General features: G+C 40.4%; 2 protein-coding genes across 2 annotated transcripts in view; one reads left to right on the plus strand and one right to left on the minus strand.

Annotated features, from left to right (window-relative positions):
* Positions 1 to 10,747: 10,747 nt before the first annotated feature.
* Positions 10,748 to 44,505, minus strand: mmp15b (matrix metallopeptidase 15b). Its single transcript, XM_086302279.1, has 10 exons — positions 43,570 to 44,505; positions 33,084 to 33,232; positions 32,645 to 32,767; positions 32,014 to 32,321; positions 25,607 to 25,768; positions 25,283 to 25,479; positions 22,445 to 22,583; positions 19,222 to 19,372; positions 17,497 to 17,615; positions 10,748 to 16,377 (listed from the first exon to the last, which is right to left on the minus strand). The coding sequence occupies exons 1-10, from the start codon at positions 43,684 to 43,686 to the stop codon at positions 15,869 to 15,871; spliced, it is 1,974 nt and encodes a 657-aa protein (XP_086158405.1). The 5' UTR covers positions 43,687 to 44,505; the 3' UTR covers positions 10,748 to 15,868.
* Positions 44,506 to 66,681: 22,176 nt separating this feature from the next.
* LOC147338549 (adhesion G protein-coupled receptor G2-like) overlaps positions 66,682 to 72,089 on the plus strand; it is a 14,207-nt gene continuing 8,799 nt past the window's right edge. The window contains exons 1-3 of the mRNA XM_086302550.1: positions 66,682 to 66,789; positions 67,006 to 67,147; positions 67,666 to 67,785. Of these exons, the coding sequence (XP_086158676.1) occupies positions 66,737 to 66,789; positions 67,006 to 67,147; positions 67,666 to 67,785 (315 nt within the window). The 5' untranslated portion in view covers positions 66,682 to 66,736. The remainder of the gene's footprint in view (positions 66,790 to 67,005; positions 67,148 to 67,665; positions 67,786 to 72,089) is intronic.

The following is a 72,089-nucleotide window of genomic DNA, read 5'->3' on the forward strand; positions in this document are numbered from 1 at the left end:
TGTAGCAGGTGTTCTGCTACTCTTTAGTCTAGTCAGTCGAGAAGTCCTGAATTTAGACAGCAGATTGGCTTATTTCTGCACTACATTCAGACTCAACAAGCTAAACAAACACTTGTGTGACTCACACTCACATACATACAGCCTGGTGTGACTATAACTGCTGCACGGCATGCATGTTGGGTTTTGAGGAACAGAGATTGATTAGTGAACTGCCATCAACTCTGGCAATCAACCCATCGAGCCATATTAACCATAACATCCCGCAAAAATAACAAGACAGAAGAAGAGAACGAAAAAGATAGATATTGGGTCAGAAAACGATCCGGTGTATTTTCCAGTGAGCAATGATCTTAATACATGTATTTTATAGCAACATTGCAGAAAGATGCTATTCATGTTCCTGTTTCTGTCAGAGAAGTGAATACGTTCCAAAACCTGCCACTGTGTTTCAGCTTTACAGCTTAGTTAAGAGATCTTTAAGCAGCCACAAGTATGAATCTGCGTGTCCCAGTTCATTAACTGGGAAACTTGAAACTCATATATTTTATGTGCTATGCTCACACCTCATGTCTTATGCATTGAATGTGTAAGGATCTAGAACTACACCCCAACACTGAAGAGATTCCAAAATGCAAAGTTCTTTATTGAAAAGTTTTTTTTAGTTGTTTCTTTTATTTTATTACTTTGCAATTTGATTACTTGGAAATTGCTGCTCTGATCATTTGAACCAATTAAACCACTTTTGACTCTGAGTATGCATACATTAAACAAAACTATTCCCAAACTAGTAATTTATTCAGGGTAAAAAAAAAGTAACGTAAGCTGTATTGAGGAATAAGAAAGATTAGTATGTATGAATATCTACAATGCTGCATTGCTGAATCGAATGAATGAATGAAGGGAACCATGAATGAAATACGTAGTTATTTTTTATTCACTCACAAGTTGCACAAAGCGTCACTCGGGGCTGCCCTTGGCCCGCAGGCCGCACTTTGAGAACACCGGTTCAGACATACTCACTCATGGCCGATTTGGGACTTAAAGCCAGCCTGCAGCAAATCTCAGTCAGTGTTGGTAATGTAGGAGCAGTGTGCACAGACACACACCTACACACACACAGACTGTGTTGTACACGGTACCCAGTCTATTTAAGCTGCAGAATCTCCCATCTCTCCTCTCACACTTCAGTGGTGCAGCTGCTCCGCATCGCTGCCTGCTGTTTCAAACCCTCCACCACCCCAGCATCCACTTTTAGGCTCTGGAGGATGTGTACTCATCACTCCCCAATTTCTATGTGCATCATATTTGTGGGGAGAGATGAGCTTTGAGCACAGAAGCCAAACTAACTGCTGCTTTGATGAATCGTTTCAGACCCTAGATGTAACTGAAATGTGTTGCTGCTCATCATCAGCACTCCTCTCTTGTATTGTGAAGACTGCTCTTTGATACAAGCACGCTGCACTATCGCTCACACAGGTATACGGCTGTCTCCCCTGTGATGTTTTCCTCATTAACTTTATTGCATTCCTTAATTATATGAGCTTTCCTGCCAGTTGTTATGATAGCATCCACATTATCCGCATACACTTCCTAATGCTATGCATAAGAGAGATCAGCTGCGCACATCCTCACACAGATGCAGTTTTTATTATACAGATGGGGAAACTTCAGATCACAGTAAAACACAGGAGCAGGTTTGCTTCAACTCTCACCACCTCATCTGGCTCCTCTTTGCAATCTCAGCTTCACAGAGCACATCTCTGCACAGAATTTCACATCAGCCACTGCAGAGTTGATGCGGGATGTAATAAAAAGTTTCGACAGTTATATAAAGACAGTAATATAAAGTCAGGAGAATGGAATGACCAGGTAAGTCTTCCCAAGGCTGTTGCTGTAATTCCCAGTGGATTTTTATGCATGAGTTGAATGTAGAAAGTTAGATATCTCCCCTTTTAAAGCTGTAAGTGAAACCTACAGGGTGACAGATTGTGGTTTATCTAGGACATGATGATGTAAGTCCATAATAACTAGAATGACCTGTGGGAAAGGCACAAGATTTTACTCTTTCATCTAAACAAAGTTTAATTGTCCTATTAAGTCATTATGAAGAAATTAGTCGTCTAAAGTGAGCATCATTTCTTCGCTTCTTCTTCTTCTTCACTGCTTTGATTCTGTGCAGGTTAAAAAAAAGTTAAAAACACAAGAGACTGTGGGAAGCTCATCTGTCTTCTGGACTCATCTGGTGTGGAGATGAGGTCAAAAATGTCTCTCAGGAAAGGAAAATGGACAAACGGTGGAAATCTTGTGGAAAACTGCAGCAGTGTCAGCACCACAAGACACAAACCTACATGTTCAGTATCTCTAACGCTCATTGTTTTTCACTTTTTCTTGATTTTCATGTACTTTTTGCATATTCTAACTTGCATTTTATGTCACTTCACATCAACAACACAGGCTGTAATCTTTTTTTGGTTGTCATAATTTAGTTTAATAATCTCTTTGTGCGAAGATGACAGCTGAGAAAATGGTTCTGTAATGGACAGTGAAGAAAAATGTAGCCTTACACTAAAAAATCCCAAATGGCATACATAGAGGAGTAAAAATCAGTAATGTATAATTATCTATCATTACACCACATGCTCTGCTTTGCTAAATGTGCTTTTAAAATACCCATTCACCTGCGTGTGAGCATGTTAATTCACACATTCTTTGCCTGTTTATAAGCGCATCCAGGTGTTGTATGTGGTCTCATGAAGGAGTCCAGATGTTCTCCCTCAGCAGCAAACTAAGCGACAAATCCCCACACCATGTCAAGCACAAAGCTTTAATAGAAAATCCTTCACAGGTACATGCTGAGTAAATGTCTCAGTTTAGGCTCAAAGTCTAGTTTTGGCTTAATTACAGTAATTATATAACCCAGACTACTCCTTTGGGGAATCATACAAAATCACGAGCTTTAGATAATTCAGGACAGATCCTCTTATGGCAAGTAAGCTTTTCTTTTTTAAATTTAATGCAATAAACACTGGTTTGATAGCATAATTAGGTTATAGAAGGTACAACTGAAATAGGTTTCCAAGTAGCTTCCTGAATAAGTTTACATTTAAGATTAAACTCTTCCGCCAGTGTTCTGCTTGAGCCACCGTTTGATTGCAATCCAAGTTTCATTTCATTTTGTGACTGCACAGATTCATCTGCGTGACACTAAATAGCAATACGCCAACTGTGTAAGCATCCTTCAGGTGGAGTCCACAGTTTCTGCATGTGTAGTAAAATTAGGAGTAAAATACTCAGTTTTCCTTTTAATGGCCTGGTACAGTATTTTTTTAAATTATATACACACTTTAAAAAAAATAAATAGAAAAAACAGCTACAAACATTTCTGGCAGAGAAAAAAATGATTAAATAAAAGGATATGGTAACAAGACTGGGATAGGATGAGAGGCAGCAGAGCACACTGTGGACATAGGTTGGCAGCCTTTGTTGGGCAAAACATGAATATTGGATAGAAAATGTGTTTTATTAAAAATGAAAATGATTCAAAGAAAAACAAAAATGTGTTTCATCATTTTAGCAGTGCAGTCAGCAGCACTGTAGCCTCAGAACAAGAAGGTCAAAGCATGCATGGGGTTCTTTCTGAGTGCTACGGCTTCCTTCCACAGCACACTGACCTGCATGTTAGGTTAACTGGTAATTTCAAAGTTTTAATGATTGCCTCTCTCTGCCAGCGTTGGCACTGTGATAGAATGGTGACCTGCCCGTGACAGCTGGAATCTCCAGGTGTCTCCAGGGAGTTGTGTTTATCTGAAAGAAGTTCGTAGAAGTCTGGTGGATAGGTTTCAATGCTGTGCATGTGTCAACAACCCAAAAAACCAACACAGAAGAAACAGATAACACATTTTTGTTTTACACTTTCACTCAAATGCATTCCTACACTGTAGCTATGAGCTGCACCTCACGCTCCACCAGAGCTTTACAAGCATCAGGAGCACACTGACCAAAATGTTGGCAGAATCTCTGTACCCTTTTCCTGCGGTGAAGCCAGCACCAAAACACACTACACAGTGATGTATCACAGCTCCAGATGTTACCTCAACATTACTTCACCGTTAAACATCAAAGGAGAAGAAGGGAAGGAGATGTGACAGAGGGCAGGAGTGGAAGCTGTTCTTGTGCTGAAGCATTTTTTGCTACATCACACATCCATGCACAGAGATCCTTTGTGGATGTTCTGAAAAAGCTCTCGGCATAACAAAATGAATACAACTCTTTTCGGCTTCATTTAGCTTGAAATTGCATATGCTGTGTTTTTCTATCTCGTGTTTCTCTTAATGTATTTTATTGGGGGAGTTTTCCTAATATGGTTGCATACTGTACATGCCTGATGCTTTTGTTGTAGCCTGCTTAAATGGCTTTACTTAATTTATGGACGCTCATCCAGTCTGCTCTTATCTTCCCCTGCTGTATCTCATTATCTACCGCAGCAGATTTACCCCAGCCTCATTAAAGTTTCATCTTATTTAATCAGCTAATCTAAATAAGTTATGTCACACCTAAAGAAATAAGCCAAAGTACATTGTTCTTTGGATTTTTAGTGCATTACACACCCATATTACATTTCTTCACAATACTTTACAACAAGGGCTGTATGTGAGTATAGTAGGATTTTTCTTTCCTGGGATAAATGTGAAGAAATGTGCAGATAAATGTGAAGAAAAGAAATAAAAGTATATAGTAATTAACTAAATTCAAAACTGAAATGACTCTGAAACCTTAAGATCATCATAGACACAAATATATTCAATAAAAATACAAATAACTCCAAAATTATCAGAAAACCCTTAGGACCATGACACTAAAGCATCATCAGTGACATGTCAGTGAGTGGATATCAGAAGACAGGATGGCACGTCAGAAGCCCAACCCACCTGCTACTAAAGAATTCTGTTTAAGAGGGGCAGCCAATAGGAGGACAGCTGGCTCAAAGAGAGTGTGGCCCTAAAAGGAAGTGGAGCTAAACCTGCTCATTACAGACTGCGGTTACACTCAGAGGCTGCACTAAGATCTATGACAAATTAACAAAGATTATTTTAAACTGGAAAATAAATGAAAAGAATGCAAAAATATAACTGGGCATAGTAGACATGATAGGTCCCCCTTTAAAAACTCTGGCAAGCCTTCAAGAAGTCCAGCTCAGCAACTCGATTTAGAGGAGGTGAGAGGCTAAAGCTCTCTGTATCCGCATCCACCTGCCAGTAAAAACACCTAAAACCTAGATTTAAGTTCAATTCAGTTTTATTTTTACAGTGCCAACTCTTAACAACAGTTGCTTCAATAAACTTCAGTAAACTTCTGACAGATGAGATTCCAACAAGGAGACATCACTTTGAAAACTGAACATGATTTAATGAGGTAGAGAAATTAATGTGTTTGGCGATTAGACTCCGATGACCCATCATGGCAGAACCGAATCCCCCTCCAGAGTCTAGACGCTGGTGGTGGTGAAGATGAAGACTGAGGCTTAAGTAGAGCTCGGGCTGAGGTGTCTGAGGGGAAGATGAGGAGGAGGTGGATTTCATAAAAGAGAGTTGGAAAGGGTGAATGGCAGAGAGCATAGATTTAAACCATGCGAAGCAGAGGCTGATCGGCTCAAACAAGGCAGGTGAGAAGGTGATTGGACTACATGTTAGTATTGAGACTGACAACTTGGGAAAGTGTTAGTGATGTAAAGAAAAGAAAAGTAGCCCAACACCCAGGAAAGCAGGCAGAGTGATTACAGATCTTCCTCACGGAACTTACGCATAAGCTTAAAAAACACTTACCTGTCATGCTGCTGAAAATGTGCTTTTTTTCCCTGTGAAAAGTTTGCTTTAGCATCGATGTTCCTTTTCTTTAAGGAAAATAATATATAATTGAAATTATAAACTACATTTGAATCTGTTAAAGCCCAGTGACACACAGATGAGCCAATGTGATCAGGATGCCCAACAGGTGTATGCCAGTAAAAGTCCTCTTAAACAGGTGGCACCACCGTCAGACTCCTGCAGCAGAGCCAGTAACTGTAGCTGTTACTGATTAAGTTCCTGTCCTTTAAGCATGTGTGTCTCATGGGCCTGAAGGAAAGTTACATTTCCACCTGGCGGAAAGAGATGACTGTAAGTAATTACGACACTCCGCAGGGTGTACCAGGTGATAACTGTGGCAGACAGATTTAACAAGCAATCCTTGGACTTTATGTACGCAGCAGGAAAGCATTAAAAGCATGTAAACACAGCAGAAAGCAAGCCACACTCAAATATGATGTACACACGGGACATGCACAAATAAAGCTGCTTGTTTACAAAGTGATGTCTTACTAAATTATTCACATTTTTTAAAATATGTTTCAGCTTGCTTTGCCCACAACCTTGTTTTTTAAAGGCAGTGATCAACATGCATCAAAAATGCTCCAAAACCAAAAGGGACCTTACAACCAGCTAGAGAGCCAGATATTTCACTCAGCATTGAAATGAGTTGATTTTACACATGAATCAGGCCCGAGTCTTTTCCACAGTTGCTCTTTGACACATGGAGCACACAAGAAAGAGTGTTCTGCTGGATCCAGCGTGCAGTAGATGGAGCAACCTATAACCTCACTTTGACAGTGACTCGCTCTGCTTTCATGTAGGCGCAATCGGACATCACACAGACTTTGTGGAAGCGAGCTGACGATGAAAAGAGTGTGGCTGTCACATCTAACTACATTGTATTCTCACACACGGTTACAGCTTTGCATCGGTCAGGCGGCCAGAATGACTGCAAATGAAGCCACTGTGGTCTGGGTGTGCAAAGGAACTTTTTGTTTGATTTTCTGCTGGCGTGTCTGAGTGTTTGATAACTTCAGTAGATATACCATTTAAAAGTAGAGACTAGTGTTCATCTCCACTGAATTTGTTGGCATTTTCACAAATTAAAGGACCCATTTGTGACCTTTCTTTTTTAAACATTTCACACAGAAAAAAATTACTCTGCCCAACTCAGGAGACCAGGGAAAATAACATCTGTCACAGAATAGGTCCATTAGGATTTCAAGGTTTGCTACACAACTAGTCAGTTGGCTGGCATGCTAAAGCAGAAAAAACAGACAGAGGAAGAAAATCAATAATAATAATAATAATAATAATAACAAGAAAACAAGGTCATAGAAGCCTATTACGAGGAAACTGTGCTATGCTATGGAGTGCTGAGTACGTGGACAATGGCACTAAGGAGAAAACACAGCCTATATCAACAAAGGAGGGAAAAACAGGTGCAGAATAATAGGACAGGGAAGCAAACAATACACACTAATGTTGATATATATTTTGGTGATTTATTGGTTATATCCTTTAGGATTTAATGTCATCTTTACACATTTGTAACATTACATCCAACAGTTGGATAGATTTTTCACTCTGGATTACTGTATGAGACACAGTGTTCACCTGAAACATCTTGACTAACACCTCCTTGACTAACCGATCAGGACGTCAATCTGTGTCATTTTTCAAGTATGAAAATGCACATGTACGTTACCCAGTACTGAAAGCTGAATAGCCTATTTACACTGCTTACTGAGCGACCCAGGGTCCCTGAGGAGTGATGGACATATGTATTTTTGGTGCTGATGTTCCTCGACTTCCTGGTTTGTGGGTTTGTTCGTATGTGTGGATGTGTGTGTGTGCTGAGCACTGGTCTACAGGAGTCTTCATGCCTGGTGGGTGTGTCCTGCCAGGTGGCTGGCCACGCCTAAGGACCTCACACACCTGCAGCTGATCTGGTTCGTCGGAGGAGCTACATAGGGGTGTAGCTGAGAGCTCCTTGACGCGGGATCATTGAGTTACACTCCAAGTTAGTGTGTGTCTAGTGTAGTGTCGTGCAGGCCCGCGGGAGTTGTGTTTGACGGCTGTTGTTTCCCTGCAGGAGGAGCGTGGAGCAGAAGAGGACAGCACGCACGGGGTGTGCTGGTTATTTACTTCACTGTAAATAAACGCACTGTCTTCATTAAAGAGTCCAGCATTTGGGTCCTCCTTCCTCACACCCCCACGGTTGGCCAGCATCAACCGTGACACGTCTTCAATATTTTAGGATAAAATAACTAAAGAAACTTCAAATCCAAGAAGAAATTTAGTAAAATTTCAAATTTACTCTTCGATTTTTAGAATTTATAGCTTTCTTGTTTATTCATGCATACTGTAAGCTCTATTGTGTATGCTGGAAGCACAATGGTGCAGAAATTAACACAGCAAATATGTCGATTGGTCAGGTTAAATTCTTATGTACAGATGTGAGATAAATAAAACTTTAATTGAGAAGAGTGTCCCATTTCAGTAACACTTCATTCGTGTTTGAATGAATAAATACTTACCTGTTTTAGTAGGTTCTCTTTTTTTTGTACATTAAGGTACAAAATTATGACAAAAAGGTTCCTACACTTGTAGTTTGTTAGAAGTACAAGAGTTAAAATAGTATGTCATGTTAAGGGTACGAACATAGCTGGACTGGCCATCGGGCATACCGGGCATTTGCCTGGTGGGCCGATGGGGATTTTTCGTTTTTATAGGCCTTTGTCTTTTTTTTTCTTCTTCTTCTTTTTTCAAACGGCATAAACAACGAAAAGTCATGGATTGGCCAGATGCTAGTCCATGTGTAAAATGTAAAAATAACTCAGTTGTTTGGTGGTGGATATGGCGGAGCTGGTTGAGGGAAAGGGGAGGCAGGAGGAGCAGAGACCCGAGGTGGCTGCCAGTCCGAGTATCAGGTGAACTGAACTTCAAGTAAGAAGTTATGACCTGCAGTCTGTCTGGGTCAGATGTAAACCAAGTTTAGGTGTAGTTTAATTTTGTTGTGCTGACTTTTTACTGGGTGCTATGATGTTACTGATAGTGAACTTGATTCATTAGGTTAGTAGAGTTGCCAACCATCCGGTAAAAAAGGAATGTCCATACTCAGAGAAAATATTATGCAGTTCGTATTGAGCTGAAAAGGAACACAGTTTGTCCCGAACTTCAGCTAGAATGAAAAAGACACAAAGCTGGAGTTATTCTGTGTGTTTACGCTGTCAGCTGCCTCTTCTTCTCTCATTCTCTCCCCTCCCTCTCCTGTTGCTACTTCAATCATGAAACTGATCAATGATCAGCTGATCGGCTTTTCTCTCTTGTTTGTTTATTGCCCACTTTGCGCCAGAAAGAGGAAACCAGTGGATGTCGCGCTAAACAACAGCAGCACATTTAAGCTCGATCAGCTGTTGTTAGAATTTTTTTAATATTAATTTCTAGTATCAGCTGATGTTTGCTGGAGCCACAGCTGTAAAAGCTGCTGGTCATGATGTCGGTTTGGATATCTGGTGATAGGGAAACATGAAGATGAAACCAGGAGATGTCCTTACTGAATCATCAGAGCTGAACAGGTGATGGAGAAACAGGTTTACCTTTTAGGTGACATGAATGAGTTGAAGGGAAGTTATGAACTGTTTCTGAGAGACAAATAACACCAGGATCCTGTTTCTACGTAGCTGACAGCTGGTAACTGTGCAGGGGCGGGTCTAGCAAAGTCTTGCCAGGGGTCCATGTAGGGAAAAGGGGGGCACAAATAAATACTTTTCTTTCTTTTTCTCATTTAAAATTTCTAGCTTTTAATAAATAATTATCTGAATCTTACAACCAAAGTTTTTATCTGATGTAAAATGTACAGAAATCATATATATACCAACAAGACTGTACATCACTGTCACAACAGAGTTTGTTTTCATTAAAAGTCTTTATGGCTTTAATACCTGGTGGGCCGGTCTCTAGTCAAAATGCCCGGGCTGATCTTTTGTCCCGGTCCAGCCCTGTCTGAAGTACAAACCTCCCCTTTAAAAAACTCCCAATGGGCCATCAAATAGTCAATAAGTTATTGTACAGCTCGTTGTTTTGGGACACCTGTTAATCAAAGCAGTTACAAAGAAGTTAATCATCATTGAATGTACTGTTGATAGCAAAAGGTTGATAGCACATTTGATATAAAGTAGGAAACTATCCATACAGGTCAAATGTTCTTTGTAACAGGCCGTAAACTTGCTATTTGATACTGTTTAGTTGGGTGTTTTAGTCTGTTGGGACTGACTCAAGTCAAATGCCAGAAACTGCAGATTTTGACAGTTGGTTTTATTTTTCAGCTCTGGAAGTTGCCATTAGGTACAATGGCAATCCTTTAGGGAGTACCGCTTCTGTGGCAAACTTTTGTAACCCTAAAGGTACAATAAGGTGCTTTATTTTCTGAGTGTAGCAAGAATTTGGGGCAATTACACCTGCATGAATGAGAGTAGGTGTCACTTTATTTAGTCTTGCAGACAACTTGCTTGCACAGAAATATCTCATTAAAGTTTGCTGTCAGGCTGCAGTTCTGCTGTTTGTGTTGTGGTGCTTTGAACAATGAAATTTCCTCTCTGTGTGATGACAACATTGCCTGTGCTGCTTCATAAGGCCTCTAAAAACTGCTTGCTAACTTCCTTCTTGCTCACATGGTTTCCTGGCAATCTGCCATGCCCCCCTCCCCTCTCTCATCCTCCCTTCCCTGGGTCCATAAGGCCGTTGTGCTGCCTGTCCCGTGTGAGACAGGAAGCAAGGCCCTATGGACAGTGACCTCACCGCAGGAAGAAAGTAGAGGGTGTGTGTACTGTATGCAGTTGTGCAGGATTGTAGGTTGTGCTGCCGCAGTCACTACACAAACTGAACAAAGACACAAATTTGTATATTTTCAGAGGAAAATTTTAATGTGTACATGTCCAGCATGGCTTGTTAACACACTCTACTAGAGGTGAACACACAACACAAATGTATAAAATCTTACATTTTCTAAAGAAAATAAAAACACAACCAAACCCCCCAAAATTAAAATAATTGGAATGTTATTAACAGAAACAAATCAAGTTTGGAGAGAAAAATATGCACAAATCAAATCAAAATAAGACAAATGATCAAAGACAAACAGAGTTTTTTTTTTCCATCTAGTCCCACGCAGGGTTGAAGTTTTTTTTTTCTTTCTTTTTTTCAGAAAATCACTGAAACATTACTCCGGCAGTAATGAAAAGAGATGCTGTGAGATGCCATGGTTCATTATCGATGGTCAGCACAGAAGTGACTGAATCCTTCAAAATATACTCTTCTCTATAGTAGCTGCAGTTAGTGGATGGAAACAGTTTTCCTAAGTTACTCAACAGTTTCAGTGTCTGTTTGAAGCACGACGAGAGCTGATCCGCTGCAGACGGATGCTGAAAGTCATTTGTCAGGTGCTGTTTTTGTTTCATTCCCGAGCTGAGCGGTCGGGTTTGCCGAGTGGTGATTTCAGATGAGTGGTTTCAGAGTGGATGGGCTCAGAGAGCAAGCTGAGATGCACTCTGGGAAAAGAGAGAAGCATCTGGACAACCCACAATCCCCTTGGCTGGGGTCACTGTAAGCCACAAAGTTAACCCAAGACAAACTGAAACAGGAAAACAGTCTGTCAAGTCCAACAGATTTTGTTTTAATCTTTTTTAGTTCGTTATTTATTAATCTGTTTTTTCTCCTAGAGTTTGGGTTTTGCACAGGGCTGATGCAACGACTTTTTGAAGCTTGCAGTGATTAGGCAGTGCAGAGATACACTGTGACAGTGGGAAGCTGCAAGCTAAAAAGCACACTGTGTGGAGAGAGAAGACACGGCTACAATACAACCTGGCTTCAGACCGATTGTGGAGATTTTAACAGATGTTCATTAAAAAGAACAAAACATCAGGGTTGAATGAGAAATGCTTAACGTGCAGTCTTTACAGAAACACATCCTGAGAGAGATGAAAGCTCAGACTGAGATCAGCATATCCTAACCTTACCTAAAATTTGCATTAAGGGTATGCACTTCAAAATTAACTTCAGCTTTTGCAAGCTTTGAATCTGAATGTGACATCAACAAAAATCAAAGCAAATCATGTTAAAAGTTGCTGAACAAGTAGGTGGATCTACTAGCAAGCTTTGTTGTGTGTGACAATAATGTGTTAGTGTGTATGTATTAGAGAGACAGAAAATAGGGGGAGGACAAAGAGAGTGAGAGAGAAGGCCATTGTTTTTATTATGATCCCCTCGGGCTTTGAGGGCTGGGCCGAGCGTGGAGAGACGTGGCGTGTGGGAGATTTACAGTCAGAACACAGGCCTAGCTTATAGAGAGGAGGGCTGATTAACTCAACACCTCTACATGCACACAAACAGGCATCAATCAATCTTACAGATCTCTTTCCTAACCTTTCAATACTTCTCTTCTGCTTGGTGTCCTGAGACAAATAAACTGTATTAAACCTGCCAGTGTCCCCTCACAGAAAATCGCTCAAACTGCTGAATCACCAAAACTGTGTTTCTGCGTGAGGCAAACTCAGGTGCACTGGACCTCTCTTTCAGACTTTTGAAGTGGTTACTTTAGCTTTGAAGTGGTTAACTCCCTGTGGGCTCTCTGTTTGGAGGTTATAGAGGAGAATAGGAGGCTTAATAAAGAAGAACTCCATAAACAACTGGGTGTCTAGCGCAATGAGTAGGCACTTTCTGAGCCTGTCCAGACGCTGGGCTGTCTGAACGCTCATTGATGTGCCTGAAGGACCAAATGGAAGAGCAGGACAGTAGAGGAGAGGGGGAGGGAGTGCTTTTAAAGCTGATTAGCTGCGTCCGCCAACCCCTCCTTCCCCACAAAAGCTTCATGATGAGGAGATGAGGGATGGACACGGGACACCGTTTCCTGGCAACTGCTATCGACCTGCCTCAGATCAATCTCCAGACTTCTGGTGACGGCTGAGTTTGCTCTTCCTTTTCCTCCTTTCAGTATGGGTATCCTGTTAACTTCAGGTCTGACTACTTAGGTGTCTCACTTTGCCCTATCTTCTCTTAGTGGGAGGCCTAGCAGAACAGCAGTATCAGGTTAGGCCAATGCACTTACACCTTTATCCATGGACAGAGTGCTGGTGTCCAGTTTAGAAGTTTAATGTATTTCAGCCAAAAAATGACAAGAACTGCAAAAAGCTGGCACCAAACATTGTTTTGGATATGACAATGCTCTACAGAAAAATTCTCCCATGACTGTCTGCCATATTATCCGCAACACAGAAATGACCCCAACTACTATTCAAAATCTTTTAGAATATTTGATTCTTCACCTGTGGAAATGTGGGCTTTATTAAAAGGCACCGAGGCAGAAATGGCTTTGCACCTGCACTGACATGAGCACTGGATCCATGGAAAATAAGTATGAATGCTGCCAATAAGGAGGCTCTAAAGCATGCATGTGCTTATACAAAACTACAAGTGAAACACTTTGACAAGCTTTCTTAAACGAGGCCTGTCACCTACTCTAAGCGAAAGTTTCCTCTTTGGCCAGCACTGCTGCTGAACTTGCAAGGGAATCTGGGTCACATGGGTTGTTGCCAACTCTCTCTCCCTCTTCTCTTTGTCTCCTCCTTCTTCCCACCCTTCCTTATTCCTGAGATCTAAACTTTGCAAGCTCAGGGAGCCGAGGTCAGGCGTGTTCCCTCAGTCCTCCTTCCCCCTTTCCTTTTCTCAGCTGCAAGAAATTCAGACTCTCGATACCCTCCCCATTTGTGTAACCTGAGCTGGGTGAGCTGAGCCAACCCCCCACCCCCCAGGTCAGAGTGGCAGCTTAGTTCTAAATGCTACTTCAGATAAACCTTCCTCCAATTTATGTCTGAAATCAAACTTCTAAACACTTTCACTCACACACTCATTTTATGCCTTATCTTCAGGCATAAACTCATCACGATGAGATAAATTGCTGCCATTAAGAAAAATGTTGACTTTAAAAGGTCACCACACCTGGTTTTAGCCTTTCATGACTCTTTATCAGCGTAGTCACCGTTTTACACCAATTTTCCAGTGTGTGTCTGAATGCACTGACAAAGACTGAGAACTCCGTGTAATAAAGAGGCAATTTTCTGTGCATGCCTTCTTGAGAGATGAAACGAAAGCCGACTGTTTTGACTCAGTAAGGTCAAAGTTTAGTTTAGAGGTTAACGGCATTTGCGCACACCTGCTGTTATTTGATGAGGAGGATTAGTCTGTGTTCACATAAGCCCTCATGGCCTGAGCCCACCCTGGTGCTTACAGTAAGACTGCATATCATCCCAGAAGTCTCTTTAAAAAAATACTAGCAGTAAAAGATGCATTATGTACTGCATGGTAGACGAGCTGCACTCCGTGAATGCTCTGTAACAGCCTTAGCTTTGTTTCCCCCTTTTATGTCTCTCGCACACCCAGATGCTCTCCCTCCTGTGTTATTTCACAGTGAGCTGACTTTGTTCATTAACTATTAGTCCGTCTCCTTCACGGCACAAAGGACAGGTCTTATTTTTGACATAAAAGAGGATCTCTGAGAATTAGCCCCACAGTTGAGAACTAAAGGAAGAGGTCCCCTTTATAGTCTATTTATCCTTTCAGCCAGAGAGCTCTTTAACAAGACAAGCTTCCAAATAAGGGAAAGAAAGAAGGCAGACCTACTGTCCATCAGTGTGAACACAAGATATGGAAGGCATTAGTCATCTGACCTTAAAGGGTTAATTTATTTGCAGTGCCAGTGTTTCTATCTAGAATTATCTATAGAATTATGTGACTGTGTTGCTAGTTAATTCTGTCTACTGGCATAAAAAACATGAGTGAGGTTGAAAAGCTTAAAAGCTTTTATAGCTGCCGGACTGGAAAACTAAATCTTTTCCGGAGACAAAAGTGGATATAGACATAGACAGAGCAACACTGGGTGTCTGCAGAGTGCATCGATTTGTTTGTCAATGAAGTTAAACAGCCAATTGTCAGTCTTAGGCTACTGTATCATATACCTAGCAAAATGTCTTTTTTCACTACTTTGCATTGTCTAAATAAATAATATGTTCACCAGAAGGTTACAAGAAATTAAAAGTATGTAATAGCCGCACAGCTCTGGCTTTATTATCTTGTTTGTTTAAACCCTGTTTGACTGATATACATGTAACCTTCTCAGATCTCACAGTGAATACAGAGTTATTATTAACATAAATAGGAGAGACTGCAACAATAAGATTTAATGGTTTAAAAACAAACCTGCCCTCCTCTGACTAACAATCTGAACTCTGAATTAACCTTCAGACTTACAATCACACCCTAATCACCATCAACAAGAGTCAAAGAGAATAATATCTGAGCTCGTTGCAGGTCCCAAAACACCTCTTCACAGATTCTCCTGCAGAGAAAAGGAAAGACAAGAAACACGGAGCTGATGAGAGGAAGGAAAGAACCCTTCTGGACCCCACTTGAAGCACTGTGGCCTGTCTACAAATCTTTTTAATGCTTTAAATTTCTTCCTTTTGTGGCAACTGAGATAGCATAAGCTGATGTCAGGTTATTAGCGAGGAAAAAGCCCCTACGGAGATTAGGGGAAGGAGGAGGGCGGAGCAGAGATGTGAGAGAGAATAGACCGGCCTTCCTGCTTTAGAAGTAATAATAACAACAACAACAAAAAAGTCACATAAAATGAACCAAAACAAAAAGAACAAAACTATGTGCAAACTTCTCTCATATAAATAGACTACAGTCACTGCATTGTAGAGCACCATGGGAGACAGGAGGAGGTTAGAGAGGTGTGTGTCTGTGTGTGTGTTTGAAAATGTAAGACATAAGTTACGCTCGCGTCTAGTTTGTGTGTATGTATCATTACAGTATTTGCTTGGATCTACTACCACAGAGCTGCAGGAGCCACTGAGCACAGAGACTGGAGACAGATGGATCACTGGGAAGAGGGCTAGATTAGAGGAGGAGGGGGCATCTAAGGTTTAAATCAAGTTCAGCGTTCAAAGACCTAACATCAGGGGTCAGACCCAGTCCTGAAGTGAGCGTTTGCAGTGCACCAGCAGGCGTGGTGCCCCTTTGCTCTGCAGCGTGTTGATGATGGCATAGATCAGTCCCAGGATGCACAGCACCAGGACCAGTGGGATGGTTACCATCAGGATGCTCATGGTCCGCTCTTGGCTGTCGTCCACCTTCAGTACCACATCCACCTCATTGGTCTTCTCCTCACGTCCCTCGCGAGAGTCTTGATCTTTGTCACCGTCTGAGCCTTTGTCTTTGTCCGTTCCCCCGCGATCTGTTCCGTCCCGGTCTTTGCCCTTGTCGCCGTCACGTCCTGCGTCGGGGTTAAATGGCGGGCGGCTTACGTCTGGGTATTTGCGGCCCGAGTCTGTGTCCGTGTCTCTGTCGGGATCCAGGTCCACGCTGCAGCCCATGAAATCTCTCAGGATGGATTTTGGATAGCCCGGTTCGCTTTTCATACGGTGGTTGTCAAACTTCCAGTACTTGGAACCCTTATAGAAGTAGGTGTATGCTGAAATATAAATGGAGAAAACATGAGCCCACAAAGAATGTTAAAGCATGACTAAAAGAATAATTAGAGTTTTTGAGAGATCTTTAAAGAGTTACCAGATAACTGACAGCTGTACGTGATTAAACAAGATATTTGTACATCTTAGAGAGAATAACAGTCTGTATTTGTTCCCCATTAGAGAGAAGTAGGTGGTTTCTCCATAATTTGAAGGTTTATACTGAGCTACGCTAACATGATCATTTAAAAAAAAAAATCTAAATTATATTGAGCCTCTTGGCAAAAAAATAAGATTAATATATTTATCAAAAAGTCAAACTGTTGCTTTAATAACTTCAATATTTTACTCTAAATTCTCTCTGTGTTCAGTTGAGGCAATTAAAATTACTCAAGTGGCTACTGTCAGTCCAATAATTGCTTATTTCTAACATATCTGCAAAGAAAAAGAACGCCCCACCCAGAATGTTCAATAAATCCAATCATAGCAAAGCTCAAAATCACCTTTTTTGGATTATTATAGTATTAAAATCAATAAAACTAACAAGCTGAGGGACTTCAATGAGGCAATCAGATGAAGAATCCCTGTTTGCACTCTCTTAATCAACAAAGAGGTGGAAGTACAAACTGTATGCTATAAAAGTATGCAGTTTTGGTCTAGTTTTCATCTATTATTTATGAATTGATGTTGCTTTTGAACACCATTCAACTGAAGAACAGCCACTAAAGACAGCACATTTTATGAAATCAGTGATTTCATAAATTATCTCAACAAGAGTGTGCACAACAACTCTTAATAGAAGTCAGCTACCAAGTTAAACAAATAGTGAGCAAAAAATAATTCAAATTGACAAGAATAGAATTCAAAATAATTCAATTACATGAAACTCATAAACTATAAATTTGCGTCCCTAGGAGTCAAGACACTGAATCACTCCTCTCCAATAATGCACAGTAAAGCCAGAAGCATTTCACATGTCAGTTCAAAATCACACCCACACCCTCCCCCATCTCCTGATGACTGACCACACCCTGATTCTTTGTTTCAGGCATGTCTCAGTCTGCCACAAACCCTCTTCTCCCCTTTCCAAACACAAACACATACACAGAAACCACACCGCTCACCTCCATCATCGCTGAGGAAGGCCCCCTTGGGATTAGAGGGCACTGACGTTCCCCAGACACTGATTGACTTCGGGTAGCCTCTGTCAGCTGAGCGAGACTGCTCGTTGAAGCGCCAGTACCTGAAGACAGAAAGCGGGAGAAGGTTGATACTGTTTATCAACTGTCTAAACAAGAACAGAGCAGACATCTTCCTCAGTACACTACATGCTGGGTCTGCACAGAGTGCATATCACAGTACCGCTTCCACAGAATACTTGTAGTTCTGTGAGTTAATATGCTGTGAGCGTTCTGTACACATAAACCTTCAGGGCGTGTATTTTCATGCACCAAAGTCAAACCACTCACTTCATGGTAGTGAAAATAAAGTATGTTTGACATGAGCTTTTCTGCACAGTGGTACAGTTACGGGCTGTAGTTCAGTTAAAAATAGTTCCTACATCAATCAGCTCACAACAAGGTTTATGGATGGCTTCTGAGTAACTGAAACATGATTTCCAAAAGGAGTAGATTTTTATTCTATATAGAATAAAAACAGATGAGTGAAAAAAAAGGCTGTTCTTACAGTTTTATTTCTGCTGGTATTTGGTCATAAAATCTAGGGAGTCAATGTCTGAAATCCATCTCACATCAGCCAGGATGAGAGTGAATTCACTACAATCATGATACTGATATCATGATAGTGACAGAGGAAAAGTCTGTGGACTGCCAAAATGAGTAAGATTCATCATTTATTGAGCATGACGGTCTGTACTAGATGTCGTAGCAATTTAGCATCTAACTGGTGAGATATTCCAGTCTGGAACAAAGCTGGACCAATCAACAAATTGCTGTTGACCTTTGTAGCTGGGACGAGTGCAAGTTGATCACTAGGTTTTTCAAGACATTGCTGCCCTCAATAAAAACAGAATGCAATAATTTGCTCATAAACACTAATTTTATTAACAACAGAACACAAAGTATCAAATTCTTAAATTGACACATTTCACTGTTTCATGAAAAAGCAAATTTTGAATTTGAGGACATTAATATATCTCGGAAAAAATGCAGCGAGAGCAACAAAGGGCTGGAAATGCAAGTAGGACTAAGAAAAAACAGGTGAAGCAACTAATTAGGCTAACGGACAACAGATTGGTAACATGACTGTGTACCAGGAGAGCCTCTAAAGGCATCAAAAGGCACCATTACCACTGAAAGTTTTCTACAGTTTTTACAGAAACAAATGTTCCCACCAGATGCCCTTTTTTTGTTTTTTAAGGGAAGAAATTCTATATTTCAAGAAGACAATGTTAAACTGCATACTGCATCTCTTACAAAGGGAGGTTTTGTAGTAGAAGTGTCTGGGTGTTGAACTGGGCTGCCTGCAGTCACCAGCTAAAAACGTTCATGAAACCAACAGTACAACACAGAAGGCCCAGGACTGTTGAGCAGCTCATATCCCACGTCACACAAGAGTGGGACGATATTCCTCTCTGAAAATTTCAGCAAGCGGTCTCTCATGAGTCTGTAAACGTCGGTTCCCACACATTTGTGGACTGTTGTTAAACAAAGGAGATGCTACACAGTGATAAACATGACCCTATTGTGTTTAACACTCCTTAGATTAAACATTTGATTTGTCAAGTGACCCTGCAAGAACTTGCCAAAAGCAACCAAACTACTGATATCCTTTTAATGCAATATACTCACAGTTCAGTGTCACTCAGACAGAGTATAGGGCTATATTACCTGTCTCCTTGAAAGAAGTAAGTGTAGCCGGATGGCTCCCACCAGATGGCTGTATCTATTCGGTCGTAGGGAATATCTATACCATAATCGACTAGCTCAAGTGGGTAGCCTGGTTCCAGGTTAGCCTCTCTGAAAAGCCAGAATCTGTTTCCTGAGGAGAGGAGAGAAATTTTATGTGATGCTTTCTGATGTATACATTGGAGCATTCCCCTATCCACTCTTACCCTTATATGGAAAATGTTACCACACACAATCACATTGTATATGACATATATATGGTTACCCACACATCATAAACCTTCGAGAATGCTCGTGCACACATGTTTAATTTGCTAGCAATTACGGATAAGAACAGTCCCACAAACCAAGCCAGCATTTACACACACTTGTAAATAATAAGAATGCAATAATGGATTATTGGCAAGCAATCAAAAAAAAACTCAGCAGAAGTGAGTACGACCTCCCTGATTACAGAGTTTGGGTTTGGCCTGTAATTATGCACAAGGAGTGGCTTGTCTCATGTCAGGCTAAAGCACATTTTGTTGCTGAAGGCAACGTTTTATTGTTTCTCACAGTATCTGACAGGGGGACTGTGTTTCACCATTACATCTCCTTTTGGCTTCATTCTGCCTTTCCCTCACCCGCCCATCCATCCACCCACTTCTGGCCCCTTGCTCCTCATTTAAAAAGAAAGCTCTACACTCAGCATCTGGATAGTACAAGAGGTTGACGCAATGCTTCCCAGGGTTCCTGCGGTGCACAGCCCTCATGTAAAATCCCATGACTTACTCCACAGCTTTTCAAGGCAATGCCAGAGCACTTCAGTGACATAAAAATCCGATGCCTTTTTTTCCCCTGGAAATCTTTTTCTACAGGGATGAATGTTGTTTCTATTACAGCTGGCCTTGTTTTGGACCAGAGCAGCAGGGAAACCTCTGGGTAACACAACAGCTGTGCAACTGGCTTACAGTAAAGATTTACTTTACAGTACACTACAGTAAATCAGTACAATACAAACATCAATTCATCCATGTATTACTGTATTTCAGAGAATGCACAGATGCAGGATATTTGTACAACAGCAGAATATCGTAAGACTTTGTGTTTTGGCTTAAGCGATGAGCTCGAATGTAGAAATTGGGCAGTGATGAAAAAATATACCCAGGAGCCTTACAGGTTGATTGAAGGGCTGGTGGAGCGGTAGAAACAGCAATTTTTCTGCATGAGCAGATCTCTAGACTGTGTGTCAGGGTTTCTTTACTGTCTCCATTGTGCTTTAGTTTGATTTGTCAGGTTGGCTTTTCTGTGCTTCTAGTTTCTAGTTTGGATATAAAATAATAAACAAAAAACAGTTCAGTTTATTGCTAATGTAAAAACATGTACAGTGTTAATATTTGGTGTCTGAATTAAAACAGTTGCCATAACTATTACTCAAAACCACATTTCAGATCCCAAAATCACCAAAGGAAGAAAATCCTTTTGGGCCATTATTTGTAGCTACAACGGTCGAGACTACTATAATCCAGAGTTTATAACAAAACATGTCTTAGCTGGAGCCACAAAATTCATCAGCATTGACACACAATTTAAGTGAAACCTGTTTTAGTATTTCAATTCAAAGTAGTAGCACATAATATTGCTCATTAATCACAAAGATATGTCACTGAGTCAAAGTATCATGAAAACTTAGGATTGAGTTGAGGTGGGTTGAGAAGTGGCTTGCAGATGCACCATAAAGAGCGCAGGCAATATGAGGTTTGGATTTTGGAGGTGTTGAATGGTATCAGCTGATGTGGGCTTGTCTTAAGATCAGCTGGTTGTGCCTGAAGCTGTGCTTGTTTCTTGGCCCATGATTGAAAACTCTATTTCACAAGTCTGCAAGAACTTGTGCACAACAGTGATGAGTGATTGCTTTAGTCACCACCAGAGAAAGTAAATGCATTGACTGATGCGATGGGTTTAAATACAGGTGTTCATAATAGGCATCCTATTGTTGTGCTTGTCCCCCTTAATCTTATACTCTGCCAGTTTCCTTTCTTCCCTCCCTCTTTCCTCTTCCTTTGTCTCACTCTTCCTTTGCTTAATGGCTTCTCGCCAAATGTCATGCAGAGTCTTGCCGATGACATCATTCTCCTCATTATCAACAGCTGCCTGAAAGCCCGAAGCACCCAGAATCAAGCAGCCGAGTTCTTCTTTTTTCATTCAACTTTATTCGCTGTTGTAAAAGACAAGCTGCTCTCAGAGTCTGTGCCAAAATAATGAGCTGTTCTAAAAAAGATTAATACTCAGCATGGTGAACACATTATGTACTGTTGCTTTCTTAAGGAAGTGGGACTAAGGATATCTTCAACATTATCTGTAGAAGATAGAAAAAGCTGCAGTCAGTTTTACTGCTCATATGATGGATTGAAACTGTACTCGGGTTGTAAAAAAGAAACCAGATGTGAGGGTTTTTTTGTTTTCTATGCACGAGAGTGCACATGTTTATGTGAGATATATTTATGGTCCATATGTCCAGAAAAAGTAAATACCTGATCTATAAAGGTGAAACAAATAGAATATTTCAACTTTGACATTAGCAAGACAGACTGATTTATGATAACACCTGGACCTACACACTAGATACAGATGTGTTTATCTCACATCGCTTATCTTCTTTATCTAACTTTTATCTTTTTATTTTTTAAACTGCATAACCTGGAATTACTTTCTCAAGCCTGGATGCCTTGTTATAAATGCCCAATGCATGAATTATTTTATTATGAATTTTGACCTTAACCTTTGACCTCTACAATCTGATCAGTTCAGCCTTGAGTCTAAGTGAATGGTTGTGCCAAATTAAATAAATAAATAAATTCCTCCAGTCATTCATTAGCACATTCGTGATTGGGATGGATGTGCGGTCAAAGGGACCCTGACCTTTGACCTCTTTTTACCAAAATCTAATCAGTCATCTCCGCTGTTTCCACTGATTGTTGGAGGCTGAAAACTGCAAGCTTACATCCACTAATATGCATTTTTCTTTACAGTTACTAAGCAATAAACTGAATTAATCCCATTTGACTTCTCATATTTGGTATCAAGGTGACATAAATCCTTTACAAAAAGAGAATACATGTAAGAATAGTAACAGCATGAGTGTGCAAGACAAGTCATCATAGTCATCATTTACAGAATAGGAAGCATGCATCCATCGGTATGTGCACCAGTATTATCTGCTTACCTTTAAAGAAGACGAACCTGCCATCATGTCTCTCATATGCAGCATCAATGTCGCCAGGGAGACCCCTCCAAAAGTGACCGATTGGCATGGGGTAGTTATCCAGAACCCTGTTCCTACGCACACGCCAGAACCAGCGGCCCTGAGGGGACACAGTACGAAAGTTTGGCTTAGTTTCTTATCTTTTCAGTTAGTTTTAAGAACTCGCTCCTAGCTGAGACTCAAGGAAATACAATGACTGCGAAGTAAATCGATGACAGGAGTGCAGGAGGGGAAAAGCTTCATATCACATCCTTAGCTTTAAAAACAATTCTATTCAGAGAACATGCAAAAAGACACAATAAGAAATATTTTCTCAAGTCATCCATGCAGTCACCCCAGCTGAGGTCACATACACTGTTGCTTTTTTGTCCTCTATGCCAAGCAAACTGAGCTCTGCAGGATAATTAGTCCAGAATGTACAATAAACTAACAATAGCAGAACACTAGCAGGCTAATAATAGTCAGTCTCTGCTCTGCTGGTTTTATCATGTTCCCTCACTGCAGTCTCTCTGTTGATCAGTCTGCCATGAGATGCACTTTAATAAAGAACTGTGGTGTTTGTTCCTCACGTCAGTGACGCAAAACAAAGAAAAAGAAAATCCATATTTTTACCCTTCATGACACTTTGGTTAGTGAACACTCATATCTACTGCAAACAAGCAGCAGACAGAGTTTAACCAGCAGCCCCTCGACTCATTCATAACTGGTGAGTCAGTAGCCCTGTTTGTCCTGGATGCTATAACAGTAAAATGCTGGGTGCTGCTTCTTTCTGGCAAGCACTGCTAGTTTTGTCCTTCATGCAGGACACACTCGCAGACAGCACGGCGCGGCACAGAACAGAACACACTGGAGATGTGTTGGTGAGTGAGACAGAACAGGGCTGAATCCAACTGGATGCTCAACCGTTTGTCTGGTCGGACAGCTCCTTTCCTACAGAATTAACCATATTAGAGCAGATCTCAGTGTGGGAGTTTCATTACTGAGAACTGCTCAGTGTGCTGGCTCTCTTTATGTCGAGACCTTCTGCTGTGAAGTGGACAAAAGAAAGAAACTTTTCCTGAAGAATGACAGCACCTTTTTTCCTTTAATGAACAGGACTCCATAGAGAAAAGAGTGGAACTGGTGTGCTCCGAATTACTCCTACTCATTCAGGGAGCAATTTTGTCTGTGCAGAATAATAGCAGAGAAAACCAATGTCATATAATTTATTTGAATTTGGACGAAAGCTGACCGACAGACAAATGTTTCCACGCATAAAGCCACACTGTCCTCGGCTAAAAATGAAGAAATAAAGACGACTGTATTATAATATTACAACCTTGCAATTAACTTTCAGGCCAAGCTGGGGAGGAGTGATAGAGAGAAATTTGAATAAATGATAATTACAGCTCAAAATCAACAAACCTTGATATAACCACATGCATTAATCTAACCATGAATATATATTTATTGCTTTTTGTCTGCATTTGCTCTGATCAGGTAATTTCTATTTTTGAAGCTCATTAAGAACTGGTTAATTTTGGACAATGAATAATAATGTCTCATGACGTTAATGAAACCCATGAAGACAGACATTAACGTCTGCGATGAAACCCAAGAGTACAAATATAACTGCTTGACCATGTGTAGCATATGTCCAGCCAGTCAGATTTCAGAGTGTGTAATGACTGGTCAGTGTCGCACACACTTAAGAGTCCAAGACAGGAGCTATTCATAGACTGATCTGAGTACTTGGGGAGGGAGGGGGGGTGCAGTGGTCTGCTGTGTGGACTACAAAGCAAATGAAAGATCCCACAAGCAAGAAATATTCACATCTGTGTGTTTTTTCAGCTCTGCAAACACCCCAGATCAAGTTTGCTATCTACAGCTGCTGTGAGCCCTAATGCTTCAGTTCAATGTCAGACGTCAAAACAGCAGAGCAACATTTCTGGAGGTGAAACTGAGGCTTCTTTAAAGTAAAGCCTGCATGTCCCCTGCCCCACTCAGTATAATATCTGCAGCTCTCTTCACTAGTCAATGCTATCAACACTGGACACCTTTTCTGGCCTCTCCCATGGAAACACGTAATTACTTATCTTTGCAGAGCTGCACTATGTATAAACCAACGCCAGAAAAAAGAAGATCTGAAATGGATGGGAGGAAATGGAGCCCTACTTGCTGCTGAAAGTTCAATAAATTCAATTGAACACACAGCACCTGCACAGTGAAAAAGTACTGGAAAAGCTGATTAAATAATATCAAAATACCCATATAATAAATAATGAGAGAGGAGCTGCAGCCAATAACACGATCAGTTTAAATACTAGCATCTACAAGACAAATCTCATAAAGGTTAAGACTCAGTTAATATCTAACTGCTGCCGCAGCTAATGTTTTGTGTGGGCCCAGAGGCTCTTTAAACACCTGACCAACCCTCAAACCCTTTTAACTGTTCTCAGTCTCATAAAAGAACACCAGCTCCGTGGGTTTACAATCCACAAGCACCTGATTGAAAACAGACCCCTTGTTGGCTGCGTACACGCCATTTGTCGTAACTCGTTTCTCAGGAAAATAATAACTAATATATTGAAACGGTGGAGTTGTCATGAAAGCTCCTTTCCTGGAAGATGACTTAATTTCCAAGGAAGGTCATACTTGGAAATAAACTCATGGTGGCAGAACTTTTCCATGTATTGCTTAATGAAGCACCCTGAAGCAGCTGCTATGATTTGGCGTTATATGCATAAAATTGAATTTAATTGAATTTAATGTTCACCACTTTACAAAGACTCTCAATTTCTTAATCCGCAAACCATTTACCTTGAAGACAAACATCTCTCCTCGGAGCATAGCAACAGTGTCAAAGTTTCCCTCACAGATATTGGGTCCATAATGATCTGGCCTTTCGGTGGTCCTGGGCCTATCAGGTTGCCGAGGAGGTGTTTGAGGTGGTCTGGGCTCTGGGCGACGTGGTGCAACTGTAGGCAAGGCCTGGGTGGGACTGCTGTCAGGAGGACCTTCAGGAAGTCACAGACACAATACTTTAAACTGAGTGGATAACTGGTCACAATTTAATATCAAGAATAAGATTTCATGTCTGCATCATTTAAAAGATACGTGTGAGGATGAAAAATAAACTCCTACCATAGATCTGTTGTATCCCCCGCCGGTCATCCTCTGGCAACTGGAAGTTCTCCGTTTCCATCCACTGGTAGAAGGGAGCCATGATGGCTAGAGGATTGTTGGAATGCTCTAAGCCCAGGGCGTGTCCCAGCTCGTGGACTGCTACCAGGAAGAGGTCATTACCTGTATGAATGAGAGATAAGTTAGAATAAAAGGGGAGAGAGGCAAACAAATAAAGGGCTCACAAAAGCTAACCGAGTTCAAGTTGCACTGCAGTACAAAATGCAAGATGGAAACCCCCAACAAAGTAAACCACACCCAGTGCTTGCTTAGTGGGTTCAATCCGGTCTCAAAGTTTCCACAATCCCTATCCCTAAACATAGAGAGATTTTTATAGGCAGAGGATTTAACAAATTGGTAATATCAGACACAATAGCCTTTAAGATAGAGATTTTCCTGTTGTGACGGTTTTATTTCTTGTCATGAAGAACAAAGATGTCTGGATCTTTAGTTTCTTGGATTATGTGGATGTATCAAGATTCTCAAATTCACAGAACGCTCAGTTTGCTTGGGGTGTAGGTGTTGTAGAGTTCAGTCATTGTTAGAGTCATGAAAATGTTGTTATCAAAGTGTAAACACAACACTCTTTACAGAGTTCTGTGTCGTAAACTCAGCTTGTCTCCACAGTCACTACACTTCAGTGCACCAGCTGTGCACACATCTTCACATCCTCCAGGCAGAATGTGTAGTTTCCACAGCATTCGCAAGCACATCTGCAACTAGGGCTGGGCGATATGGTCTAAAAGCCATATCGCGGTATAATTTGAAGCATGTGGGGTAACGATATATATCGCCATATATTCTTTTCTTCTGTATAACGTATTTTCCATATTATAAGGGGCACTTAAAATCCTTTAATGTGCCTTATCTATGAATTCTGGTTGTGCTTACTAACCTTGAACCGATTTCATGTGGTATACAGTGCACAGAAATCTGGCAAAAATGTTTTAGTACGACTTTGGTAAGCTACGAAGCCGCACCACTTGTTGGATTGTCGGAGCATTACGGCTGCCGTAATCAGGAGCCCTGCGGAGTAATTTGGGTCCAAAACTCTGTCTGCTTCAGGTCCCAAAGTCAAACGAACACTGCAGCATCACTGAGAGTTAAAAACTAATGCTAAATTCTTTCATCTTTAATAAAATGATCAGCATTGCTGCTTTACCAGGTGTAACAATTAAGTTTAACATCCAGGCATTCATGAAAACAGAATTTATTAAATCCAGTTAGCAGGAAGCAGGTTTCCACCTAAACATGATATGCCATGTTCTGACTGAGAGATTTCTAAAAAACATTAAAACATAAAGCTGCTATCACTTCCAACATAAATGAAGACAGAAAACTAAACAGCAGTGACTTTTGTAGGGTTACTGAAGTTGGACTAGCTGGTATATAATTGTGTCCTACTTGATCGCTAGTGACACAGCTATCTTAGCATAATATTAGCATAATATAAACAGTGAAGCTGGAGGATGAACGCTAACGTTTTTCCACTCGATAAAAGTGCTCCTTCTCTTTGTTATTACTGTCGCCCGGCATAATTTGCAGAAGATATTGCTTATAGCCGCTGCCATGCTTTCAACCAAAACAGGCGCAGCTTGATGACACCATCAACATGTGCTATCGCAGTAGAGCAGTATAGTCAAAATCTCTACCGTTCGCCAGATTTGTATCGTTTCTACCATATACCGTTCATACCGCCCATCCTTATCTGCAACCAAGTGTAATTTTCAACTTGCAGCAAGTTCTATTAACATTGACCCTCAAACATGCAGTCGATCTTTCGAGTAATCCATCCAACTGCAATCCAAGATGGTGGAATTGGAGTTTGTTCGACCACAGGAGACCATAAGAGAATCAAGGAAGCTGAGAGACATCAAGGGCCACAACATTGTGACCTGACCAGCGAGCCCACAGCAAAACACGAGAAAGGAAGTACTGTGGTAGGTGATTAACAACTTTCAAACTAAGAGCAAGGGGACTGTCTGGTGGTAAACTGATCATTGTCTTTGACAGATGAAAAATCCCAAATAAATCCCAAAATATTAAACAATACATAAAAACTGTTGGTTTACAGACATACAGGGATGATCAAAGTTCATGAAAAAACTGGGGATGTATAACTTTGTACAGAATGATGGAAAATTCAACATGCATTCTTGAGCATCTTACACATACATGACAGAACAACGTATAACAAGTCTACGTATCTGTAACATATCAGATAAAACGAATAGGAACGTCTGTTCATTCTTTTCTATTTATCACACAAAAATCTCCTTAGATCTAAAACATTAATCACACACAGGCATGCTAATGACTGCTGATATGAATCTGTATGCATTTCTGTCCCGTTTAACCCACCAAGACATCCTGTTATCCACTGCCACTGCAATAATATCACTCTGTGCAGCTGTGACGTAGTGACCACTGCAGACCAACATCCTCTCAGAACAAAAGACTACTTTGAGATTTTTTTTTAAAGAAAAATAGAGAGAAACCAGGTTTACATTTTTCATGTCATATTCTATAAGTTCATCTCTAAAGCGAAGCCAGCACACAGCTGGGTACTTCCCTTCCAGTCAATACCTCTTTGTTGCTTTTCACCCTAGGCTCCGGCCTGAGCGACCTTTGAACTTCCTACCCATTTTGTTCACCCTATAATTGGCCATACAGATTGGTCAGATTGGTGCCAGTGACATCATGCTGTTGGGTGTACTGGTGATGTCACTGCTGTACGTGGAACAGAAGGGGGGGGGGGGGGGGGTGCTGTAGATTCCTTATTTTGTGCATCTCCTCATTTCCTCTTTGAAACACACACAGGATGCACACAGTTCATCTTGTAAGTCCAGAGTCACATGAATGTCCTCACGGCATGCTAAGCGCCAGCTAACACTCGAGGGGAGAAAATAGAAGAGGGTAAGACAGAGTGGTAGAGATAGCTCAGGATGAATGAAGAGAGATAAAGAGCCCTTTGTGAGGTAACTGTGACTACCAGTTTGAAAGAGAAAAGCAAGATTGCACTTCAAATGCTTTAGCCTGGTTAGGTTCAGCCGGTTCCTCTACTGCTAATTCACACACATACATTTGACCTATTTCAACTCCCTAAAGCTTTGTTCCCTTGTTTATCATGCCTCACACCTCATTCATCTGCCACAGGGAGACTATCAGTGTAAAAAAGGGCAGACTAAAGCACCACCTAGACAACCAAAATCCACTACCCAAGTTTGCTCTGCCTTTTGCCAGAAACTTACTCATCATCATCAGTCTCATCTGACCACAAAAGCTTCTGACCTTTTCCCGTTACCAGCTTACCACATTTTATCTGAGCGAAAGGTGTTTGAGTTTTGTGGATAACGTGTAAAAGCTGTTTTTGTTTTCCCTGCCAGAAAGCCTGATTAATCACACTGTGCGTCACAAGGTTCACACCAAAACTCTTTAGCCTAGTAAAAGAGCTCTTTCTGAAGCTGAGGTCAAGGAAAGGGAAAGAAAACACCATGATGAGTGGATCAAATGCATTAATGATGTTAAATAGCGTGTTTCTAAGTGATTTGAAGAGAAAGAGCAAACATGTGTAGATTCAGTCCAGACGGTTCTCATATTTCCTCTTTTTTCCGAGGTCGTCATCTAGGAACGTGGTGGGTAGCCGAAAACGTAATATGGTGACGATTTGTCACCTAGCGTAAAATGTTACGCTTTGGGAGTGAGAACGGGTTGGTTTGTCTGATACAACTCAAAAAGAGGTCAGAGGTGAGAGCTCATTTTGTTCTGAGGACCCTTCAGCAAAGCATATGCTGACTAAGGCTTTAACGTCACTCTTCAAGTCTCGCTTTTTCTTTCAGCACATCTGCTGCTCTAAGAATAATCTTCTTTCTGCACGTTAGACAAATAACCCCTGTTATGTTGACTAAAAGTCTTCATCAACATCATTTCTTTGTTTCATTGTGTTCATTTGAACTCGTCCTAAAATGGGACCAGACAAACTGATTTATTATTTCAGCCTTTTTTCAGTCCACTGACTAGTTACTACTAACAGCTAATCCACATATTTTTTGACCGTTTTTTTTTTAAAAAAAGTTGAAACTATTATGCCTCAATTATTTTCTTATGCAAAAAAATTCAATTGGTTTATCCATACAGCTATCCATTCAATTGTTAGAAACCTGTATTTGTAATTGTATTTCTATTTTAACCGGTTATTATTTATCCATTATAGTTACAATTAAAATTATACAATTTTGACTGCTAACCATCCAACATGAACTTCAATTGAAAGTGGAAGAAAATGGGTGGACTACATATATGATATTTAAAGGTTTAAAAAACTGAGAAAGAAAATTGTTGCTGTTAAAAATAAATACTTGTGACTTTCAATTGTCACTCCATCAGGCACATACTAGACCAGGGGTGGGGAACTCCAGGCCTCAAGGGCTGGTGTCTTGCGAGTTTTAGAGCTCACCCTGGGTCAACACACCTGAATCAAATGATCAGTTCATTGCCAGGCCTCTGGAGATCTTTTAGACATGTTGAGGAGGTAATTTACCCTTTAAATCAGCTATGCTGGATCAAGGACACATCTAAAACCTGCAGGACACTGGCCCTTGAGGCCTGGAGTTCCACCACCCCTGTACTAGACCAATCTGCATGACCTCTGTCCTCCGAAAGAAAATAACAAAGAAAAACTTGCATGTCACATAAAAGGCTACATTTTTGACAAGACTGACTACTTAGACGCGGCAACTAAAGTGAAGACCACAATGAAATTTAGCGGCACTTTGCTTTCAAGCGGTGTAAGTAGCATGGTGCAGCAAAAAGACCAGTCTCCACATCTCCCAAGTGGAACACACTCCCACTTAGAGTGGCATTCCATCCATCCCTGTGATCCTGCAACACATCCCACACACAACTGATCACACAGATACAGGCTTGTACATGCACACACACACAATACTTAGCTGTGTGTGTCAGCTGGATATGCAGATAACAGACAGGCCAAAAAAGGCTTTTGTTGAAAAGTAAAGTCCCCATTTAATCAGCAACAGCATTTTTGTCATTCTTCACTTCTGCATATAACTAGCTTAGTGCTTGTCACTGTTGTTAAGGTTTTTAACTGGTCAACATGGGCTCATCCTACCAAAGGATGCCTGAGGGCGTAAATATGAGCATAAAATATTTGACTTACTTCGATATGATCCGTCTAATAATTTGTCTTTAAAGCCAATAACTGCTAGAAGCAGCATCTACACCCAGACCAAGCTAGAAACGAAGCTTCTTCTCTCATTAACCCAGAATTATTACATTATGGTGACTTATAGAATAGTTTTTCCTCCGGACATAACGCCTGTTTAAGTCGGTCCTTAGTGAATCCTCTAATGGGATCACTTCTTGATACAGTATTATTTTCAAAATCACATAAAAATGGGCAGCACCATCCTGATCTGTTCTGCATCTGTTGTAATCATTCAGTATACAAATGACTAAGACAGAATGGGTAAATATACTTTGTAGCTTTTTAGGGTGAGTAATAATTTATCTTAAAGTTTGGCAGGTCACCTCAGGGTCTTTTCAGGTATGAGGAAGTTAGAATTCAACCTTTTTTGTATGGGATTTTAAATAAAAAGACAATATACCCCTTCCAAGTAAGCATACTAGTACTGGCTCAAATTTAACAGTGAGGCAAATTATGAGTTTTTGACTCAGTGTAAGAACATTGTCCAGATGGGTTTACCAATGTGGCTACATGACTAAAAACATTTATGATCCAAGTTAAATTATGAACAGTTTTGATTTTTTTAAGACCTTCTAATAGTAAATGCGTTTTTAAGACATTTTGAGAATTTATTTTAGAATTTTAAGGATTTTTGTTTTTAGGGGAGAGTCATGGCTATGGCTCTAGTCAGGACAAAGATGTTAACATTATCACTTGGGGTATATTTAAAATTTATAGGGAGTTCATTAGGATAAAGACTGAGAGATGTCACAGGGAGTCCACTTTTAAAGGTAAGTGGAGCAGCCGAGCCTGACAAATGAGAGATGATGTAAGTGGCTGAGCCTTGCCAACTCCAGTTAGCTGTGGGGGAAATCCACGGGGACAGCTGTTATATAGATCCATTACAACCGGCACAACATGACACGACCAGTGATGAAAACTGCTCATCAGCTGGGCCTCCACAAAAACGCCTCAATCATCCACTTCTACAAAGAATTTAACCAAATAACACACTGTTGATATCCAAACCCTTAAGACAAAAGCCACAAAACAATCTGTCTCTTGGCAATAAAACGTTCTCCTATATTATCAGCCAAGATGATTTTTAAAGTCTAAAAAATAATAAAATCCATAATGTAACAGATTGACAGAAATCTTTTACCTTGTACATTATGGTTCCCTATGGTCCATGGTTCATCAGAGTCAAAATGCGTGTCTCCACCCATTCCAGGTCCAGGGAAGTAGGCATGAGCCAGAAAGCCCCCCTCCCCATCAAAAGGAGAGCTGTCTCCATGAAAACCTGAAGCGAAGAAGATCATGATGTCGGGCTCCTTACGGCGTCCATATTTGATGTCCTGGTAGGGGATTTCGTCAAAGCTCAGTGGGGTGACCCTCTCCCAGACTTTAAAGGCCCGCCTGATGGCCTCAAACGAGTTATACTCTCCAATTTTTGGAGTGTAGTTCTGAATACTATGGGGAAAAAGAGAGAAATAGAAAAAGGAGAGTGGCCAATATAAGTTTGAAGTAAAATGTATTAAGCATTAATGTTTTTCATTTATATGCTGTTAGAAATTGTCAGTGTCTGGAAAGTTTGAAGAAGATGAGAGCAAAGATCTTCAGACGAGGCAAGTTTGAGTTCTAGCACACTGCGGCAAATGTATACTTAATACAAAAAACATAAAAAAAGCAACATATAAAAGCCGACTTTACTCAAGCCTCAAACAGACAGAGATTACATTCACTTCCTCTCTGTACTGTACATTTGTGGCAGATCGGCTCATCTTTGTTGTTACCTGTAAGTGAGGTGCTTTTTGTTCCATTTATGTCCAGTGAGGGCATAACGTTTCCGCCGAACGTTGGTTTTGATCTGGCCTCCAAACTTGTCAGGCACACCGCAGCGGGGTCTCTTCATAGCACTGTAGGAGATGAAAGAAGTGGTGTGTGTGTGTGTTTATGTTGGGAGGATGAAGCAACCAAGAGAAGAGATGAAGGGGAGCATTACATTAAACCTTCTTGTCCTGCTATATTTTCGTGAGCAGTTTGTCTGAAGCAGCTGTCTATTCTTTCACACTACAGAGGATTTTTATTTACCAGCATTCTGAGACAAATCAATGAATAAAGGATTAAAATGGATTGTTTAGTTAAAATTTAGGACTCGTGTGTACTGCCAGTTTATTTGGGCCTCATTAATGGATATACTGTACTAAAACACTACAGTTAAGTCATGCTGACCTTAGAGTTTGAGCGTCGATCTGTCCAGTGACCTCCAAATCGTAGAATCGCTGCATGTCGCTGATAGCGTCGGACAGGATCTGAGCTGATCGCATGGTTGACATCTGTCTGCTAGCCTGGGGCAGGTAACCGTACATCCTCAGCCATGCCTATAATCAACATTACAAAAACTGTATCATCTGGAGCATGTTTATTTGAATTTAAGCTCATTAGAAAGAACTAAATATTATCAAAAATAGCATACTTTTCATTTTAACAGCTTAGTCTACACAGACGAGCCTGTGGAACAAGAGACTTTTAAGAAGAACACAGCAACAGCTGTTTTATAAGCATATTAGCAGTTAAAGCACTGAAGAGCTAAAAACCATAACGTCTGACTTCTACTTGGCTTCTGTAACATGTTGACATGTTGCCTTGATCTTTGTGGGAAAGCTGCTCATATTTATTATTTCTGCAAGTGTACAATCCTGGTTTCCCACCAAGCCTGAGCTGACCCACCATATTTTTGGTTAAGTGTGTTAATATATTTTCTTAGCTTACTTTTCCTGTTTCTGTGCATAAAAATGTCTCAAAGGCATTTGCTATACCTCGTACTGTTTTACCTGTTCACATGATAACTGTCCACTTATGTCACCTATTCAAAGTAGGTTAAACACATTCATCACTGTATGTAAACAGGGTTAAATGTGACTGAGTGTGCTTGTGTAGGCCATGCTGGAAGTTGGTAGTACACTCCCCTGTGTGTCTGTTTCCCTCTTCTCTCCGCCTGATCTAATAACTTTTACTGTGTAAACCCTGCCTCTTAAAAAAGTAAATTGCTCTTTCAAAACGTATTCTGCTGTGAGTTGTGCTGTATTTAATGCTTGGTATACAAACTGAAGAAAACTTAGTGGGGCCTTCAGCATGTGATGTATTAGTGGAGCATGAGCCCAGTAGTGTGGAGGGTGGGGGTTAATGACAGACTTGAGGGAGAAAACATGATACTTGTCTCAATCATAGATGACGCAAAGACTATTCCACCTGTTATGTAGAAACCCAATATCACACGCGTTTGTGCACACACACTCACACATGCAAACATGCACACACATGCACACACAGAAAAACCCCTCCATATTGGGGTAGTCTGTGATACTGACACTCATACACATAGTCACATTCCCAGGGGTAGTTCAGGGACTTGTTACTGTGTGTGTGTGTGTCTGCACGTTTGGTAACGCATGTGCTATAGCTACATCTCTGTTCTCAGCTCTCAAGATCACACCCATCTTTCACAATGCAAAATGCTACCTGATAAAGGCCTTTATTTACTTGACCACTCCTTCAGAGGCATAAACTGACTCGTCCTTTTCAATGTTTTTTTCTTTTTGTCTCACATTCATCTTATAACCATGATAGGCTTGTTACCCCTCCCCCTGCAGCTTGAGCTGGATAAGGGGAAGAAAACCGAATGATGGATTAGTGGATGATGGTAATAAACAAGCCATAAGGGCAAATGCTACTACTTCACAGTGGACAAAACAAGAAATACTTTGCCTGTTTGTGTTCTTCTATGATTAGATGAGATGAACTACCATAAAGGGAACATAACGCCTGACTGATTATTCACTCCAGGTTCTCATGGCATTTCATGAGCTCAATTAAGGTAGTGAATGACTCCTGTCACCCTTTAACTTATGGTGTTTGTTGGATCAGCACCTTCTATCTATTTACCTGAAGCCAACAGGTTTGTTTCGTTAAAAAAACTACATATTATTAGGTGCTTCACCAACGTTATACAGCTGCAGATCATTTAGAAAACTCATCTTCCAAAAAAAGATTATCTTTTAGTAAAACACAGTTTCCCCAAAACCTCACAAGCTCCAGTATTTCTGTGCTTGGTCTGGGTCTTTCAAATGAAAAGGTTCCCAGTGAAAACACAAGTAACACAAAGGTAAAGTACAGTGAGGCAAACAGATCATTATACAGCACCTGAGAGCTTTGTATTTACACTGCGGTCTATTCAATCACCAGCTGAAGTTCAAGCATGAAAAACCAAAGCATTTCAGCTCTAAGCCAGTGAAGCACTTTGGCCCAGGAGCTTCTTCATTCACCACCTTACAGGTTTTAACCAAAGGTTATGTGATCTAATACTTGCCATTTACACACTAATAACATTGTTGTTTGTTTGCATTGGTAAGAAAACCTCAGAACAAAAGCTTTTCTGGCAGTAGAGTCATTTGTTAGCACTGTGATTAAGTGTGCATATGTGTGCGTTCGTGTTTTGGAGCAGGAAGAAGTGTAGAGAGGTCAACTGGATGTGACCCTGACCCACCTCTGACTTAAGATAAGGAGGTTGCAAACACACACGTACAAACTAACTTACATTTCCTGAAAGACTTATCTAAGGACTCTCTCTCTCTCTTACAAAGTCAAGGCAAAGAAAACAGGTGTTGTTGTTGAAAAGGCGCTCTTTTCCTTTCAATTAACTTTAGCATGTATGTTTTTACTATTTAACAAAGACAGACACCCCTCTTATACTTTCTACAGCTGCAGTTACTCAAAGATCGGAAAAAATGTTGCCATTAGAGAATGCACACCAGACTGCACGTTTCACTTCTCAATTTTTAAATGTTAAATGTCAAAAACACATCACCCAAATGACAGAGAATCTGTAAAAAGAATTACTTTTCACTTCATCTCAGCAAATGCTCTTCACATTTCCTACTGCCCATCAAAGCAAACCAAGCAGTTTGCAACACTGTAATAGAGCAACCAATGGACAATTGACCAGAGCAGGCACAGAGGAAGGAGCAGTGGAGAGAAATATCAATTTCTATAAAAGCATGCACACACACACACACACACACACAGAGTGGGTGAGCCGAGAAAGACCCTGAGTTTATTTCCCTCTATGCAGAAGACTGAATCACAGGTAACATCACATACAGTGCTGTGAAAAAGTATTTGCTGCTTTCCTGATTTCTTCGTTTTTTGCTTGTGACATTTAACTACGATAAATATGCAAAAAATTAAGAAACCAGGAAGGGGCAGATATTTTTTTCACAGCACTGTATATCACAGAACAGTTTACCATATCTATGCTGCCTAAGCCCAGCCAGATTTAACTGAGGCTGCCCACTGAGTGCACAATGCACTGATAGAAACTCTGCAATGCAAAGAAAAGTCTGCCTTCTAAAGAATCTTTTGTCATGTCAGCCACTTGCTTTTCTCCTCTGTGATCAGCATCTCCACATGGTTGCTGTAATAATACCTGATAAAAACAGTAATTGCCTTCATGCTAGAGCTGGGCGATAGAACGATAACGATATGTATCGCGATATAACTTTCTCGATAGAAAAATTAAACTATCGCGATAGACCTCGCCGCTCTTGTCCTCTTAAAAAAAAGAAAAAAGAACAGCCAATCCAAATTAAGTAGCGCAGAGCCGAACCAATCACAGCCGCAGCGTCACGTCACGTGACTTGTTACGTACAGCGTAAGTGCCAAGCCGCACATGTGTATTTGTTTGGGAAGCAGCCAGCCACCGTACTGCCCGGGTAATTAAGGAAAAGAGTGAGCCGACTAGAGAAATCAACTGAGCGTGACCGAAGGTTACCGAAGAGAAAACAGATGATGGTTCCAATGCCGGAGAGATTGTCGAACGGAAGAGCCAGAGAAGTTCCGTAGTGTGAAGGTATTTTGGCTATTTCAAGTCTGACAAAAAACAGAGTAGCGTGCACTGTAAATTGTGCCGAAAGCTAGTCTGGAAATACAATAAACTGGTGCATGCGCTACGTCCACACGTACCCGGGTATTTTTGTAAACGCAGATTTTTCTATGCGTTTGCACCTTTCGTCCACACGTAAACGGCGTTTTTGGTCACTGAAAACGAAGATTTTTAAAAACTCCGTTTTTGCATTTACGTGTGGACTAGAAAAACTGAGAAAATGCAGCGTCAAAGGTGTGCGCATTTTTTGACGTCACACTGTGCGGCACGTTATTGTTTCGGTGAAATGAATTTCTACAATACTGTTACTGTTAATTCTACTCTCTGCAGTGTTTAAATGCTTACATATACACACAGTTACTGTCCCTCCACACATACGACTCGGTTCTGCTTCTATGCCCCAGCTTTGTTTACTTTTTCCCACCGAGGCTTCTAGACTTCTGATTGGCCAACATTTCTGCACGGTTAGGAATCTAGCGCCACCTGCTGCTTTGGCATGTTCATAGCAGCGTTTTCCTTCATTTCTGCCTTTATGTGTGGACGGGATTATTTTTTAAAACGAAAACGGAAAATCTCCGTTTTCAAAAATACCCGTGTACGTGTGGACGTAGCCTCAGTCTCTGACTGGAAGCGCTAATTCGTCATTCGGCTTTTGTCAGACTAAAGTAACTGTTAAAACTGTTTGAAAAGCTAAGCTATACAACAAGGAGAGATTGAGAATTTCCTTTTAGTTCTCAGTTTATTTGATATTGACAAAAGTTAGTCAATTTTGTCTGTTCTTCTGTAAAACAAACTAAGATTTATTTTTAGAATTAATATTTTGTTTCTAAGTGGAATTGACAATTTAGGAGTCTGATTCGTTTGTTCTATTTTGAAACTTAAACGCTTTAGCGGCTGCCTTTTGTGTAGTTTGCAATATTTGCCTTTATTTATCTGAAAAAGTCTCATGTTCCTTAAGTACATCTACCCTGTTGAACTTATTATGGGAAATAAATATTTAAATAAAAACAAGCTGCTGATTATTTCACATTTTACTTGTGAGCAACGGCACATTTAAATCTTACAAATATAGTTATTTGGCTTATATCGTGATAGATATCGTTATCGCCTGAAATGAAAAAAACATATCGTGATATGAAAAAATCTTATATCGCCCAGCTCTACTTCATGCCTTTATGTTCAGTGTTTTTGTGGAAGGCATCTGCTGTTGTCTCTACATGTGTTTTCTCTGTCCCATTGCTTTTAAATCTATGTATATTTACAACAGGCTGTTGTCAGGTACAAGGGCAGAGTTTCAGTGCTATTAGGAAGACGTATGGGGGCTTATGAACCCTCACCTCCATCGTCTAAAGTAGTAAAGTACTTCTGCCTGGCTGCTCACTTTCCCTCGTCAGCTGAGCTGAATACAAAACAACGTAAGGAATAGGAGAGGCCTCGTGTGTGTATGTGTGTGCGTACACGTTGGGCCTCGTCTATTAAATGGTCTTTCAAAGAGTCCTTGAGCTTACCTGCCAAAACCAGACCCAGCGATATACAGGGAGTTGTAAAACCTGGCAGTGTGTGTGTGTGTGGAAGTGAGAGAGCATTTGTGTGTGCCCACCACAATGTCAGCCAAGATACTAACAGCTTTTATTCCGAGGCTTGGTCTGCTGCCATCTTTTACCTTCTGACGTCCTACCAAGAGGATGGATAAGTAAATGAGAAGTGTTAGAGAAAGTGAGACCGACAGAGGAGGAGGAAACAGAAGAGATTTGTATTTGTTTAATTTGGAGGGATCAGAAATGCAAGAAAGTCATGCAGGCTTTCCTTTGTCATCTGTCGGTTTATTTTAACAAGTCGCTTTTACCAAATTATGTTGAGATGCACTTAACACTGGTTGCTTAGTTTATTCAGACACTTCTCCAAACCCTGTTACAGCAGTGCAGTCTATCAGTGGGGCTTCATTTAAAAAGAAAAATGATGTAAATCTAACCATAACATTAGTCTTATCACAGCTGATTGTAATGACCTTAAACAAACTACCGTTGGCTCAATGCTCAATAACTAGCTAGTTAATATGAACTAATTCATTCTCACCTATGCTTTAATAATTAAGAATTTCTTGTCTTGTTATCAGCGTTCTTCCATCTAGATACAAAAATAAAAACTGAAATTCTCAATCAAAAATCAAGGTATGAACCACACTCTGATTTTACATCCAGACATGTAATTGTAATTTTTAAATTATTTCATGCTGCTAGAAGTGTTATGGGCTAGATTCAGCCCAAGACATATCTCACACAATAGCAAAGCTGAGGTCGGACAGAAGCTGTTGTGGCGTCGGTGTGGATTCAGCAGTCAACTCTTAAGACTTGCATTTCATTTAGACTTCTCTCTTTCTCTCTTTTTGTGAGCTGATCTAAACACTTGTGGTTTGAATCATAAAAAACTGACAAGCTTGCGCTGCAGTTCAAAGGAGTGTCCAGTGCTGAGCAACATTACCCGCTGTTCACATGACAAATAATAACAGCAATAAAAAGTTTAGATTAATCCACAGTGGAGTCAATCATGCAATGATCTGATGTTTAGCATTTTTACCTCAGAGTAATGAAGCGTACAAACTATCTACAAGTTTGCACTGGTTTCTCTCACCATTGAAACACACGATAGGTAAACCTTGATTATTTTAGCCTACAGTAGTCCACAGTTGCGTCACTATTTTTGACACTTCTTGTGGAAAATGGCACAGAATTAACGGCTGTCGCTGTCGTTTATCATATTCAAATACTTGTAAACACAAAAACACATATACACAAGAGCACAATGTCTCTAATGCACGATAAGAAATATCATTCCCCTTCCATCACATCCCCAACCGTCATTGTAGTATATATGTGTGAATATGATAGTCAATCACAAGGAAGTGGAGGGACAGTGTGCAGAACCTGAAGAGATGGAAGTTTGCAGATTGGATGGCTGCAAAGAGAATAGCAGTCTACTTGTGTGCTGCAATAAGTCACCTATTACCCCCTCCTCTTACCACTCTCACTGTTTCAGCTACAAATTGTTGCTGAACACATTTTGCATTCTCTCTATAAACCAAGCTTTTCTTATCATGTCCATGTCTGCACTCCCTCATCCGCTCTCTCTCCCTCTTATTCAAAACTTTTCGCTCACAGTTCCCTCTCCTCAGACAAGAGGGTCCATTGTATTTCCTGACATGCCCTGGAGTCCCAGGCCCAGCATGCATTTGCACAGTGTGTGTGTGTGTGTCCCAGTTAGAGAACAGCTGTCACATTCAGCCATCACATGCCGCACAGCTGAGACAGAGCGCTACCTTCCCCGTCAACTCCCTCCATCTTTGTCCCTCCTTCCCTCTTTTATAAACAAATCTATCCAATTCCCCTCTGTGTTTCCCTTCTGCTAATCAAAATATCTCAGATTCTTGTCACACACACTAATAATCCCTCTCTTTTTCCCTCTTTTCTTTTAACCTCCCACTTCATCCTTTTTGTCCAGACAGAGTAGGAGTTGGGGCCACATTCTAAAAACACAGCCTGAAGAGAGGATCAGAATTCCAGATAGAGTGCTTCAATATGTGTATAGATTTCAAAACAGGTATTTAATTTAATTTTAACACAATACAACACAGATTGGCTTCTTTAAAACAAACCAAAATATATATTATTTAATTTTCTATGTTGATTACGTTGCACAATATACACTCATTTCTTCTTTCTTCTGTTATTACTACTGAAATTCAAGCATATTTTGCACTCACACATTGAAAATACCAAAACATAAATCTATAGTTAGTGATGGCGAATGCTCTTAGACTTCATTTATTCACTAAAGCAAGTTCTTGCCTCCCATTAAATTGTGTGAAAAATTAGCTGAGTCATCAACAAACAACAGCTCTTCTTCTAAGGTTGTCAAATAACATACTGTAATCTGACAGTCTCCACTCTGCAAGATTTACTGAACAATTTCTGATTTTTAGACTAAGCGATCAGTTTTTGTGTTGCTGCGAAACACTAAGATTATCTTAGCTGGTCAAGTGGAAAGATGGATGCTACAGGTGCCTATTATAATTTACTTTAAGGCAGCATTTGTATATTTGCAAAATGAATCATAGCGCTTATGGCATAGCACAATTGTTTTCTGCATACTGACTTTAATTGGGCGGGCAGGAATAGGACCCAAGGTGCAGACTCCGGAGACAGATGTGAACTCAAAACAGCTTTAATGTTAAACTCAAATATAACATAACTGGAAAAAATCAAAATAAACTTACACCAGTGGACTGACAGAACACACAGCTAGGTAACCAGTAGATCGCAACACAGATACAGAGAAACACAGGGCTTAAATACACAGAGGGCGCAATCAGGGAATGGGTAACAGGAGGGAAACACAGCTGGAGCAAATCAGGCCTAACGAGACAAGGGGAAGCGAAACCAGATGCATTAACCTCAGACAAGGACCTTCAAAATAAAACAGGAAACATGACACAGACTGAACTAAAGACACAGACTCGCACGCACTGCAACAGAGGGAACAGAGACGTGGGACCAGGGCAGACACAGACACTGACTGGACACGGGGATATAGCAACTAAGGATACACAGAGACGCAAACTAGACAAGGGGATACAGGTGACAGGGGAGACAGAGCAACTAGAGAAGACAGAGACATAAACCATAAGACAGAACTCAAAGAAACCAAAGACTAGAAAGTATAAATAATATAATAAACTCAAAAACCCTGGGTCAACGACCCAGGCATCCTAACATTTGGAGGGTAACAGTACTCATCTCTGTCCTGATTTTCATACATATTAATTTTTTCTGAGCCATGTTTTTTTTTCTTTTTTAAAATATCCTAAGTTGGAAGCGGTCAAGCATTTCTCCAGATACTCAAACCGTATGTGCCTCAACAAATTAGAAAAGCACAGTTCCCAGGATGCACCGACCACCAACCTCTGCATGTATGGAGCACTCCTAAGGTTAAACTAACATGGGTTCAATTGTTACAAACACACATGCACATTTAGCAACAAGCGGCTAGGAATTTCTCATCAGTCCACACAATGTGGAAACTCTTTGTCTGCCTTTGTGCATAAGCACACACCTGCACACACACAGACACACACACACATTCACCACAACTATGTTAACAGCTAATCAGGAAATGTTGTAAACTGACCGACAACCAGACAGCAACACCCCCACACCAAGGTCAGTGAGTTTGGTAATGCAAGCTCACCTCTAATGATTGGGAGGTCTCAGTGTCTGTCAGTCTGTCTCTTTCTCTTTCTCAATCTACACACAACAGAAACTCCAGCACTGGTCAACTTTTTGTCAACTCTTATCTGTTTTTGTCTCTCAAAACAAACAAGTGTGATGGATGAACTGCTGGACTGGTGAAGTAAGGGTACAAGAAGCAGTGGTTCAAGTTCCAACTTGATACTCTGGCATTTACTGACACACCTAAGTACACATGGAATAAATGTGTACCAATGGTTTCACTGGTTACAAGGAAGCGAAACCTACAAAAAAAGAAATAGCCAGTGGATATTTGAGAAATGAGCTCGCTTCCAAAACAGTTTATGAAACTTTGGCTCTTCAGGTAATGATTAGTCACAAAGCATCTTTGCATGTGTGTACATAAGATTAACCATTTACTTAAGTTAACTGGCAGCACTCCTACATTCAGGCATAGTGCTCATTAAAGGAGGACAACAAAAACAGAAAAACTACGATATATACATTTACTAAAAGATGCATAATTTCTGAGCCATCAGCTGCCCAGCACTGTGTGCACTCCAGGTGAACCATGGAGGAGGTCCAATACTAGGACTTTTTTTTTTTCACAAAATGTCTAAAAACATTATTTGTGAGAAAGTTTTAATTACAACATAGAACTACTATTGCCAAGTGTTGTTGTTGTTGCCACCCACTCTTCGCACACAGATATATGCAGATATATGTGATGTGTGTTTAATGGAGGGAAAAGTTTTAAATGTGTACAGAAACATTTATCTGCTATCAAAAGTCTACAGTGTGTGTAATTAACCTGTAATCAACAGGTGACACACGCGCATGTAAGCAGGTGACTTTCCCAAACCTGATAATAGACATAGTGGCTTGTTGCACTCTTGACTCTCACATCTGCACCCAAGCAAACAGAAAAAAGAGCACAAAAGGAAACCATGCCTAAATCTGTGTTAACTCAGCGGGGAAACACTAAGATTAAATGAAAGAAATAAACGATATATTTTTGTTTGAAAGCGAAACAAAATCGTGTTCCAATATATCACTCCAGTATCAAATTATCGCCGACTGTGCTAGAGTTTTCAAACTGTGAAAAATGCAGAAATACGAGTATTAAAAAGAGGAGAAAAGCAAAATTAAGTGTCTGATGCACATTTGCTGGGGATGGACCGTCAAATGTTCAAGGTGTTCCCTCGAAATACTCATACAAAACCAACATCATCGTGTAACAGGCGGTAAATGGATCGTGTGCTCTGCCTTATTTTTGATAGGCATGGACATATTGCGCTTCCAAGAATAACTATCAAGTCAGTACGCCGTTTAACAGATGAGTAACATTTAGCACAACTATGGTTAATTTAATTAACGTGATATTATAGAAATATACACCCAAGTCAAACAGAATTATTTATGGCAAAACAGTGGAGAATCCCTGCTTTGTGTTGACTGCTTAAAATAAAGCATTTCGATCATTTGCGATGCCTAAAGGCGCCCGAAGCCTCTCACATCTTCTGTGCCGTCTTACCTCTGTGTTAAACGCACTCTCTTCCGCTGCACGCGCTCCTACAGCGCACAGCCAAAGCGCGAGGAGGGTGCGTCTCCAGAGCAACCAGAAGCAGCTGTCCCGCGAGCTAGTGGCCATGGTGCGGGCTCGAGGGGACCTCCTTCGTTGTAGTTCGATCCCAAGGGTTAAATAAGATCTCTCAGTCGTGTTTTACTCGCTGGTTTGTGCCGTAAAAAGAACCCAAACTTTAGTAAACTAGTCCCTACAGTCTGCAGCAATCTTCAAGAGCGCATCTGCTAACTGCCAAACAGCTCCATCCCTGATACAGTTACAATTTCTACATAAAAGTAAGCAAAATGTTCCCGTGAGTGCACACAGCTTCACTCGTTTTCTTTTTTACTCCGCTGGCAGCGAGTGTCACCTTCCTTCGCGGACTGAGCTCTTAACAGAAGCGGGAGTTGCCCACGAGAGCGCACGCATTTAATTTAAATCAAAATCGCTCCTTAATTAGTAACCTCCAACGTGCACTTCAAAAAAAGAACCAGCAATGACCATTATCAGGAAACTGCGTTTACCACGGGAAAGCTTGACATTAATTTTACTGCGATCATGTCCAGATCCGGTGAGCTAATAACCGCGTCTCGTGATAATAATGCCCAAAATAGTGCAGCTGAATTTAACCAGAGCAGCAAAGTTGCAAAGTCCAAAGTTCAGCACACTTGACCGATTCCTTCAGCAGCAGTTGCAAGAAGTAAACAGTCGAATATGAATGTTTCAGATCGGGACCTGTCCTTTAAAAACACATATTAGACGGTTTCTTTGCCCTTTAAATATCCCTGTTTTTTCCCTGTTCTCGGAGGAAATGTTCTCGGGAGCCCGGTACTTTGTTAGTTGCGTTCAGTCCTGTCCTGAAACAGGTCCCGTGTTGTCACCCTCCGGGACCGGGACGGACAATGGTCCTCGGATCCTGCTGTTACTGCACCTGGATCACGCTAACGGCGTTTTCCTGCAGTGCCTTTCAAAATAAACACATAGTCGGGCTTGATTGTGGGGAGGAGTCAAAGAGGATGCAAAACTTATATTCTCCAGATTTTCTCATTTATTTTCATTATAATATTTCATCTCACCACCAAAAAGAATATTAAGAAGGAAAGTGATGAAATAATGTTTTGGCTTATCCAAAAGGAGCACAAATAGCACACATTAATTAACATGAGAACTTGGGTCCATAAAAATACGGAATTCAGTTTTAAGCAGTGAAAGAGTGAGAAAGTGCTGCTGGGTAAGGAAAGACTTTTTTTTAAGGTGCACTTATTTGATAAACTTGATAAGCATTTGATATAGGCATCAACGAAAGTGTAGCATAACTCCACTATCTTCTATTAATGATAGCTATACATGATTTTTTTTATATTTTGAAGGCAATGCACTTCCGGTATTAGCTTATCTGATTCAAAATTGACGCTTTTATTAGTCGGACCGATGTGGTTTTCCACCAAAACGAGATAATCGACTACATTGGACACACACACACACACACACACACACACACACACACACACACACACACACACACACACACACTACTAGTTATAAGATATGCGATGTATAAGGTGAGTATACTTCTATAAACTCAGTCATCAATTTGACATCATTGATATTGTAAGATCCCTTGAGTAACATTCCTTGAATATTGTTCCACAGAATTTCTGCTATTGTTATAAGTTAACAAAAAAGAACAAACTTTGTTTTGTTTAGAAACTAAGAAGGTGGCTGATAGGCAGTCAGCATGGATTAGGGTGAGATGAAAGCACTTGTCATCAGTCAGAGAGGTTGCTTAGACAGAGATGTCCCTATCAGTGGATCTAATCTAAGACAAGAGGAAACACCTCCCTGCTGAATGTCTCCAGTTTAACAATAAAACCCTTTAACTGCTTCCAAATCCAAACATAAGGGTTAATGGGGTCTTGATGTTTTAAGAATATGTCATGTATGCAGTGCTTGATATTGCAGGATAGTGCAGCAAAACAGTTCAGTGAACTTTTAGCTGATGATGATGATGATGATGAGATGATGAGATAGCCTTTATTTGTCAGTTAAAGGTCTTTTGCCCATAACCGAGAGCTAGAAGTCTGTCATTGGGAAGAGGTGATGTTTTCAATCAGTTTGCACAGTGTTTGTAAAGAATTATTTCTTCAGAACTTGAATGTCAGCACATACAAATCAGCATATAGTACATTCAAAGTCGACTGTTCCAAACACTTTTTATTGTAAACTGTGTTGCATGTGTGTGTTGAGTATTTACAGTTGTGGTCATAAGTACATACACTCATCATGGGCATTAGTGGTAATTAGGGGCTTTGCATGATTTCTTTGACCTTATACATCAGTTTATACACACATAAATTAAAAAGAAAAAGTAATGTAATCGACACACTGAGATAAACTATATAACTGTGACAACATTATTGTTGTTGTTGTTTGTGAATTTAAATTGGAGCAGTTCCACTCAGGAGAGTTTCATCATTCATAATCTAAAATAAAGCACAAGTACTTCAAATTTTTTAAATAAACACAGTGTTTGAAAAAACTTACTCTGTTAGACTTAAGCGCTTTATTGAAGTTTGGGGAAAGGTTAACTAGTGCTAAAGAATTTTCATCCAGCTTTGTGAAAAATTAAAAAAAAACATAAGCGACAGCAAATCAGTAAACATGTTTTGACAAATAGGAATTTCACATCTTGGGAATATCCACATTAATATGGTTTGTAGTTCTCTTTTCTGATTTTACAAATAGAAATTTTGTGTTATCACAACTTTTTTTTTTTGGTTTTTTTGGTTTTGATCTTCCTCCAGGTGAGCAGCCATTAGATACTGCTTACATTACAGACTGAAGGTGAGCTATGTTCACATCAACTAACCAAACACACAAAATCCATATTTTACGGGCAGCATTTGTATCTCAACAAGAAAAGGGAAATCATGCAAAACACAATAGCTCATATAAGCACTGCAATACATACTAATAGTGTATTGGATATGTATTATTTTGTGCTATGCTATTGTATAGATTACAGAAATTTATCAGAAACACTGGAATGCGTAATTCCGTTATTCTATTTACTGTAGTCCAGTAATAAAAACAGGTTATATATCATCATATGCGTACCATACATGCACTTGTAAGACCTCAATGTACACAGTGTATATGTAAAATGTAAATGTCTACAGTCTGGTTTATTCAGTATGATCATGTTTATTCCACTTTAGTGTTTTTCATCGTTTCTATAATGTGAGGGCCACCTGCCAGAATGGACACCTGCATGATGAGCCAGTACAGCTGCCAACAGACTAACATGAAGTGCCACAAATACACAAACATATAGATGGCCTCTAAATCTACATTAGACTTGAGTTGGTGGCTTTAATTCTACTTCATATAATAACAATACCAGGTTCATGCATCTCTCACAACCTCGTCTGTGGCCTGGCATCAGACTCAGGAACTTTGTTGTCACAGTGGAAAAAGTGGGATGTGTTCACTCATTTGTATATTTATGAAAAAAGTTCATAATATTTAGTATAAAAAATATATATAAAAAAAAAAGAAAAACAACCAGCTGAAGTTGTTTTTAAGGTTGTTTTGATGCACTACTGCCATCTGTTGGTCATAGCGGTGACATACTGCAATTGGCCTGTGACGATAAATTGCCTTAAATTTCAGAATAAATTAGCATCTAAAAAGATAACTTAGTGCTGAATGTGTAAACAGATAGATAGATAGATAGATAGATCTCTAACAGCACGTTTTTATTTAAAAAATAATTTACATGAAATGGCAACAAGTTCCTATTACAGCTGTAATATTATTGTTGTTTTCTTTTTACTCTGCATTTAAAAAATAATTGTTAATATGTTCAGATGTAAATGTTGTAGGTGTTAGTCTTCTTTTTTCCGCCATAGGTACTTTTTAAAACAACATACTTTTGTGCATTGTTTGTGAAAAGTATGTTGTTAAACATTTTATTACACATACATATTATATTGTATATGTTATATTTTAACATAACATGATGTTATGTTAATTTATTGTTGTAAGTAACCACTTGTTGATTCACAACAGGCTGTTTGTTCAAGTCTTTTCACTGTGACCGATAGAAATCAGTGTTAATCGGTATCCTGATTGGTATTAGGAAGTATTCCTGAGATAGAATGACAAAAAATATTTTACCCGTGGTCAAAGAAGTGTTTTTTGATTACAGGGTGGTGGTCCAGGGTTGCTTGGACTTCTTCTTGGGCCTCCCTACTTCTGCTGGGATAGACGTGCAGTTGCTGGTGGTATGTATGGCCTCAGGTTTCCAGTACTCTTGAGGGCTGCTAATGTACCTGTGGGCCGATATGCCAATATTTCTTTTTCGTTGTCAATATTATTACACAGGCCCTGTGAGCGGTGACAGCAGACCATTTGTTAATTTCCATTGCTGACACTGTCCAATCAAATCTCTTAATGTAACGGGCCCCTCCCATACCTTCCCTATTTGTTTGTGCACCTTGTAGAACAACGTTTAGTATTGAAGTGGTTGATACAGATGGACAAAGAAAAGCTAAAATGTTGAAAGAGAAATAGAAAAAGAAAAAAGAAATAGTCAAAGAAAAATGTGCCAAGTAAGCCCTGCGGACACAAGAGGGTGCTGTTTCTAGTGCTACCAAGAAGTACTCTAGGAGGGAAAGCAGCCCCAGAAACAGTGTAGCGGGGCAAGGTATAATTAATATGGACATAACTAAGAAAGAAGGGAAATAAAATTAATAGCAAGTGTGCAGTTTTCAAGTGTCACATGCTGCACTGCAGTGAAACTGAGATGTCCTAACCCAACAGGTGTACCAGCATGATTAGAAAGAAATACTGTTTTAGTATCAATATACATATTATGTGTATGGAATTATTTTTTTTGTTGCACAAATAGTGTGCACACTTAACTGGACCATATGCTGTTTTAACCAACTAGAAATGTCAGGGCCAATTTTTATTTATTTCTTTTTTTGTCCAGTGATGGGTGCAGAAGATTGTCAGGGGGGGGATTTGTGATAGATCGATTGCACCAAGTGAAACTGAAGCTGTTACGATTTTCATTGGGAGTGACCAGAATAGACAAGATTAAAAACAGATCTATCAGTGGGACAGATCAGTGTGAGCTGTTTGGAGACAAAGTTAGAGAGGCAAGGATGGGATACTTTGGCCATGTGGAGGGATAGTGGATATGCTACACAAAGGATGTTGAACATGGAGCTGCTAGGGAGAGAGTAAAGAAGAAGACCTCAGGGGAGGCATGCATCATAGAGTTTAGAGTGGTCTTAAAGCCCACAGACCTTCCACAAATTTGTCTCTTAAATTAAAAGGTTTTATGTTCTATTATAGCTCAATAAAACTTAAACCTCATCAGGCATCATCTACCATTTTAATTTTTTCGAATCATTTCTGTCCACTATACAGGATGAAGTGCTGGCTTCTCTGGTGGCTGGTGTTTTTTGTGTCACACCAACCCTCTGCATGTCCTCCCCCAAAAACAGACTGAACACAATGGAAGATCAAAGTTCAGGAGGTCAGGGTTCCTGCGAGGATCAGTGTCAGAAAGGTAGGCTGCTTTCATTTTGTCCGAAGGCTGTTGTTTCCATGCTTCAGGGTGAAATGTCGCACCTACACCTTTGTTCTTCTGTAACACAAGTAAATCAGAATGTACCAAAGTTTTCAGGTGGAAATGTGACAGATTCTGTAGGACTCAATCAACTTGAATTTAGTGAAAATGTGCATATATTTTAATTCTTTTATTTTACAGATGATTCCTGTTGCTGTATGAACCATGTAGACAACATTCTTAAAAAGGGAAGCCTTGATGACGCTATCAAGTAAACTCATTCGTTCCAAATCATAGCATCGTTTTTTTGATTGTTTTTACCCTTTTGGAGTTTAATACTTTTGAAAACTCTTTGATCAAATATGTATGTAAGAGTGAACGACAGAGAGTTGAGATTTTAAGGTATTTAAGACTGTTTGTGGTATGAAAATAATGAAAGTCTTTACAACAACCTAATATTTTCTTGTCCTTTTTCACAAGAGCAATTATGCAGCTGGAAGAGTTTCCACTAGAAGATCAAATAAAAGGAACTGTTTCATCAATGAGTTCTGACAATGTTGTTACCCTCGTGTATAAACCCAGTGGTTCCTTTGAAGGCCTCGACATTTATGCCAGCTATAATGAGGTATTTTTAAAAAATATGATTTCAGAGTAATTCAGAATTACTGTGACACTGATATTTTAACTTGCTAATCATTTTTAAGAAGCAGAACTGGAAATATCAGTTTTGTATACCATTTTGGTCCAGACTGAAATGTCTTGGCAACTACTGGATTGTCATGAATGTGGCTGTGTGCAGACAGGAAAAGGATCCAAATGCAGACTGAAAGGCAGGACGTGAATTCAAAAATCACAGCTTTATTGCTGGATGCAAAACAATACAAAACTAAACTGGAAAAATCTAATAATAATTTACACAGGGGAACACATAGAGAGGTACACAGCAATAAGGGAGTTCCTCATGGAACTGAGGAAGACACTGGAAGACACTGACATAAATACACAGAGGGATAACCAGGAAGTGAGAACACATGGGGAACACACCTGACACAAATAACCATAACGAGATGCGGGAAGCAAGACCGAACAGAATGAACATGGAAACACGAGACCTTCACAATAAGACAGGAAACAGAGGAACATGATGCAGAAGTGGAGGAGAGGCAGACGAGAGGGAGCGAGGGAACACGGGGGAGAGAGAGCCAAAATGACGGGCCGGGGAAACATAAACCCAGATGCACAGAGGGAGACAGAGGGCAACCACACAAGGAGGAATCTAAATCACAAAAGCTAAACAGAATATAAACTTTAAGAATAACAAGTGGACTTAAACATAATACAAAATGACAAAAAACACAAGAAAACTGAAAACACTGGGTCAAAAGACCATGACACTGGATGACTTGCTTTAAAATGACATCCATAGATTTGGTTAAAAAATGATGACATTTTTATTCTATCACTGTTAAGAAAACAAGATGGATTGTTAATGTACATGTATTTTGATTACCTTTGCTCTGATTTCCCCTAATCAACGCAAAATGTTGTATATTACTTACTCAACATTCCTTGTTTCCTTGTTTTAACCACAACATTTATGCATTAAAGTTGATGCTGTTTCACATTTAGGAATCTAAGAATCTTGATAACTTGTCATCTAATTCCACAAATTTGACATCGTTTTGATTAAAATGTCTAAACAGCAGTAATGGATTCCCATGTAATTCCCCAATAAATCTGCAGCTGTGGTTTGGAAAGGACCCATCCTGCCCTCTGTGTACAGTCCCAGCAACACTCAAGCACATCTTGGTTGGTTATAGGACTAGCCTTACTCAGGGCAGATACACATGGAGACACAACCAGGTCTGTCAGTTTTCATCAGCATTTGTCCGGGAAGGGGACAAGCTGAGGACTAGCTCTTCAACCCTGGAACTGGGCCCGCTGAAGGTTGCCAGGGATTGGCAGATGCAAGTGGACTTGGATCAGAGGCTAATTTTTCCCACAGAGATCATAACGACTACTCTGCGGCTAGACCTTGTCCTTTGGGCTAACTCCCAAAAACTTGCATACATCACTGAGCTGACGGTACCATGGGATGATGCAATTGAGGAAGCATTTGAGCGTAAGAAGCTGCAGTATGCCAACTTAGCAGCTGAGGCAGAGGACAGAGGCTGGAAGATCAAGATGCGCTCGGTGGAAGTGGGGTCCAGGGGCTTTGTTGCCAGTACAACAGTGAAACTGCTTAGAGAGATTGGGATCAGAGGACAGGCACTATGGCAGGCTATAAGAGAATTAGCTAACAATGCTGAGAGGACCAGTCACTGGCTATGGATAAAAAGGGCTGACATCAACTGGGCAGCTAAGGCCGTCAACTAACCCAGAGATACACACACAGGATTGATCAACCTGTGGTGGGCTTGCCTCAGCAGAGGGCATCAAAAGGGTAGAAAACCTAACATTAGAAAGTTTGCTGGTTGACCGATACAGCTGTCTCGTGCCTCCTGGAGGCTGTGCAGTTAACCTCATGCCCACATAGCAGACAGGTCTGGCCCGGCTCTGGTGTATCACCAGCACTGGTGGCTGACTTCTGGCATGGTAAGTGGTATGTCATCCAGATTTGGGCCAGGTCTGGCATAGATGGCACTGTTTATGTGATGGCATGCTACATCTGGCCAGATTGTGGTTTGGTTTATGTGGCCCTGACTCATAGAAAACAGGTCTGGGCCAGATCCGGCATCAAGCAGGCAGGGTGTATGTCAACCAGATGTAGGCCAGGTCTGGCAATGATGGCACTGTTTATGTTCCTATTTTCCTATTTTAGTTAGACGTATAGAGGGGGAAGAGGAAGGATGATATGACAGTACCCCGAGGCACCCCTGTGCTGCTCAGGATGTTATCCGAGCTCTTCAGCTGGACATGCTATGTTCTGCCATCTGCTCTCACTCAATGTTCATTGGTTCATTAACTTGTGCCCATATTAAATGTTCCATTTTAATCTACATCTGGTCTTTACATCGCTCGTGTTGCTCACTTGAAAATTTTTTAGTCTGTTTTCATTTAAAGTTTCTGCTGCCAAAGATCAGCTGATGATCTGTAAAAAATATTAAACATGGAAAAACTGGAATATTTGACCAGTGCAGTGTTTCCTCAATCACCTGTCTGTCTCCTGCTTATTATGGTCTATTAAACTGGACTTTGCCATGCACTTCCTTTTTTGTTTTTAATTTAAACCACCGTTAATGGAAATGCTGCAAAATAAAATGAAAGTGTATTTTCTCCACAGGTGCCTGTTTCTGGCTCTGACACAAATGGCACTGAGTCCTTCTTCTCTACAGACCAGAAGATTTTAACATACATTTCTCTGATTGGCTGCAGTCGCTCTCTTTTTGCCCTCATCATCACTGTTTTGCTCTTCATCACAAATAGGTAATTATTATTATTTTTTGCTTGATGACATTCTTTAAACTTTAACCCTCCTTTCCTCCACATTTTTAGTAGCATCCTCCTGTCCTGGTCCCATGATTTCTCCAGCATCTGCTTCTGATGTTTTATCAGTTAATTATCCTTTTTTCCTTATCCCATCGTCTCTTTTCATCTTGCAAGAAATTTCAGATTTTCTTCTATATTTATATTATACATTCTTTCTTCTCTGACTGGATTTTGACCAAACAGGATATGACCAAATAATCTATGTGAAAGTTGTGACTTACCATGAATCACATCTCCTGTATTTGCCAGAAAAGTCAGAGAACGTGTCTCTATGAAGGTCCACATGGCTCTTGCTCTTCACTACTCCCTGCTGGCCACTTTCAGCTGGATGGCTTTGGAGGGATTCCACCTCTACCTTTACTTTGTCCAAATCTTTTACATCAATGTCAGCAGATACCTGCTCAAACTCAGCGTGGTGGAATGGGGTGGAGTCGAGTACTCCAAACAGGAAGTTCTCTTTATCAGATTATCGTCTTTATCAGGCAGACCAATGAAAATGCAATGTAAGGAATGAATTTGCCAGCATGTAAAAACTCGTGAAATATTTTACATTCAGTTTTTGGCATCTCCAGCTTCCATGAAACTGCAATCTAAGAAACAAATTTGGATGCAAAATCTTAACTAATTTTTATTTATTAACTTTTTTGTATGTGCATCAGAATTTCTGTTTACTTGCATTGTTAGAAAAAAAAAGAATACAATTTGTTTTGGTTGATACACTGACTCACCTACATATTTGTAACAGAATGCCTTAATTGCTTTTCAATGTGTAACATTTTTATCATCATCTATTTCCTTTCTTTGTAGGTGCTATATTACCCAAGGCATAGTGAAAATGGTGACTACAGTGGGACCGTTCGTCATTGTGTTTCTCTTTAACATGATTAAGTTTGCGGTGACAATCAGATGTGTTTTCACTGTTGGCCAAAGCAGAGAGGTAATTTTTTTCATCTTTTTAAAACGATCTTGAAGATAAGTCCGATATTATCAAGATGGTGTAGGAGTGAAGGCAGCCTTTAACCCATAATTTCCTTAGGGATTAATAACGTTCAATCAATCAATCAATCAATCAAGATCATTCACCTTTTTTAAATTTCTATCCTCTTTTTACTTGATAAAAATACTCTACAATGGGTTGTCTAATTTGGCTTTTTTAAATAAAATTTTATGTACTTGTAATATTTTACCATCACGACTTAAAATTTCGTTTCCATTACACACACACTGTATGAGTAAACAGCCGTCTGTTAAGAGAACGAAATTTCAAACAAACTGAAAGTTTTCTTTTCAAGGACTCTGCAGGTCATCTATAGCCTGCTGTATTATGTTTCTTTCTATATTTGTTAAATCATTTTTGGACAGACTGAATGCAATAGAGCCATGCACAGCATGTGTCCCCTTCTGGGAGTAGGCATTCTGCTTAACCTTCCCTGGGGCCTGGTCTCCTTCTCATTTGGACAGCTGTCCACTGCTGGCCTGTACCTCTTCTGCATCCTGAACTCACTGCAAGGTCTGTACAGTCTGCCACTATGTGTGTTTCTGTTGAAGGGACTTATGAGGATTAGCCTTTCAACAAAGTTAAGGTAAACTTCTGATCATATGCAACATGGGCAAACCATAATTTGCCCAAAAAGTCACTAGTTAACGTGCGCATGTTACACCCCTGAAAACAGGGGGAAAAGAATTACAAGAGTGATTTTGACATGCTTCTCTCATGCAGTTGTTTATTGCAATCAAAATGAACATAAATATTTCGCATTCTGTACTGCTTAATGTCACATGGTGGAAGGAAAAGCTAAATAATAAACCAAAATGATAAAGTGCTTTCTATACATATACCTGAACAGGTTTCCTGACAAAATGGTTGTAGCTCCTGCCGTTAGCTTAATGGCCATTATACTGTATAAAATTGAGGCACAAAACTGCCGTGTCTATGTGCACAAAACAACTGTAATATAATGCTTCTAAAGCTTACAAAACAGTGAAGGGTTACCTATTACCTTCTACATGCATTTCTAAATCCTTTGCTAATTCATAAAAACTGCATAAAACCTAAAAAATTTGCTTTGTTTGTTGTTCAGATGTAATAATATTCCTGTTAACACAACTAGTTTAGAGCAGACTGATGCTAAAGTTAAAACAGTTATTATGTTGCCCCCATAAAGAATGTTTGTTGAAAAGAAATACCTCCCACGGACCACGCAGAATCACCTCTGTATTTTAAACATGGGGGGGCTATCCCAGCTACCATAGAGCGAGAGGTCAGGTACACCCTGGACAGGTCACCATCCTGACACAGGGCTTGAAGTAACAAACAAACAGTCAGTAAATCTATGGTTGGTCTATACATCTACATCTGATTTGACACAGTGGCTTGAATTCAAGTTTATATGATAACAGGCTCATACGAGGCTCATATATCTCACATATCTGTCTGTGTCTTGTTATTATTCATCATTTACAATGTAAAAAATAAAATAAAACAAAATATTTTTTCATACTTATCTTAAGAAAATCACAATACACAAAAAACTGGAAATTTCATAGTTTATGTTCAGTTTGGTTTTTTGGCTGTTTTAGGAGGGGTGTGGGTCGCAGCAGTGAAATACAACACTTGGCCTCTTATGACAAATTGGTTCAAATTAAATCAAATTAAAATTATCATCTAAAAAGAAAACTTAGTGTTGAATGTTTCTAAAGAATGTAAATACAGTGTCCAGTACTAAGTGCAATTTGAAGTGCAAGTTTCACTAATTTAATGTAAGCCTGTATTTGCTCGACACTGCTGCATCTGTGGAAGAAGAGATGAATATATTTTTAGTTTTCTGTCAGCTGATGCTTCCTCTTTTTTATTCTAAAAGTAATTTACATGAAATGTCAGCAAGATCCAAACAATCTTTTCAGAGTTACTCATTTGTTTTTTCTCTGCTGGCACATCAGCTCTGCTCCTGATTCTGCTCAGATAAAACGGACTCTGCAACATGCAAAGGTAGGCTATGCTTTGGTTGTCTTTATGTTACAGATCTAATTCAGGTTTTCGTCCTTTTCTTGCAGAAAAAATTGGTAATATGAAGACATATAAATGTAAATACTGTAGCTCAGGAGGTAGAGGAGGCCATCTGCTAAGTTTGGTTGGTGGTTCAATCCCTGGCTGCTACGTCTGCATACTAAGTGTCCTTGGGCAAGATACTAATGCCATGTTGCTTTCTGAGGAATCCATCAGAGTTTGATTGTTCAATAGACAACACGCAGGCATATAAAAAGGGCTTGCATGAATGAGGCATGTTGTGTGTTTTCAGTGCTTTGTGAGAGTAGAAAAGTGTTATATAAGAACCAGTCCATTTATTGTGTTAATGTTTAACATCAGGTATTCCATTAATTAATATTCTAATCTTTAGTAGTGGTAGTGTAAGAGATGTAGCACAAGTGGACACAGTCTATAAAATTTGGCTTTTTTTAGGCCTTACTTTGAAGGTTAGCTTCCTGAGATGTCTTGTTGTAGTTGTATTTCCTGCTGTATCTATTCTTTGGAACTAATATTTCTTCATGTGTTTCCACTAAGACAAGAACTCTCGACCCTATTACTATTTAGAAATGTTTTTTGAATGATTATTAACAGCAATGAGGTCGATATTATAGAGAGGCAGGTCTGCTGATTCCCATAATGCTCTTTCTAGGAACATTATGCAAATAATATGTAAATAACATATAACATCCTGTTGTGTGTCACCCATGGTTGACTCACAGCAGGTTGTTTGTGCATGTGCTTGGATGTGACCATGGAAGAATGTCCCCAGTTAATGTGGGAATTATTATAAATTTACTCCAATAATAAAACAAATAAATTAATTTAGTATAAACAGTGGGCATATAGGATTCTTTGTCTGTTGTCACTGTATGAGGTCAGATTCTAAAAGCTGAAAAGCTGAAATAAAGTCTAGACTTTAATTTTTTTTAATGGAGAGATGCAAAGATCACATAAAATTTGTTAGGTTACCAGTTTTGGTTCAGTCATGATGAATCATGGACGATGAAGCATATGGAGATAATATCAGCAGTGCTCTGATCAGCTGCTTCAGCATTCAACAACATATTAAGGCTTCATATTATTTCTTTCAAATGATGTAAAATGTGCAGACTTGTGTAAGCAATTTTGTGACCCAAAACTCATTCAGAATAATTCAAACTTCTTTTTAACCCAGCTATTTGACACAAACTCTCAGTTAGAAAATATATAGACTAGAGATGGCACGATACCACTTTTTTATGTCCGATACCGATATCATAAATTTGGATATCTGCCGATACCAATATGAATCCGATATAGTGTGTTTTGTAATCAATAAAAATGTTTTTTATAAATATCTTGCTGCATTTTATATAAGTTCATACTCCAGTTTTAAAAAACAAAACACTAAAGCTACTTTGTTATACCTGTATGCAAAAAATACCCTACACCCAAAATATTTTATAGTTCAGCAACACTGATCAATCTAATAAACTTAAACCTGCACCATCCTCCCTATTCTGGTATTTTAAAGAGTACTTAGCATAAATATTAAGCAACCTAACTAATAGGGTTGCCAACTCCCAGCAGAAATATTAGGGAACCACCCCCCACCCTCACGATGCTTAACGTAATCAACTTTAATTTAATGCACGTGTAAAACTAATGCCCAGAAATCAATTATTTTTCTACAATAATTAAATAGACTCTCTATTCAACAGAATTGCAGACTGTACAGATGGTGCCTTCCCAAAGGAAAAAGTAGTATAGCTTACTGGGTTATATGTTAGACTTCATAGTTACCAGATACAATAATGGATTTCTATACATTTAGTCAGATGACCACTTTAGTTGTAAGATTCAGATAACTATTAAAAGTTAGTCATTTTAAATGAAATAACAAAGTAAAGTATTTTTTGTGCCCCCCCTTTCTCTGCTAATGCCCTGCGTGGCCCCCTGGCCACACTTTGCTAGACCCGCCCCTGCACAGTTACCAGCTGTCAGCTACTTAAAAAAGGATCCTGGTGTTATTTGTCTCTCAGAAACAGTTCACAACTTCCCTTCAACTCATTCATGTCACCTGAAAGTTAAACCTGTTTCTCCATCACCTGTTCAGCTCTGATGATTCAGTAAGGCCATCTCCTGGTTTCATCTTCATGTTTCCCTCTCACCACATATCCAAACCGATATCATGACCAGCAGCTTTTACAGCTGTGGCTCCAACAAACATCAACTGCTACTAGAAAGTAATATTAAATCAATTCTAACAACAGCTGATCAAGCTTAAACGTGCTGCTGTTGTTTATCCGCTGGTCTTTCTAGTATTGATGTGTCGGTCGCGAACGAAACTGCTCTTAGAGCCGACTCTTTCAAATCAAATCAAATCAAATCAAAATTTATTTATATAGCACATATTAAAACAACAGTGTTGACCATAGTGCTTCACAGTCAATAAAAACATGAGACAGTTAAAACAAACAATAAAAGGACAACAAACAATAGGTAACAACGCAACAAGCTAAAACAGCCAACTAGACAGAATCAAAAGCCAAAGTAAAAAAATAAGTTTTAAGACGTAATTTAAAAGACTGGATAGACTCAGCAGTGTGAATATGAACAGGGAGGTTATTCCAGAGTCTGGGTGCCACGGATGCAAAGGCCCGGTCGCCTCTCGACTTCATTCGAGTCCTAGGTTGTGCTAGGAGCCTGTGGTTGGACGATCTAAGTGCTCTGTTGGGATTGTATGAATGGAGTAAATCAGAAAGATAACTGGGCGCTAAATTATTCAAAATATTAAAAGTGAACAAAAGAATTTTAAAATCTATATGATATTTAACAGGGAGCCAATGTAATTTGGCTAAAACTCTCTTTGAAGTGAACAATGCGAGCCGTGGGGGGGGAGGGGCGGTAGTTACACTCGCAGTAGCATAGGAACAGAGCAGGAGGGAGAGAGAGAGAGAGAGAAAGAGAGCCAGGGACAACAACGTCACATTAGAAAGGTATAGTAATCATCCACAACTATTTTCAGTTGCGGTGTTGTGTGGCGGCTGTGTGCAGACAGGAATAGGACCCAAGGTGTAGACTCCAGAGACAAACGTAAACTGAAATAGCTTTAATGCTGAACTCAAACGTAACATAACATAACTGGAAGAAATCAAAATAAACTTAAACCAGAGGACTGACAGAACACACACAGCTAAATAAACGGTAGATCACGACACAGACACAGAGAAACACAGGGCTTAAATACACAGAGGGAGCAATCAGGGAATGGGTAACAGGAGGGAAACACAGCTGGGGCAAATCAGGCCTAACGAGACAAGGGGAAGCGAAACATGGACAGACATCAGACATGGACTTTCAAAGTAAAACAGGAAACCCATAACACAGACTGAACAAAAGACACAGACTCACATGCAGGCACTACAACAGAGGGAACAGAGACGTGGGACCAGGGCAGACACAGACACTGACTGGACACGGGGATATAGCAACTAAGGATACACAGAGACGTGAACTAGACAAGGGGATACAGCTGACAGGGGAGACAGAGCAACTAGAGAAGACAGAGACATAAACCATAAGACAGAACCAAGAAACCAAAGACTGGAAATAATAAATAATATAATAAACTCAAAAACCCTGGGTCAACGACCCAGGCATCCTAACATGTGGTTGTTAAAGGATTTAGAAAGTTTATTCATGCAGGCCCATATGACAGAGAATGTGCATTTTTCATATTTCTATTTAATTGTGTTGTGGTTTGCAGTGTTTAGTGTTGTTTCACTTTAAATTTGTTTAAAAGGAAAAAGCAAAAAATGTAAATAGTTAAAAGTTGAATGTAAATAGTTGGTTTTTGTATTATATGATTTATTTTATGTGGAGTGAATAAATAAAAATATATTTACGGTGGCCCCTAGAGAGAAAGCATGTACAAACTCCAAAACATGTACGAACTCCAAAACACGTACAAACGGTTTGCTTATATTTGTGGCACTTATATTTGTGCCACAAAACCAACCAATCACAGGCTTGGATGCAAAAAATTTTGATTGGCTGTTTTGGTCTCCAGTCAGCTCGAAATGACGAAATTCAATATCCCAGAATGCATTTCGTCCAAAACTCAAACGAGGCAGTGTTGGAGGAACGCAGAGTGGCGGAGTTTGAAATATTACTCTTTTTGGATCACAAAATAAACCTTTAAGATATTTTCAGGCGAGAATGGTGCTGTGTAAACTTCAAATATCTGCTCGATTAATCAAGACATCACATATTTGCAAAAGTGCTCTAACGTTCTTGGAGATGCCTGTTACCCACCAGCTGACCGGGTGGTGAAAGCGCGGCTCCCGGCACATCGTTTTCAAACCCCCGTGGTCTTTCACTACTCGGGTTAAACATATAATATATAAGCCACTCAGATCAGCGGTCCCCAACCTTTTTGCGCCACAGAACGGTTTAATGTCAGACAATATTTTCACAGAACGGCCTTAACGTTCCGCGGATTAATACAACAAAATAGAATGATACGGCCGAAACAAAAACTAATTCAATAATTTTTTAATATTTTATGGTTTAGTTTCAGTATCCTGGTACTATAGCTTTCATATACTGCAACAGTGCGCCACATGTGAAATCAGACTTCTGCACTGTGTGTTAGTGGAGGCCCTCAGTTTACACACTGTGTCTTGTAGACTATAGTGATACTCAGCCTGAGTGTCATGGGTTTAAGCCTGTGACACACTCTGAATAAATGTTTGTGTTTTTTTTTTAAGCTACAAAACAGACTTTTGTGGTTTATTTCAACTACAATAGAGACATGTGTAGTCCTGACTACCAGTGTGAGAGGGAGACAGGTGTAACAGTGAAGATGAGGTAGTGAAGGTAATACCTTCAACCTTTCAAAGCAATGGACAATTCACTACAGAGGTGAAAAAGAGACTGTACCTGTGATGGAGTAGGAAGAGCTGAGGGTCATGGTGATATGTTCCAGAAAGATAAATTCAAATTCAAATTCAAATTTTATTTGTCACACACACACAACCATACACAGTATGACATGGGGGTGAAATGCTTGTAGCTGTACAATGCCCGACCATTAAATGACAGAAGAAAAGTTCTACAATATTTACAATTTACTACAAAAATTTACAAATTAACTTAGGAATTTACAGTAAAGAATGTGCAAATAGCAGAAGAGATTATAAAGATAAGGATTATAAATTATAGGAATTATAGGATTATAGGAAATGTGTGGTGGTGCGTGTGGTGACGTGTGTGAGAGTCCAGTCTTATAGTGACGTGTTTGGGAGAGTCCAGTCCTACACCTGGTTCAGGCCCCGAATAGCCTGGGGGAAGAAGCTCCTCTTCATTCTCTCTGTTTTGGCCTTAAGGGAGCGGAAGCGCTTCCCAGACCTCAACAGTGAGAAGAGTCCATTGTTGGGATGGGAGAGGTCCATCATAATCTTCCTAGCTTTGGACTTGCACCGCTTGGTGTAGATGGACAGCAGGTCAGGGAGCTCTGATTGAATGATGCGTTCTGCCGAGCGCACCACCCTTTGCAGATCTCGTCTGTCCTGCTTGGTGCTGTTCCCAAACCAGGTGCAGATGTTTGCCGTCAGGACGCTCTCGATGGTGCAGGAGTAGAAGTTCTTGAGCACCTTCAGTGGCAGATGGAAGTCTCTAAGTCTTCTGAGGAAGAAGAGACGCTGACGGGCTTTCTTAACCAGGGTGTTGATGTGACAGGACCATGACAGGTCCTGAGTGATGTGGACACCCAGGTATCGGAAACTGTCCACTCTCTCCACTGGCGTGCCACTGATGATGAGGGGTTTGTAATTCCTCGCCTGCTTTGTAGTGAAGTCCACGATCAGCTCCTTAGTCTTGCTGATGTTTAGGAGGAGGTTATTCTCCTGGCACCAGGTCTCCAGGTTCCTAATCTCCTCCAGGTAGGCCGTCTCGATGTTGTCGGAGATCAGGCCCACAACAGCAGTGTCGTCAGCAAACTTGACAATGGAGGTGGTGTCGGATGTGGCTACACAGTCATAAGTGTACAGTGAGTACAGCAGGGGGCTTAAAACACAGCCCTGAGGCACTCCAGTGCTGAGTGAGATGGAGGGGGAGACTTGTTTTCCCACCCTCACTGATTGGGGTCTGTCTGTGAGGAAGTTGAGGATCCACTGACACAGTGATGAGCTGAGTCCTAGATCCGTCAACTTGGTGAAAAGCTTAGAGGGAATTATTGTGTTGAATGCTGAACTGTAGTCCACGAACAGCATCCTAACATAATTCCCTCTGCCAGTGTCCAGGTGACTCAGGGATGTGTGGAGCAGGTGAGATATGGCATCGTCTGTGGAACGATTAGTCCGGTAAGCAAACTGAAGTGAGTCGATGGTGGGAGGAAGTGAAGAAGTGATGTGATCTCTCATCAGTCTTTCAAAACACTTCATCACAATTGAAGTCAGTGCTACTGGACGGTAGTCATTGTGGCAAGCGGGCTGTTGTTTCTTTGGAACAGGGACAATAATGGACCGTTTGAAGCACGTGGGAACCACAGCTTGGGCCAGGGAGAGGTTGAAGATCTCCGTGAACACCGGTGCTAGTTGATCAGCGCAGGCTCTAAGGACCCGGCCAGGGATTGCATCTGGTCCTGCTGCCTTCCTGGTGTTCACCCTCCTGAAGGTGTTCCTCACGGCATGCTCTGTGATGACGAATGCATTTTCTTCACTGGTGCACTCCGAGCGCGCGCAGCCGTTTGTTGTTTTAATTGCTGCGGCGTCGAAGCGAGCATAAAACGTGTTCAGCTCATCAGCCAGTGAAGCATCGGCATTCATCATTGAAGAAGCTGGTCGTTTATAGTCCGTTATAGTCCGCAGTCCTTTCCACAGGCTCCTAGAGTCGCACTGTCGTAGCTGTGACTCTAGTTTTTCCCCGTAGCTCCGCTTTGCCTTTCGGACCGCGCTGCGCACGTTGTAGGACGCAGCCTTGTATAGGTCCATATTACCGGAGACAAGCCCTTCATTGTAGGCAGCGGTGCGTGATCTCAGAGCGTCGCGGATGTTTTTATCCACCCACGGCTTCTGGTTGGGAAACGTTCGGATGATAGTTCTTTCTGCTGTGTCGTCCGCTAGTTTCCCGATAAATCCCACAACCGCTTCCGTAAACATGTTGATGTCATCAGAGCTGCGCCGAAACATGTCCCAGTCTGCGTCATCCAGTGCGTCCTGCAGCGCAGCCACCGATTGGTCCGTCCAGCGAGCGACCTCCCTCCTGATTGGTGGTTGCTGCTTTAGCCTTTGTTTGTAAGCAGGTATGAGGAAGATGGCGGAATGGTCCGATTTTCCAAATGCCGGCAGGGGTTGAGCCTTGTAACAGTTCTTGAACGGGGTGTAGCAGTGGTCTAATGTCCTCGTGCCCCGGGTGGGGCAGTTGATGTGCTGGTGAAGGTTGTGAAATGTCCGTTTGAGATTCACTCTGTTAAAATCTCCCATAACAATGAGTGCGGCATCTCGGTGAAGTGTTTGTTGATGTGTGAGAGCCTCATGTAGCTCACATAAGGCAGTGTCCGAGTCCGCGTGAGGCGGAATGTAAACAGTGCAGGCAATGACCGCAGTGAATTCCCGAGGGAGATAGAAAGGGTGACACTTAACGATCAAAAGCTCCAGATTGGGCGAGCAAGAGCGTGTGAGTGGGGAGATGTTTGTGCTGTCGCACCATCTGTTGTTCACCATCAAACACACTCCACCACCTCTTTTCTTCCCCGACTCCATTGTCCTGTCCATGCGGTAAACCGAAAAGAACCCCGTCGGCTGCACGGCGTGGTCTGGTATCGCTGGGTTCAGCCAAGTCTCGGTGAAGCAGAGGAGGTTGCAGTCCCGAATGTCTCTCTGGAACTTGATTCTGGCTCTGGGGTCATCAAGCTTGTTCTCGATGGATTGAACATTGGCTAGCAGGATACTGGGCATGGGTGCGCGGTGTGCGCGGTGTGCGCGAGCCCGTAGCCTGTTCCTGATGCCGGCTCTTTTACCTCGAGGCCGTCGCTTAGGGTCGCGTCCTTTGTTCTCTCTCAGATGGTAGTATAAGGGAAGATTTACAAGACGGTAGTATGGTATGCAGATTGTTAGTATGACAAAGGAGGATGCTACAGATTGGGTGAGCTAAAGGAAGATGATCCACTGTGGTGACCCTCAAAGGGAGCAGCTGACAGAAAAAGAGTTATTTATCGATTATTTTTGTTGGTGTTGCCACATCAGTATTGATGAGGATAAAGAGTTTTTTCCTCAAAGAAAGTCTACCGGTATTAGTATCTGCATCCTTCATAGACTTAAAAGCTCTAAGAACCCACAGACTTCAGACAAATTTCACTCTTGAATCCAAAAGTCTTATGTTCCACTATATCTTAATAAAAGTTATAAAAATTCAAAGTTGCTTTGATGAAGGGTGAACTTCTTCCATGACATAGCTTATGATTGGTTGTAAAGCACAGATACTTTCAAATGAATTCTCTCTACTTCACAGGATGAAGTGGTGGCTTCTCTGGTCGCTGGTGTTTTTTCTGTCACAACAAACTTCTACGGATTCATTAGGTCAGGGTTCCTGCAAGAATCGGTGTCACAATATAGGTAGGATGTTTTAATCAATATCAATATCATTTGTATTTCTGCGGCACATTTAAAAGCAACAAAATTGACCAAAGTGCTTCACAATTAGTGAAGAACAATAGAAAAACATATACAGAAAAAGACAATATATTTAACATAAGAAAAAACAAACAAATATAAAAAATATAAAACAAGTTTGATGGTACTCAAACTTAAATTGAATTAAAAGCCAACATAAAAAAGTGAGTTTTAAGACGGGATCTGAAAGGCTGTATAGACTCTGAATATGAATATTGACTGGAAACTTAATCCAGAGTCTAAATGCTGCACCTACGAAGGCCCGATCTCCTCTATGATTCAGTCGAGACATCAGCTGTACTAAGAGCATCTGGATAGATGATCTCAGTGCTCTTTTGGGGTTATATATGTTGAGGAGTTTGCTTAAATAACTGGGTGCCATGCCATTTAAATGAGGTCAAGGCTCACTAGAGTAGGCGAGAACCCCAGACTCCCGGCACATTGTTTTCAGACTACTCGCTACTCAGGTTAAACATGATATATAAGTCACTTAGATAACTTAAAAATGTTATTGTTTAGCTTTTTTCAGTATTTTATTTGTTCCTGAATAAACTGGTTTGGCTGAGATTAAAGTTATAGTTTTCACACAGTTGAATAAACGTCAAACAGAAAACTGATTAAACAGAAGTGTGAGATGGTAGAGAATTTACTCCAGTGTCCTGTTATAGTTTACATAGCAAGGAGTAGATGGCTGAGTTTATTAAATTCTGCTGAGACAGCGGTGACGTAAATCTGAAGGCTACACTGTCCAATTTCACAGATTCGCACTTACGGCCTTGTTGGTCTTTGGAGGACCTGGCCCACGTGAAGACCACGAAGGCCAGGTCCTCTAAAGGATGCAGCCCCTGATTTGAGACACCGCTTTAGTCACGCAACATCAAAGGTGTTTGCCTTTTTTGACGTTATGCTGTGCGCCAGGTTATTGTTTACATGAGATTAATTTCTACAATGGCGGATATAGACAAATTGCTGTTGCTGTTAATCTAGTTTTTACATGCTTACATATACAAACACAGTAACTGTCCCTCCATTTAAAAAGACAGAGGCGTCAGAGTAAACTTCTCCATTCAACACAGACGCTCTCACAACCTAAATCTCAACGCAGATGTCGGATTTGAATAAATTACATTTTTTAAATTAAATTTATGTCTGCTGTATGCATTTTTTTTTTATTCCTAAGTTGTGAGTCTACGCAGCAGCCAAAATACTGTCTTTGATTATTAACACTTGAAATCATCAAGGTACTTGAAAAGTAACACAAAATTAGCTGCCTTTCTAGAAAAACACCAAAACTTTCAGAAGTAGCGTACTTGAGGTTTGTCTGTGAAGGTTCTCAGTCATCCAGGTCATTGTAGTCTGAGGAGCTTGGAAAGAAAAGCATCTGGAGCTTCTTCAATTCTAAGGTCAAATGGTGGAGAGTCCCATAGGGCTTTAATCTGGAACTCTCCACCATTTGACCTTAGAATTGAAGAAGCTTCTCGGATGTCATTTGAAACGTCTTCAAGCAACTTAAAGAAGTCCAGATGCTTTTCTTTCCAAGCTCCTTAGACTACTTGAGGTTTACTCTCTCGTTGTGCGTGTCGACAGTTAAAAGAAGATCATTAAAAATTCTTAAAAGTGCAATTTCAGTACTGTGATGAGAACCAGATTGGAACCCTTCCCAAATGCCATGATCATCTAACAAGGTCTGAAGTTGCTAAAAAACTACCTTTTCCAAAATTCTGGACATAAAAGAGAGTTTAGAAACTGGCCTGTAGTTAAAAAAGAACATTTGGATTATGATTTTTCTTCTTAATAATGGGTTGCACAACAGCATGTTGAAAGCAGCTGGTACACAACCTAATGACAAGGAATTTAATAAGAGTAAAACATTAGGCCCAATAATGTGAAGAGCTTCCTCGAAAAGGCGAGAAGGAAGAATATCCTGAGGGGTATTAGAAGGTCTTAAATGATCAATTACTTCCGTTAAGACAGAAAAAGTCACAGGCTCAAACTGATGAAAATGAGCTGAGTGCTTAGAGAGAAGATCTAGGTCAAACACTGCCTGTGAATGTGGAGACCGTAAAGCGGATATTCTTTTAATAAAGTGCAGAGGAAGTCTCCATGGGAACAGTGGCACAGGGGTTAATCACAGAATTAAACATTTTAAAAAGAACTCGGGGCTTGTGACTGACCTGTGACTAAGATGCTTGTTTCTATGCTTTAGGTTTGAAGTGTCTCTCCCACGCATCTTTGTTCTTGGGTAATACAGTAAATAAAAATGTACCAGAGTTTACAGGTGAAAATGTGAGAACTCCTGTAGGACTTTTAGATATTAAATTAATATATTGAATGTAGTAAAAATGTGAAAATTGATGTTATTTTACAGATGATTCCTGCTGCTGTATGAACTATGTAGACAACATTTTGGAAACTGGAAGCATGGATGACACTATCAAGTAAACACTCTCATTCCAAATCACAGCACACTTTTTTATTTCAATTGTTTGGAGTTTTATGTACGTAGGAGTACAACACAGAGTTAAGATTTTAAGGTATATAGTATGTATATACCTTAAGTATATACCTTAAGTATACCTTATGTATGTAGTATAAGAATTAATGAGAGACAGCAAAATGAGTCACGCTAATATTTTCTTGTCCTTTTCCACAAGCGCAATTGAGGAACTAGAAGATTTCATAGCGAAAAGAAAAATAAACGGGAGCCATTTATCAATGACTTCTGACCATGTTGTTGCTCTCCAGTATGAACCCAATGACATGTTCAACGGCTTCAATATTCATGCGAGTGATAAGGTATTTAAAAAAAATCTGATTTCATATTAATTTAAAAATGATTGTGACAGTAACTAACTTGCTTTAAAAGGATGTGCATACATACATTCACTTTCTGGTTATGATTTTTTTTTTTTTTATATGAAAATATTTATTATCACTGTAAAGAAAAAAAGATGGAATGTTTGACATTGGGAAATCAATAGGATACAAACAGTGTACATGTATATTGCTTACATTTTTCATAAGCAACAAAACAGGTTGTATATTATTATTTTTGCTATGTAGCACCTCAACATTTACTTTATAGATTAAAATTTGGTGCTGCTTCAAAGAGTATGAATCTTAATGATGTGTTATGTAGTTCCATATTAGATGCTTAAATATATTTAATTATTTTCCTAATATTCATTGTCAGAACATTATTTTAGTTTTTTTGCAACAAAGAAATCATACCCATCAGTCTTAGTTGAGAGTTTCATTGTGTTATTACAGGCATTCACATGAATGAATGTTTCTCTTCTTGTTTGATAATATAGGAAATATCATATGATCATCTTCCAAGCAGAACAGTGAGCGTTCAGCTGCCGAAAGAACTGAATCCTGGACTGAACAACACGATTGTGTTCCTCAAGCTCAAGTGGCCTGAAAAGAAACAGGTCAGGGAGATGATTTTGTGTTATAAAATTTACATTTTGTGTATGTGCATAGATTTCACAATGCTAACTCAACTTCTTTGTTTGCAGACCATATGAACTAGACATATGCACCAGAAATGCTGACTTTGAGTGCACATTATCCTCAACATTACATTTTTATTTTTTATTTTACAATTTTCATGGGTCATGCTATACAACTAGCTTAAATGCTGAACCACTAATAAAATAATTAAAGTAAAATTGCACTGCAGTAACTTATTGTCCACAAGTTTTCCATTACCACACAACATGAATCACAATAACTTACAGTTGAAATGTATCAGCTGAGGAGGCACAGTGACTTTAATGTGTGGGCTTAGACCCCCAAGTGTCATGGTCTTGGGTCATGTGACCCAGTGTTTCTGAGTTTCATGTTATTTTGTTATTTCATCTGTATTCGAGTTTCTTTTCAGTTATCTAGTTATTCAGTCATACGTAGTTTGCAGTTTAGTTCATGGTTTATCAGGTTCCCCATGTGTCATGTTTACGTCTCCATGTTTCCTGTTCTATTTTGAAAGACTCCAGTGTTCTTTGTTCATTGTATTTAGTTTCACTTCCGCTGTCCTGTCATTGGGTTCATGTGTTTCAGCTGTGCTCCCATGTGTGGCCACTTCCCTTGATCATCCCTTGTGTGTATTTAGTCTTTGTTTTTCTTTCAGTCAGGGTTGAGTCATCTATTTAACTTCCCCATGTTATGTCAGGTTTCAGGACTCCGTGCTGGTCATGTTGCTTTCGTGTATATGTTTCATGTTCCAGCACAGAGTCCTGTTTATAGCTGACTCAGTCATATTCATTATTGTCACCTTGTCTTAGCCTTCCCTGTGTCAGTTTTTAGTTTTTCCATTTCAGCTTTTAGTTTTGTTTTGCCTGCTTTCTGTTGTTTGCCACGTTAATCAGCCAAAATCAAGGCTCACTTTTCATTTCAAGTTCAGTACTGTCTCCTCGTCTGTGTCTGCACCTGGATCCTCACACTCCCACGCCAGGCCCGCCTCCCGCAGACCGTGATAGTACGACTCGACCATGTCAGTTCCAGTAGACATTCCAAAGGAGGTCGGCGAGGAGCTGGGGAGGCTCCGCCACATCATGGATTCCATCTGCGGGTCCAGGGATGCTATGGCAGTGAGCATTGGATTGGTGGCTGCGGACGCCACCTCTCTAAAAGAGCCGCGCCTCAGCCAGATGATGCAACTTGTGGAAACTTTTGATTCTCTGGCCCCGCTAAAAGAGGGGCTCCGCGCCCACGTGCTAGCTCAAGCTGTCAGGGGCGCTGCCTTGACTCAGCGCTCAGCATCACTGCCTCACGGCCCCAAGGGGATTTGGGTCGACTTGCTGAGGCTACACTCCAACCCGGAGTCCTCTGAATCCACGTCTCCGCCAGGGGCCAGCCACTGGCCCTCACTGTCTCGGTCTGACCACCTGTCGCCTGCCTCGTTTCTGGCAAGGATGTGTTCAGATGCTGAGGACTCAGCCATCACTTCACCATCAGCTGCCGTGTCATCAGCTCCCCTTGAGCCCACTGCTAGGAGAAGGCGGCGTCTGCGCCGCAAACGCTGCCCGCCACGGTTAGAGTCACCATCTTCCCCGCAGCAACTGGCAGAGGTGAGTCAGAGTGGTGCTTGTTTTGCTCCCTCTGGGCAGGGAGGATTAAAGACAATCAATTTAGAAGGAACAGACTCATGCACTATGGACTGCAAAGCATTTTTGCCAGGTGCCTCTGAGCGAAGAATTGAAACTGCCGAAGCTGTGAAATCCAGCTCTAAGGAGTTTAAGACTGCTTTCATCTCTGTGCTCCCCGGACGGGAGATTGAGCGCTTGGCTCCCAAACTAACCGGGGACCCACAGGTTTTCTTCTGCTTTTCCTTTGAACGAAGAGACTGTTATTCCTTCTGTGGCCTGTAACTATCTTGATTTAGCTTGTGTTCCTAAAAATGATCAATACAATCCTGGTGAGTGCAAGAGAGGCAGTTTAGATTTACGTTTTTCTACACCTGTGTTAAATGTATTAAAGACCGAGGATAATGACTCTGAACACACCTGTGTGGTTGAAGTCAAAACTCTACATTCAGTGATCAATAATTTGGACTCAGGAGGAAACACCCCTCAGTCACATAACTGCCAGATTAATGTTTCCATGTCGGGAACTCACTTTGAGTGTAAAGGAAGCGAATATGTGTTCGGACCATGTGAATCTAATGACTGTTTTCCTCAGGGATACTTATTCTAAAGTTGTGGTACAAAAGACTGTTTTTCGTTAGCTCTTCCTGAACCTAGGATTTCTTCCTCACAGATTATTTTTCCAGAGGCTGAGTGTTTTAGCTCAATCATTTTTAAGAACTGTGTCACCACTCGTAAGTAAAATTTATTTATAGCACAATTCACAGATAAAAATCGCAAAGTGTTTCACAATAAAACCAAAAATACAAATAAAATAATATAAAACAGTGAAAAAATTAATGTCTGCCTGCCTGTCTGGCCTCGACAGACACTCAACCCCTGGAGGCTTGGGGGCCAGTACAGTTTGTTCACCCTTTAGCGCAGTCCTTAGCACAGTTGCCAGCTCAGCCAGCAGTTTAGATCCTGTCACTAGTTCAGCCACATATTTTCTCACCAGCTCAGGCATCAATTCAGTCTCCAGTTCTGTTATCCTCACAGTTCCCTGTTCAACCACCACCTTTATCGCCTGAGAGCTCTACTGAATTCTCTCAGCCCACCTCAGCTGCTTCCCCTGGGAGCTCTGCTGGGCTGTCTCAGTGTTCTGTCTCTACTGAGACCTCGTGCGTGCTTTCCCCACAGTCTGCAGCAACTTTCACCGAGGGCTCAGGCAAGCCCATCCAGCCCACAATAGACTATGTGTTGCTGGAGCCTGAAAGGCAACCCGAGCTGGCTGTCCGTTTCACAGAGATCCAGCTGACTTCGCCTCAGCCAGAGGTTTCCACACCGTCTGGCCTTGCATCTGCTCCAGCCAGAGAACCCAGCCAGCATCAGGTCAAGTCAGCTGGGGGGCCTGAGGGGCCTGTCCAGCCTCATGTTTCGCCAGCTGGAGGTTCCAAGGGGCCTGTCCAGCCATCTGCCAATGCTGGAGGGTCTGTGGGGCTCGTTCAGCCCTCAGTGCCACCATCAACACCACCTGATCCGTCGCCATCTGGCCCACGTCCAGCACCGCACGGTTGGCGGCTGCGTACAAGCAACGCATGGTCGGTGGCAACTTTTCAGGCCATCTGTGGTGTCATAGACAGCCTCCTGAGCCTCCGTCGCCGCTGCTTTCTGCGCAGCCAGCCTCAGGAGCAGTTTTGCTTTGGACTCTTGTGTTGTCAGCCGTTGGGTCGACCTTTGGAATGGAAGCTTCATGGACTCTTGTCTTGCTGACCTCTGGGTCAACCTCCAGAACCATCTTGTTTTGAACTTTGTACCTTGGACCTTCAAAGTTATGCTTTCTTGACCTCTTTCTTTTTTTCTTTTTTTCTTTTTTTTTTTGTCTCTAAAATTTTGTAAATCATGCAGATAGAGGACCCTCATGACATAAGTTTGTTTTCAACAACATACCTTATGACTCAATGAGCTAATGTTTAAGTAAACTGTGGTGAAAACATGGAATATGTCAATGTTTTCACCACAGGAACATTAATTTAATGTTTAATTTAGTGATATAATAGTGCAGTCATTTATTTATTTAAAAAATGCTGATAATGTGAGTAACAGTGCATTAGTTTGTAAACTTTTCTAATGCTGAGCTTTTAAATTTAAAGACCCCTTTGGGAGCTGCTCCAATTTTAGTGATAAGAAGAAACATACAACAGGGCCAGTGGCTGTAGCTCAGGAGGTAGAGCAGGTCACCTCCTAACCCATATGGAAAAGAAATAGTAAAAACATATATGATTTACTCATGAAAGTGGCCACTTTCTCATTACTTTCATATATTTTTTAGTAAGTATACAAAACATACAAGTTTCATTATATAATTTTTCAAGGGATCTTATGTGTTTTCACTCTTGTATGCTTTTCATACAAGTTTCATACAAGACAGATTTAAAAACTTTATAAGATTTATATATATCTTTTCCATGTGGGAAGGTTGGCGGTTTGATCCCTGTCTGCTCCAGTCTGTGAGCCAAATATCGTTGGGCACATAGTAACCACAAGTTGCTCTCTGATGTATCCATCAGAGTATTAATGAGTGTAAATGAAACTGATTATTAATGAAAGTGTGAATATAAAGCACGTTGAGTATTCAGAGTAAAAAATTGCTAAATAAGAACGAATCCATT

Source organism: Aulonocara sp. 'chitande type north' Nkhata Bay, linkage group LG1 (genome assembly GCF_057382095.1).
Source record: "Aulonocara sp. 'chitande type north' Nkhata Bay isolate Kocher_YH1m ecotype deep benthic linkage group LG1, A_spYH_male_GT1.1, whole genome shotgun sequence".
Taxonomy (NCBI): Eukaryota; Metazoa; Chordata; class Actinopteri; order Cichliformes; family Cichlidae; genus Aulonocara; species Aulonocara sp. 'chitande type north' Nkhata Bay.

What these genes read in the sequence shown, in the direction of transcription:
- mmp15b (XM_086302279.1), bottom strand. Translation starts at nt 43,686, where the DNA reads ATGGCCACTAGCTCGCGGGACAGCTGCTTCTGGTTGCTCTGGAGACGC. An exon ending in AGGGAACCATAATGTACAAG is followed by an intron (nt 25,769 to 32,013) that starts GTAAAAGATTTC and finishes TCATTCATACAG; the next exon opens with GTAATGACCTCTTCCTGGTA. An exon ending in CTTCCTCAGCGATGATGGAG is followed by an intron (nt 16,378 to 17,496) that starts GTGAGCGGTGTG and finishes TTTATATTTCAG; the next exon opens with CATACACCTACTTCTATAAG.